This window comes from Arachis hypogaea, chromosome 2 (genome assembly GCF_003086295.3).
Source record: "Arachis hypogaea cultivar Tifrunner chromosome 2, arahy.Tifrunner.gnm2.J5K5, whole genome shotgun sequence".
Lineage (NCBI taxonomy): Eukaryota > Viridiplantae > Streptophyta > Magnoliopsida > Fabales > Fabaceae > Arachis > Arachis hypogaea.
The window spans coordinates 61,210,475-61,282,563 of NC_092037.1; the positions used below are offsets into that span (position 1 = coordinate 61,210,475).

The 72,089-nt window shown below is 39.2% G+C and overlaps 4 protein-coding genes and 1 long non-coding RNA gene across 5 annotated transcripts; 2 read left to right on the plus strand and 3 right to left on the minus strand.

Annotated features, from left to right (window-relative positions):
- Positions 1-3,259: 3,259 nt before the first annotated feature.
- Positions 3,260-4,834, minus strand: LOC112745443 (uncharacterized). Its single transcript, XR_003813678.2, has 2 exons — positions 4,639-4,834; positions 3,260-3,766 (listed from the first exon to the last, which is right to left on the minus strand). It is a non-coding gene; the product is annotated as an uncharacterized lncRNA (long non-coding RNA).
- Positions 4,835-20,159: 15,325 nt separating this feature from the next.
- Positions 20,160-25,813, plus strand: LOC140177038 (uncharacterized). The gene is made up of 2 exons (XM_072209277.1): positions 20,160-20,993; positions 25,631-25,813. The coding sequence occupies exons 1-2, from the start codon at positions 20,160-20,162 to the stop codon at positions 25,811-25,813; spliced, it is 1,017 nt and encodes a 338-aa protein (XP_072065378.1).
- Positions 25,814-25,837: 24 nt separating this feature from the next.
- LOC140177039 (protein MAIN-LIKE 2-like) lies at positions 25,838-26,413 on the plus strand. The gene has a single exon (XM_072209288.1). It carries the CDS (start codon positions 25,838-25,840, stop codon positions 26,411-26,413), a length of 576 nt encoding a protein of 191 aa, XP_072065389.1.
- Positions 26,414-28,208: 1,795 nt separating this feature from the next.
- Positions 28,209-28,848, minus strand: LOC112726009 (uncharacterized). Its single transcript, XM_025775482.1, has 2 exons — positions 28,769-28,848; positions 28,209-28,599 (listed from the first exon to the last, which is right to left on the minus strand). The coding sequence occupies exons 1-2, from the start codon at positions 28,846-28,848 to the stop codon at positions 28,209-28,211; spliced, it is 471 nt and encodes a 156-aa protein (XP_025631267.1).
- A 1,749-nt stretch (positions 28,849-30,597) lies between these two features.
- On the minus strand, positions 30,598-35,213 carry LOC112745454 (probable glycosyltransferase STELLO1). The gene is made up of 3 exons (XM_025794869.3): positions 32,831-35,213; positions 31,857-31,983; positions 30,598-31,371 (listed from the first exon to the last, which is right to left on the minus strand). Exons 1-3 carry the CDS (start codon positions 34,528-34,530, stop codon positions 30,901-30,903), a joined length of 2,298 nt encoding a protein of 765 aa, XP_025650654.1. The 5' UTR covers positions 34,531-35,213; the 3' UTR covers positions 30,598-30,900.
- Between the last annotated feature and the right edge of the window lie 36,876 nt (positions 35,214-72,089).

Consider the following 72,089-nt stretch of genomic DNA (forward strand, 5'->3'; position numbering starts at 1 on the left):
AGCCCGGAGATTGACTATTTTGTATCATTGACACTCCAGCCCTATATATATATGAGATAGTACTATCTGTTGGGAATAAGACACCATTCTCCCTTGAGAAAACACATTTGACAGAGAAATAAAATAGACACAATCACAACACAAGAATTTAACGTGGAAACTCCAATTACCGGAGAAAAAACCACGGCCTTTGTCAAATGACAACAAGAGAATATCACTATGTGAAAATTGTTACAACACATAGACTTCTTTCTCTTTAACACCGGCACCCCAGTACACCCACACTCTCTCAAAGCAAATATCTAACTACACCTCACAACACTCTCTAATCAAAAAGTATAGAGGAAAAGAAAAATCAGATACAATTTTAAAGTGTTTCTGACTGGTGCAAAAACAAATGGAGAACTTAGCCTAGGCCACCCACTCCATTTGCTATCCTAAGAAATGTGGGACTAATTCAACCAAATCCTAACAATCTCCACCTTGATTGAAATAGTCACACATCTTCAGCTTCCATTGTCAACACCGACAATTCTTTGCTGTCATTGTCTATACCGACAATCATAGTTCAGAGAACTATCATACTCCACCATGAAAATATACTCACTTGGAATTAGACCACTCCAAGCATTTCGCCTTAGTACAGATCGAAACCTTGCTGAAAATTCATGGTGCAACTTCCAAATTGGTTTTTCCTAGAAGTTCTTCAGCCATCGACATAACTCCGCCACACACCTTGCATCTCAACGCCAACCAATACCCGTGTGCAATTGTGGATCCGATTGCCACAACTTATCCTTATCCATGACAGTGCGGTAATACCATGAGGATACTTCTTGTCTTCTAGAGAACATCATCTTTTCTCATAGAGGGAGCAACCAGAGATCTTCTCCTTCAACGCCTTGTGCAAACCTGATTGTATCAACACATCCTTAACTTGTATTTGCCACAAGCCAAAATTGATTCTTTCATCAAATTTCTCTATTTCAAGCTTCACAGCACTTGAATATCCTGACATTGTTGCAACCGTATACTAGAATAGTATAACACAACTGTAGACCATGCACTAGGAAGGGTCCCCAAGAAAGAGAGGTGGGTCACAATGGACACACTTAAATACTAGGTCTTTCCTTAGCCAGAACCTTTCCAAACTGCACTCTCACAGTGTCACATTACATTGCCTTCCAGCAACAACAACAGCAACCAAAGATCAACTTCAAGCTACAGGACAAAATTTTTTTTTGATATGGAAGGTCAGACTAGGCTGCAACCACAGAGCATACTAAGAATAAATCCCACCAAACCGAAACTTTGATACCACTTGTTGGGAATAAGACACCATTCCCCCTTGAGAAAACACCTTTGACAGAGAAATAAAATAGACACAATCACAACACAAGAATTTAACGTGGAAACTCTAATTACCGGAGAAAAAACCACGGCCGTTGTCAAATGACAACCAGAGAATATCACTATGTGAAAATTGTTACAACACATAGACTTCTTTCTCTCTAACACCGGAACCCCAGTACACCCACACTCTCTCAAAGCAAATATCTAACTACACCTCACAACACTCTCTAATCAAAGAGTATAGAGGAAAAGAAAAATCAAATATAAGCTTAAAGTGTTTCTGACTGGTGCAAAAACAAATAGAGAACTTAGCCTCATATTTATAGTCTAGGCCACCCACTCCATTTACTATCCTAAGCAATGCAGGACTAATTCAACCAAATCCTAACACCATCACACCACTTCTATTTTACTGCTTAAGCAACTCTTGAGTAGTAGAGTGTTATAGTAGTCTATATGTTTGCCATTGGAAGAATTATTAGCTTTATTTTTTTCTTATTTTTGCTAATGTAAGAGTATATGATGAGGAGTACATGATGAGAGTACAGAATAACAAGTGTGAATGTACAAACAGAACTTTAGTATTTTTTACCAATACAACTGCGTATACGTTTTGGTTACTAGCGACATAATTTATGAGTGTTATAAAGATTCTTATCATCTTTTTTTCAATCAACTAATATGTTGTTCAATAGTTCAAAGTTTAAAAGGATATGGACAATAATTTGAATGAGCATTCAAGAGGGACAAAATCTAATGTAAAAATTTTGTTCCAATATCTTCATTTGTAATAATTGAAATATGGTGCCAAATGTTCTTATTTATCAATATATAAAAAAACAAAAAAATTTTCATATTGCATAATATCATTAACAAATCAATGTGAATTGGGTAGTAATGACAAAAATCTACATAAAAATTTTTTCATACTAATGACAAAGAAAAGAAAAAAATACCCAAATGTTATGATATTGTGTAAGCAGTAAATTGGGTTCATTAAAAAAAAAATTGGAAAGACCTTAAGCTAGCTAAATTTAAATCAGTCCCAATTCCTCAAAACTAATAACAACTAAAGAGAACAATAGAGAGGAAGGTCTTAATAAAGGGTTTCAAACAAACCTTGAGATGGTTATCAGACCGATTGAGCTCATACCAACTTTGAAGAAATTCTCGAAGACAACAAGAATAGTAATTCAGAAATCAAATCCTGGTTTGAACTTAGAAATTGAAACCATTAGTCTCCTAAAATACTTTATGGTTTGCAAAATAATATTTTGATACTCTAACTTAAAAAGATATTTTTCGTACTACTCTGGTATGGGTAGTGTTCTTCTATAATAAAAAAAGAAGAAAAAAAACGAAGATGGAGCTAATGATTGAAGATTACCTGAAGTTCTTAGAGAGCTAGTAGTAAGGTCTTTGAGTATAAGAAAGTTACCACTATAAATGGGTGTCGGAAGGATGCTAGGTTGAAGAAGAAGAAATTTTTCAGTGTCAATTTTTTCAATTAGTAAAGTGTCATTTTCTTTTTCTTACGGGGTTTTGTCTTTCCAATATTCCCCTTATGCTGTAATCCATGTTGGGGTTCTGGTTTTTTTTTTGTTTAGTCAATAAAAAATCAAAGTTCTGAAAATCGGACCAGTCATAAAACCGATCTAGTCACTGGTTCAGTGGTTCATTGGTTCAAATGGTTTAACCGGTGGTCCAACCGGAAAAACTGTTTTAAAATAAAATAATAAATAAATTATAAAGGACCAAAGATGAGGATATTCCAAGAACTCCTGTTAGATGCAATAGGATTCAACATTATCACATATTCTCACACACAAATACAAAGCCTTACATCAAAGAACAACCACAACAAGTGATTTGAAAAGAAAATGTAAACACCGAACAATCACAAGCATATACAACATGTGAATATTATTATAGCAAACATAATAACAAAATAGCTCTTCGAATGCGTCTCCTAAAATATTCCAAATAAAAAAGGTACATGATCTGATCCACTTGATTCAGAAAGTTACATCTATTAGAAAAATTAAGAATCAACTAAAAGAAAAAGAAGAGGAAGGCCTGGTTGATTCGATTCAATTCGCTGAGAGAATTGGGATTTTGATTTAGAAATCATGCCGATGGTGGATTCATTTTCAGAGGACATGATACTTCCTCCCAATATAAGCTCACTGCCCATAAGCACATTGAAGTGTCTCAAGAAGCTAAACTACAGAGTTTCCAACATCTGAATGCTCTTCATACACTTGAAATTCATGGCCGTGACATCCTTTATTCCTTGCCTGATGAAGAACTTCCTTCCTCCCTTAATCAACTTTGTGTCCAAGAATGCCCTTTGCTGACTCCAAGACTTTTAAACCAAATAGTAGGGAGGAGTGGTACAAGGTGGCTCAAATTCCTCACATACAAATTGATCACCAAATACTCTATTTAGGGAATCAGTGCCAAAGCTAGGCACTCAGGTTAGAGGACTAAAAACACTATGTACAGGCAACATGTTATGCATTCTGATGAGGACAAAAGGGATGAGTAGGGGAGATTTTGTCACAAAATCTGAGCATAATTAAGTCACAAAATTACATAACACAACAACAATTCGTTCAATATTGCAGTTGTTTTTTCTGGGCATGTTTGTGTGCAAGTGTTTCAAGTAATTGGTTTTTTTTTCTATGTAATCTAAAACACAAAACACAAAACACAAAACACAAAACACAAAACACACAACCCTGAGCTGAATAATCAAATTATCATCTACAAATTTTACAAAAACACAAAGCAGCAGCAGCACAGCAGAGCCAGAACCCAAATTCTGCCTACAGTATTCAACAATATTGCAAAACAGAGTAGGTTTTCAGCATTAACAAAACAACAAAACACTAAAACAGAGTAGCCGTTACATAACAGAGTAAGTTTCCAGCATATTAGGTGTTATGGACTAAAACAGAGTTACAGTTACAAAAACAGCAAAACACAAACAAATTTCCAGCATTAGCAATCCATACATACATACAAAAACAGCAAAACACTAAAACAGAGTAACAGTTTCCACTTTCCAGCATTAGCAACCAATCCATACATACAAATTTTGGAATTTCCACAGCAATCAGAACCATACATACAAAGAAGACCGAAAAACGAGAACGAAGGCGGAAGACCGAAGAAGAAGAATTGAAGAACCAAACTTCAAGCCAAGACCCTAGAAGAATTGAAGAAATATGGTACAAAAATTGAATAAGAAGTTAAGAGAAGATGAAGACGAGGAGCACTCACCTGGGTTCGAGGAAGAAGCGGGAAAGAGGAAGAAACGGCGGTGCTGAGGACGGCGGCAGCGCTGATGACCTCAGAACGGCGGCGACGATGAGGGCTAGGGTTCGGGGTTCCTTTGCTTCAGTTCAGAGGGCTAGGGTTCCTTCGCTTCAGACGAATGAATGGCCGAATGGGGGAAAGCAAGGGGGGATGGGTTCTGGTCTCTGGATCGGGTTATTTTTTTTTTTTAAAAAAAAAAAAACAAGTTAAAAAACGGCGTCGTTTTGGGAGAACCAGCTGGTTGCCAGTCTGACCCAACCGGCCAGTTCTTAGCCGGTTCGACAGTTTTTTGCCGGTTTTCTTCCGAACAGTTATAGGAGGAGGACCGAACTGCTTGCATTGTCGGTTTTCAGTTGAACCAGTTCGACCGGTCAATCCAATCCAATTTTTAAAATCATATAAAAAATAAATAAATAAATAAATAAAAATAATAAAATAGTGATAATAAGACATACGTAGTGTTTTTACTTTTTAGTATTGTAAATATCTTCAATTGAGAAATCTTGAGGACATTATGTTATGCAAAACATATTATTATTTAAAAAAATTTAAGTAAATAAATATAAGATATTATTATTAATTTATAAAGTCAGTTTCAATATATTAGGGGAAGGTTCTAATTGATACTATCAAAAATAGTCGTTTTTATTCAAAATTTAAATTAGACCTGAATTATAAAACATGCTATACAGGAGTAACTATCAATATAGAGTGTCAAAATAGAGTGTAGAATGGTTGTCAAGAAAATTAGAGCCGAACAGTTAATTCAAGTTTAGGAAAAAATTGGCAAAAATATTATAAAAATAACTGTCAATTAAGCATCAGATTAGTCTATAAATAAAGTTTTAAGCAAACATGATAGGAAGTTTAGTTCTTTTAGAAAATACTTAAAAACTCAAAACTCTCTCAATCCCTAGGCATCATAGAGTAAAAATTATGAATCTTAAGTAATTTTTCTGAATTTAAACACTTATAATTTGATTTTTTCTATTTTTTATTAATAAAATTTTTCTACTTTTACTTGTTCTTCTCTTTTTACATTTATCTTTTCTTCTTCATCATTTCTTTAATTTTTTATTTTTTTTTAATTTTTGCAATTTACTTTATCTTCGACGTCTTATATTTTTTTGTTTATTTGCTAATTTCATTCTTTTTAATTTTTATTGACATTATAATTGCGACATTGAGATATCACATTTTCTTTTAAATATTAACAAAATTTGAATAAAACACCTAAAATTCATTTTTGTTTTTTAATCGGATATTTTCTAATTATATGAAAAAAAAGTTGATGTTATTCATATATCTAACACTCACTTGTGAGTAGGAGCTTTGGTTAATTATTTAGGCTGGCATTTGAATAGATTGATAATAACAATGGATGCTGAATTGAAAAATGACATTATGAGGTCTCATATCTTTAATTTATTGCATCAGAAGCTAGTATTGGTTGGTGGTGAAAATGTTCATCGTCCAAAATTCATTCGGTTAGAACAGAATACTACTGGTTGTTAAGCCAAGATACTTCGTGAAAGCTGAGAGTTTCGAAGAAAGTTCACCTTCTAGTTTGGTTGAGCCTTCATCACCAGGCTTTGCAAACATCTACTTTAGATTTTAACAAGGTCTCACTCCACTGATTCTAGTCGGAGATGTTAGCAGCAATAAGAAACAATTATTCACTGTTTTTAGTATTGTAATTGAACTAGAGATGTACAAAGTCAATTGAGGGTTAAGAATATTTCCTTTTTTCAACATTCTGACCTTTCTCTGTTTCAATCCAGAATTTAGAATATACGTCAATTAAATTTTTTGGCAGGCTGATGAGCGGATATTTTATACGCTTTTTGGGGGTAATTTCATGTAGATTTTAGTATGTTTTAATTAGTTTTTAGTGGAATATTATTAGTTTTTAGGCAAAAATCATATTTCTGGACTTTACTATGAGTTTGTGTGTTTTTCTGTGATTTCAGGTAATTTCTGGCTGAAATTGAGGGAGCTGAGCAAAAATCTGAGTTAGGCTGAAAAAGGACTGCTGATGCTGTTGGATCCTGACCTCCCTGCACTCGGAATAGATTTTTTGGAGCTACAGGAGTCCAATTGGCGCGCTCTCAACGGCGTTGGAAAGTAGACATCCAGGGCTTTCCAGCAATATATAATAGTTCATACTTTGCACGAAGATAGATGACGTAACTTGGCGTTGAACGCCAAGTACATGCTGCTGTCTGGAGTAAAACGCCAGAAACACGTCATGATCTGGAGTTGAACGCCCAAAACACGTTATAACTTGGAGTTCAACTCCAAGAAAGGCCTCAACTCGTGGATAGCTTTAGTCTCAGCCCCAGCACACACCAAGTGGGCCCCAGAAGTGGATTTCTGCACCAATTATCTTAGTTTACTCATATTCTGTAAACCTAGGGTACTAGTTTACTATTTAAACAACTTTTAGAGACTTATCTTGTATCTCATGACATTTTCAGATCTGAATTACATACTTTGTGACGGCATGAGTCTCTAAATCCCATTTTTGGGGGTGAGGAGCTCTGCAGCGTCTCGATGAATTAATACAATTCTTTTGTCTTCCATTCAAACACGCTTGTTCTTATCTAAGATGTTCATTTGCGCTTAATTATAGAGAAGGTGATGATCCGTGACACTCATCACCTTCCTCAGTCCATGAACGTGTGCCTGACAACCACCTCCGTTCTACATCAGATTGAATGAGTATCTCTTAGATTCCTTAATCAGAATCTTCGTGGTATAAGCCGGATTGATGGCGGCATTCATGAGAATCCGGAAAGTCTAAACCTTGTCTGTGGTATTCCGAGTAGGATTCTGGGATTGAATGACTGTGATGAGCTTCAAACTCCTGAAGGCTGGGCGTTAGTGACAGACGCAAAAGAATCAATGGATTCTATTCCAACCTGATTGAGAACCGACAGATGATTAGCCGTGCTGTGACAGAGCATAGGAACGTTTTCACTGAGAGGATGGGAAGTAGCCATTGACAACGGTGACACCCTACATAGAGCTTGCCATGGAAGGAACCTAGCGTGTGGAAAAGGATTTCAAGGAAGAGTTGAAGTTCAGAGGACAAAGCATCTCCAAAACTCCAACAGATTCTCCATTATTAAAGTAATAACTATCTATTTTATGCCCTTTTCTTTATTAAAATACGAGGCTAAAGAACCCTATTGGTATCCTGACTAAGATTAATAAAATAAACATAGCTTGCTTCAATCCAACAATCTCCGTGGAATTCGACCCTTACTCACGTAAGGTATCACTTGGACGACCCAGTGCACTTGCTGGTTAGTTGTGCGGATTACAAATTCGTGCACCAAGTTTTTGGCGCCGTTGCCGGGGATTGTTGAGTTTGAACAATTGAAGGCTTATTTTATTTCTTAGATTAGGAATAATTTATTTTTGTTGTTATAGAGTCATTAAATTTTGATAGGATAGTTTCTTTTCAAAAATTTCTTTTCAAAAATATTATTTTTCTTAATTAATTGTTAATTTTTCGTGAGTTTAGTGTTTTATTCTAAGTATGGTGTGAATTGCATATTTTATATTTTCTTTAAAATTTTCGTGTTAGTGTTCTTAGTTCTTCCTTGATCTTCAAGTTGTTCTTGTTCAATTTTCTTGATTGATCTTTAATTTTTCTTGTTCTGTGTCTTTTCTTGTTTTTCTTATACTAATCCAAAGCATTAGTCTTCCAAAAAGGATATACCCATTCAGAACAATTGTTACCTTTTCTGCCCATTTGGCTAGAATATTGGTTTATATTCTTGATGAGGGAGCACCAATACTTTTGAAAATCTTTTTCAAAAATAATTTTTCTTTGATTTAATCTTGTGCCAAACTTTAAGTTTGGTGTTTTCTTGTTAATCTTTTTATAATTTTCGAAAATTTTATTAAAGTTTTCTAAAAATTTTAAGTTTGGTGTTCTTCCTTTTGTTCTTGGTGTTCTTGTGAATCTTCAAGGTGTTCTTGAGTTTTTCTTGTGTCTTGATCTTAAAATTTTTAAGTTTGGTGTTCCTTGGTGTTTTCCCTCCAAAAATTTTCGAAAATAAGGAGCATTAGATCTAAAAATTTTAAGTCTTGTGCCTTTTGTGTGTTTTTCTCTTTCATCATAAAATTCAAAATTCAAAAAAAAAATATATTTTCTAACTAATTTTGAACTTCATTTTTCGAAAATTTTATATAAAAATTCAAATTTCAATTTCAAAATATTTCCAATTTCTTTTATTTATTTCATTTTTTTATTTTTAATTTTAAAAAAAAATCAACATATAAATTATCCCTTGTATTCCATCATGGAAGCAAGTAGGAATGAACAGTCCAGAAGGACTCTGGGGTCATATGCTAACCCCACTACTGCTTCATATGGGAGTAGTATCTGTATACCCTCCATTGGAGTTAGTAGCTTTGAGTTGAACCCTCAGCTCATTATCATGGTGCAGCAAAACTGTCAGTATTCCGGTCTTCCACAGGAAGAACCTACAGAGTTTCTGGCACAATTTCTACAAATTGCTGACACAGTACATGATAAAGAAGTGGATCAGGATGTCTACAGATTATTACTGTTTCCATTTGCTGTAAAAGATCAAGCTAAGAGATGGTTAAATAACCAGCCTAAGAACAGCATAAAAACATGGAAGCAGCTGTCAGAAAGATTCCTGAATCACTATTTCCCTCCAAAACGGATAACACAGCTAAGGCTAAGCATCCAAGGCTTCAAACAAGGAGATAATGAATCTCTTTATGATGCCTGGGAGAGATACAGAGAGATGCTAAGAAAATGCCCCTCTGAAATGTTTTCAGAATGGGTGCAATTAGACATCTTCTACTATGGGCTTACAGAAAAAGCTCAAATTTCTCTAGACCACTCAGCTGGTGGATCTATACATATGAGAAAAACAATTGAAGAAGCTCAAGAGCTTATTGATACAGTTGCCAGAAATCAACATCTGTACCTAAGCAGTGAATCTTCCATGAAAGAAGAAGCTAAAACAGTAACTGCTGAACTCAGTCCGGTGGATCAGGCTAATGAATTTAATCAGCAATTAGACTTTCTAACTCAGCAGCTAGCCGAATTCAAGGAAATATTACAGGAAACAAGAATGGCTAACAGGAATATGGAAGTGCAATTAAAGCAGACAAAAAAGCAATTGTCAAAACAAATAGCAGAAGAATGCCAAGCAGTTCAATTAAGAAGTGGAAAAACATTAAATACCTCACTTCAAAGCAGCAGGAAGCCAAGAAATGAACAAATGGCTACTCAAAATCCCTCTGAGGACAGTCAGAGCCCAGAGAGGAATAATGCTGGCGCTGAACGCCCGGACCATGCTCATTTCTGGCGTTCAACACCAGAAACAAGCATGAATCCGGCGTTGAACGCCTAAAGGAAGCACAATTCTGGCGTTCAGACGCCAGTAACAGATAAGGAGTTGGCGTCTAACGCCACTCCAGCTTCCACCCCTGGCATTCAAATGCCAGTGGGGAATCAGTCACATACAAGTGCTGATAACAACCCCTCTAAAAAGGCGTCCCAACCCACTTCTGTAGGTAATAAACCTGCAGCAACTAAGGTTGAGGAATACAAAGCCAAAATGCCTTATCCTCAAAAACTCCGCCAAGTGGAACATGATAAGCAATTTGCTCGCTTTGCAAACTATCTCAGGACTCTTGAAATAAAGATCCCGTTTGCAGAAGCACTTGAGCAAATACCCTCTTATGCTAAGTTCATGAAAGAGATATTAATTCATAAGAAGGATTGGAGGGAGACTGAAAAAGTTTACCTCACTGAAGAATGCAGTGCAGTCATTCTAAAAAGCTTACCTGAGAAGCTTAAAGATCCTGGGAGCTTTATGATACCATGCACATTAGAGGGTACTTGTACCAAGCAAGCTTTATGTGATCTTGGGGCAAGTATCAACCTAATACCTGCATCTACTATCAGAAAGCTTGGTTTAACTGAAGAAATAAAACCAACCTGGATATGTCTTCAACTTGCTGATGGCTCCATTAAATACCCATCAGGCGTGATTGAGGACATGATTGTCAAGGTTGGGCCATTTGTCTTTCCTACTGACTTTGTGGTGCTGGAAATGGAGGAGCACAAGAGTGCAACTTTCATTCTAGGAAGACCTTTCCTAGCAACTGGCAGAACCCTCATTGACGTCCAAAAAGGGGAAGTAACCTTGAGAGTCAATGAGGAGGAGTTCAAGTTGAATGTTGCCAAAGCCATGCAATATCCAGACACCCCAGATGACTGCATGAGTATTGATATCATTGACTCTCTGGTAAGAGAGGTCAATATGGCTGAGAGTCTCGAATCAGAGCTAGAAGACATCTTTAAAGATGTTCAGCCTGATTTGGAGGAATCAGAGAGAATAATAGAACCTCTGAAAATCCCTCAGGAAGAGGAGAAACCTCCCAAACCTGAGCTCAAACCATTACCACCATCCCTAAAATATGCATTTCTAGGAGAAGGTGATACCGTTCTTGTAATCATAAGCTCTACCTTAGAGCCACAGGAAGAGGAAGCACTAATTCAAGTGCTAAGGACACACAAGACAGCTCTTGGGTGGTCCATCAGTGATCTTAAGGGCATTAGCCCAGCCAGATGCATGCACAAGATCCTATTGGAGGGTGACGCCAAGCCAGTGGTCCAACCACAAAGGCGGCTGAATCCAGCCATGAAGGAAGTTGTGCAGAAGGAGGTCACTAAATTACTAGAGGCTGGGATTATTTATCCTATTTCTGACAGCCCCTGGGTAAGCCCTGTCCAAGTCGTCCCTAAGAAGGGAGGCATGACAGTGGTTCATAATGAAAAAAATGAACTGGTTCCTACAAGAACAGTTACAGGGTGGCGTATGTGTATTGATTATAGAAGGCTCAATACAGCCACCAGAAAGGACCATTTTCCTTTACCATTCATAGACCAGATGCTAGAAAGACTAGTAGGTCATGAATACTACTGCTTCCTGGATGGATATTCAGGTTATAATCAAATTGCAGTAGATCCCCAGGATCAAGAGAAAACGGCATTCACATGCCCATCTGGAGTATTTGCATACAGAAGGATGCCATTTGGCTTGTGCAATGCACCTGCAACCTTTCAAAGGTGCATGCTCTCTATCTTCTCTGATATGGTAGAGAAGTTTCTAGAAGTCTTCATGGATGACTTTTCAGTATTTGGAGACTCATTCAGCTCCTGTCTTAACCACTTAGCACTTGTTTTGAAAAGATGCCAAGAGACCAACCTAGTTTTAAACTGGGAAAAATGTCACTTTATGGTGACTGAAGGGATTGTCCTTGGGCATAAAATTTCAAACAAGAGAATAGAGGTGGATCAAGCTAAAGTTGAAGTAATTGAAAAATTACCACCACCTGCCAATGTTAAGGCAATCAAAAGCTTTCTGGGGCATGCAGGATTCTATAGGAGGTTTATAAAGGATTTTTCAAAAATTGCAAAACCTCTGAGCAATCTGCTAGCTGCTAACACGCCATTTGTGTTTGACACAAAGTGTCTGCAGGCGTTTGAGACCCTGAAAGCTAAGCTGGTCACAGCACCAGTTATTTCTGCACCAGACTGGACATTACCCTTTGAACTAATGTGTGATGCCAGTGACCATACCATTGGTGCAGTATTAGGACAGAGGCATAACAAGCTTCTGCATGTCATTTATTATGCTAGCAGTGTTTTAAATGATGCCCAGAAAAATTACACAACCACAGAAAAAGAATTACTTGCAATGGTTTATGCCATTGACAAGTTTAGATCCTACTTAGTAGGATCAAAGGTGATTGTGTACACTGACCATGCTGCTCTTAAATATCTACTCACAAAGCAGGATTCAAAGCCCAGGCTCATAAGATGGGTGTTGCTTCTGCAAGAGTTTGATATAGAAATAAGAGACAGAAAAGGAACAGAGAATCAAGTAGCTGATCACCTGTCCCGGATAGAACCAGTAGCAGGAGCATCCCTCCCTCCTACTGAGATCTCTGAAACCTTTCCGGATGAGCAATTGTTTGTTGTTCAGGAAGCTCTGTGGTTTGCAGACATTGCAAACTATAAGACACAAGGTTCCCCTTTTGTAACAATGGAGAGGAAGCATGAAAAGCTTCTCTCACTGCAGAGTCAACCAAAGCCCCCACAGTCCAACTCTAAGTTTGGTGTTGGGAGGCCACAACCAAACTCTCAGTTTGGCATTGAACCCCCACATTCAAACTCTAAATTTGATGTTGGGAGGTTCCTACCTTGCTCTGATTATCTGTGAGACTCCATGAGAGCTCACTGTCCAGCTAAGGACAATAAAGAAGCGCTTGCTGGGAGGCAACCCAGCCAATCACAAAATTTAATTTTATTTGTTTTTGTTGATTTTTACAGGAATATGTCAAAGTATCTTCAAGGTAAAAAAGCAATTGATTGAATTCACAGAGTTATAGGAGAATTTGGAAGCTCATTGGCGTGAAAAAGCCCGTAAGAAATGTTTTGGGCGTTGAACGCCCAAAAGAAGCACCCACTGGGCGTTCAACGCCAGTAAGGGTAGCCATCTGGGCGTTAAACGCCAGAAAGGAGCATCCTCTGGGCGTTGAACGCCAGAAGGAAGCACCTTCTGGGCGTTTAACGCCAGATTGTTAGCATCCTGGGCGTTCAGAAAAATGCCCAGTGACAAAGGACTTCCTGGCGTTCAACGCCAGAAAGATGCATCAGCTGGGCGTTGAACGCCCAGGAGAAGCAGCATTTGGGCGTTAAACGCCCAAAACATGCATCGTTTGGGCGTTTAACGCCAGGATGGTGGGGAGGAGGTAAAATTCACTTTTCTTTACAATTTTTCTAAATTTTTAAGTTTCAATTCATGATTTCTTGCATACACATGTTTCAAAATGTCATCCTTCAAAATCAAATTAGTTTTCTAAAAACCTTAATTTCTAAAATCCCTTGTTCAAAAAATATCAAATATATCTTAATCCATACAGCCAAATTATTTTCCAATCCAATCCAACTCTTTTACGTTTGTTTTCAAAACTCAATTATCTTTTTAAAATCTTTTTCAAATCTTTTTCAACTCATCATATCTTTTGATTTCGAAATTGCCTTTCCCTCTATTCCTCTTCTATCCTTTATTTTGCTTGAGGACAAGCAAACCTCTAAGTTTGGTGTGATTTGCCATGATCACTGAGCTAAAACTCATCAAGATCATGGCACCTAAGGGAACAGGAAGAGCAAGGATGTGAACTTAAGGGAGCTGAAACGTCAGAAATTAATTCTTGAAGGCACCCCACAGACTAGAGGAACATCCACTTCCCAAAATACAGGTTGTTAAGTTCTAATTCTAGCTTTAACTCTGTGATAGTATTATTATAGGATTCTACCTTAGAAGTTATATAGGAGTAGTAGTAATTAGCATATCTATTTTGATTTTATTTTCAATTAAGTTATAATTTATTTTTCTCATCATCATCAAACATGAATAAAATAGTAGATATTTTTTTAATAAAGAGGCAATTTAATCTTTTCGAGTTCTTAATAAGGAAAATTCTAATTATTTATATGTGGTGGCAATACTTTTTGTCTTTTGAATGAATGCTTGAACAGTGTATATTTTTGATATTGAATTTTATGAATGTTAAAATTGTTGGCTCCTGAAAGAATGATGAACAAGAGAAATGTTATTGATGATCTGAAAAATCATGAAATTGATTCTTGAAGCAAGAAAAAGCAATGAAAAAAAAATTTCTTGCGAAAAAAAAAGAAAGAAAAAAAAAGAAAGAAAAAGCAAGAAGAAAAAGCCAATAGCCCTTAAAACCAAAAGGCAAGGGTAAAAAGGATCCAAGGCTTTGAGCATCAATGGATAGGAGGGCCCAAGGAAATAAATCCAGGCCTAAGCGGCTAAATCAAAGCTGTCCCTAACCATGTGCTTGTGGCATGCAGGTCCAAGTGAAAAGCTTGAAACTGAGTGGTTAAAGTCGTGATCCAAAGCAAAAAGAGTGAGCCTAAGAACTCTGGACACCTCTAATTGGGGACTTTAGCAAAGCTGAGTCACAATCTGAAAAGGTTCACCCAGTTATGTGTCTGTGGCATTTATGTATCCGGTGGTAATACTGGAAAACAAAATGCTTAGGGCCACGGCCAAGACTCAATAAGTAGCTGTGTTCAAGAATCAACATACTAAAATAGGAGAGTCAATAATACTATCTGAATTCTGAGTTCCTATGGATGCCAACCATTCTAAATTTCAAAGGATAAAGTGAGATGCCAAAACTGTTCAGAAGCAAAAAGCTACAAGCCCCGCTCATCTAAAAAGAATCTGAGCTTCACTTAAAACTCCGAGATATTATTGCTTCTTAATTTCTTTTAATTCTATTTTATTTATCTAGTTGCTTGAGGACAAGCAACAGTTTAAGTTTGGTGTCGTGATGAGCGGATATTTTATACGCTTTTTGGGGGTAATTTCATGTAGATTTTAGTATGTTTTAATTAGTTTTTAGTGGAATATTATTAGTTTTTAGGCAAAAATCATATTTCTGGACTTTACTATGAGTTTGTGTGTTTTTCTGTGATTTCAGGTAATTTCTGGCTGAAATTGAGGGAGCTGAGCAAAAATCTGAGTTAGGCTGAAAAAGGACTGCTGATGCTGTTGGATCCTGACCTCCCTGCACTCGGAATAGATTTTTTGGAGCTAAAGGAGTCCAATTGGCGCGCTCTCAACGGCGTTGGAAAGTAGACATCCAGGGCTTTCCAGCAATATATAATAGTTTATACTTTGCACGAAGATAGACGACGTAACTTGGCGTTGAACGCCAAGTACATGCTGCTGTCTGGAGTAAAACGCCAGAAACACGTCATGATCTGGAGTTGAACGCCCAAAACACGTTATAACTTGGAGTTCAACTCCAAGAAAGGCCTCAACTCGTGGATAGCTTTAGTCTCAGCCCCAGCACACACCAAGTGGGCCCCAGAAGTGGATTTCTGCACCAATTATCTTAGTTTACTCATATTCTGTAAACCTAGGGTACTAGTTTACTATTTAAACAACTTTTAGAGACTTATCTTGTATCTCATGACATTTTCAGATCTGAATTACATACTTTGTGACGGCATGAGTCTCTAAATCCCATTGTTGGGGGTGAGGAGCTCTGCAGCGTCTCGATGAATTAATACAATTCTTTTGTCTTCCATTCAAACACGCTTGTTCTTATCTAAGATGTTCATTTGCGCTTAATTATGGAGAAGGTGATGATCCGTGACACTCATCACCTTCCTCAGTCCATGAACGTGTGCCTGACAACCACCTCCGTTCTACATCAGATTGAATGAGTATCTCTTAGATTCCTTAATCAGAATTTTCGTGGTATAAGCCGGATTGATGGTGACATTCATGAGAATCCGGAAAGTCTAAACCTTGTCTGTGGTATTCCGAGTAGGATTCTGGGATTGAATGACTGTGATGAGCTTCAAACTCCTGAAGGCTGGGCGTTAGTGACAGACGCAAAAGAATCAATGGATTCTATTCCAACCTGATTGTGAACCGACAGATGATTAGCCGTGCTGTGACAGAGCATAGGAACGTTTTCACTGAGAGGATGGGAAGTAGCCATTGACAACGGTGACACCCTACATAGAGCTTGCCATGGAAGGAACCTAGCGTGTGGAAAAGGATTTCAAGGAAGAGTTAAAGTTCAGAGGACAAAGCATCTCCAAAACTCCAACAGATTCTCCATTATTAAAGTAATAACTATCTATTTTATGCCCTTTTCTTTATTAAAATACGAGGCTAAAGAACCCTATTGGTATCCTGACTAAGATTAATAAAATAAACATAGCTTGCTTCAATCCAACAATCTCCGTGGAATTCAACCCTTACTCACGTAAGGTATTACTTGGACGACCCAGTGCACTTGCTGGTTAGTTGTGCGGATTACAAATTCGTGCACCACAGGCCTTTAGAGCATTTTGTTAGACAGGAATGATTCAGTTATAAACGGTAAAAACTATTCTGCCATGGAAGTTGCTTATCATTCTTGGCTTCTAGCAAAAAATTTCTCCTCAGCTATCTTTTTGTCATGTCTTGCTTCATGCCCAAATCTTTTATCAGTGTCGACGACCCTGCAGCTAGGTTTGTCAAATTAAATTGTGATGGAATTGTTCTTGAAAATGTTGGAAGAGCTAGATTTGGATGTTTGATTAGAGACCGTAATGATAATTGACTACGAGGATGTTCTGATAAAGCTTTGAATCAATATTTTGAGAGCTAAACTATTTGCTATTTCGAGGGGGTTGATCGTGTCTTGTGAAGATCAGTTTAAGAATGTCATTCATGAAACTGACTTGCATAGGTATTCTTATTAACTAACGATTGGAAAGAGCCATAATCATGAAAACAAGAATATTACAAAAGGATTTTTTGAATTGAAGTAGTGAAAAGCTTAAGTTATCTATTTTGTCCTTGTCTAAAAGAAAGGCTAATAAAGTAGCAAACTTGATGGCTAAAGAAGGGTGCCTTGAAGAAGATGCACAACTAGATTCAGATTTGGTGGAGTGACTCTGCCCAAATTAGGGATGGGGATAGGATAATATTCGGATATTTATGGTAATTATCCGCATCCGATCCAAATTTTGCGGATATTATCTGATTCGCAGAGCTATCGGATCAGATCAGATTCGATCCGCACTATGGCAGGATCAGATTGCGGATTTGGCAGTGATATCCGCGAATCCAATCCGCAAATCCGCATATTCGCACATCTCGTATAAATAGCATAGTTTAAGAAAGAAAACTCTAATGGGATATGGATTTTAGTGTATTGTTTTATGAATTTTATGATATTTTGTTTTTAATTTTTTATGTTATACTTCAACTTATAATAATTAAACTTAAATCTTGTGTTATTATTTTTTTGTTATTCAAGAAAACTTTTATTGATAATATTTTAGGAGTAAATAGGCTTAAACAAGTGAACAATGAATTTTTTGGATTTTTTTTGTAAAAACAGCCAAACAAAATCTTAAAATAGTTTTTTTAATTATGCGGATATACCCGAGATCCGATCCGCAATTCGACCTGAAAAAATGCAGATATCGTATCTGATCTGATCCGATGAGTGTAGTACGAATTGGATATAATTTTAGGCTATATCCGGTCCAATCCGTGTGTAGTCTTAGCCCAAATAATTCTATAATTTCGGTTCTGACGAGTGATTGTGGTTCTTAGTAATTAATATTATTTCTTATTGTTTTCTATTTCTATTTTCTTCTTTCTTATTTTATTTTGTACAACCAAAAAATAAATTACACATTGAAAATATATGAAATAATACATATATTTATAAACAAATACATAATAATTGATTTTTTATATACAAATAGTATTTTTTATCTACATATATATTATTTATGCCGAACAAAAAAATAACTCTTGTGGAGTACATGGGAGTACTAGTGCTCTGTTAGGGTTTTTAATAGAGTTTTTGCTGTCGTCAAGGCTACACTGTCAACGTCAATTCAATTTCAACACAAATCTCTGACTACTAGTTTGACAAAGATAATCTATGTAATCTACATGGTTGAGGCAAGGAGGGATGAAGATCGGACGGTAGAAGACAGGCGAGGTAGGAATGTGATTCTGCTGGAAGAGGTAGACATATCAGAAGGTATTAACGCTTGCTCCAATAGTCTCTATGGCAGACTCTTTGCTTCCAAAACCTTCTTAGTTGGAACCGTGGGGAATGCTTTAAAGGCTATATGGGGAAATCCGGAGGGATTTAGCATGAGTGACAAATGGGATAATTACTTCCAACTCTTTTTTAATAAAGAGGTGGATGTCTTGCGTGTTGAACGTGGTTTTCCATAGCTATTCAAGGATTACGTGCTCCATGTCAAGAGATGGAAGGAAGATCAGAACGGTGATGAAGAGATTATTTCCAATTTTTCAGTTTGGGTTCAATTTTGGAGTTTGCCAAAATCGTTTAAAACCCTCGAAGTTGGACGTAAATTGGGAGAAAGGCTGGGAACAGTGTTGGAGGTAGGTAAATTTCAGATGAGAGGCAGAGAAACTAGGATTGTAAAGGCCAAGATCAATATTGAAGCTACCAAGAAAGTGAGGGATCAGTTAATTATTGCAGGACATAATAAAAAGGAGGTAGAGGTGGCATTGCGCTATGAGAAACTTGGAAAGTTCTGTACCTACTGCGCAAAATTGGGGCACGAGGTGAAAAACTGCCATGATCTACTAAAGGACACAGAGAGTGATAGGGCAAAAGATGATGACATTGGAGAATGGGTTAAAGCCAGCCAAGTTGGAATACGAATTAACACTGAAAGAGAAAGAACATTCAACAACTCAGCCCAAAATCAGAATAAGGCTACTCAACGTAAGAAAAAGCCGGTCTTAAACTGCTTATTAGAGGAATTTGCAGGGATGTCAATGCAAAAGGAGGAACAAAGTTTGAAACCACAAAACGCTAGAACAAGGCAACACCTGAGTCACCTTAATCAGCCAATTCTAGAATAGAATGCATGGAGGTTATCATAGCTGGTCAGTCCAATGTCAAAGAAGATGAAGGACAACCTATGCAATTCACTATTGGGCAATGTCTCACAATAGAAGAAGGCAGGAAGTGGAAAAAATTAGCAAGACAAGGTGCTGGAGGGTTGGATACTAAAGCTGGATCCAAAAAAAGGTTGATGAGTAGTATAGTTGAATGATCTACAAAGAAAGCAAGAACAAATGATGAAAATGCAGTTGAACAGGGGGTGGAGGGTGCCAGCCTACAAATGGCACCCAAGGCGCTACGAGAACTATAGTTTGGAATTGTCGGGGTTTGGGGAGACCTCTGACAATTCACACCCTAAAAGGGATATGTAAATCCCACTCCCCTGAGATTGTGTTCATAAGTGAAACAAACACCAATCTCGACAGGTGGAAGCAAAACTCCGGGCATGCAGCTATGAAAACTGGCATATTGTTAACCCGTCAGGAATGGCAGGAGGACTTGCGTTAGCTTGGAAGGACAACATCAATGTTCAAATTATAAACAGCGGGAAATTCTTTGTAGCAGCTGAAGTTAAGGAGTTCGGAAACAATGGGGTATGGACGTTCATTGGTGTCTATTTGAGCTGTTCGGAACAAATTTGAGCCTTACAATTTGAGGAGCTTACAAAAATGAGTCAACAACTGGAAGGAAAATTGGTAATAGCGAGAGATTTTAATGCTATAATAAGTCAAGCGGAAAAGGAGGGTGGAGGCCAAAAATCAGCAACTACCATTGCAACATTCATTAATTTTATTGATAGCAACGAATTAGTGGATATTAGAATGGTGTGGTGGCCTTTCACGTGGACAAATCGAAGACAAGGAGAGGCTTTGGTGAAGGAGAGGCTTGACCGCTATTTAGTAGGGATGGGATGGAAGCTGAAGTTTCCGAATGCAATGGTGCACAGGCTCATATAATCAGGCTCGGATCATGCTCCTATCTTGATGGAAACTGAACCTCAATCCAGGCATAGTAAAAGGCGTATTAATTACCAGGAACGTTGGTGTGGAGAAGATGATGTCAAAAGAATTGTTAGTGAAGTGTGGAAAATAGAAGTAGTAGGCTCGGCTATGTTCTCCTTAGCCCAAAAGTTGAAAGAATGTAGACATATATTAGTTCAATGGCAGATAACTCACAAAGCAAACTCTCGAAAAGAAATTGAGGACCTTCAAACTAGCCTAGAAGAGCTGCGGGTGGCTGGAATCAATGGGGGAGAGGAGATTACGAGATTGGAAGAGAAGTTGGAGCTAGCATATATGAAAGAAGAGAGCTATTGGAGAGAAAAATCTAGAGTCAAATGGCTAAAAGAAGGAGATCAGAACACCAGATTCTGTCACCAGAAATTTCAATCAAGGGTGCGAAGGAACATAATTTGGAGATTAGTTGGGAGGAACAATGAGATTGCGTCGAAATCGGAGGATATTGCAAAGGTAGCTGAAGACTACTTCTGCAATAATTTTAGTTCTTCTTGTTCATTTGATCCGAATCCATATTTGGAGGATTTGCAGCCTAAGGTTACAGCTTCCATGAACCGTAAGCTTCAAAGGCCGCTAACTATGGACGAGGTCAAAAGAGCTACGTTCGGTGTTCATGCTCAGAGTGATCTTGGTGATGACGGGTTTACAGCTAAGTTTTTTCACTTTTTCTGGGATATAGTTGGAAGTGACGTTTTTAAGGCAGTGCAAAGTTTCTTTCATAGTGGCAGAATTCTAAAAAGTTTCAACCATACTCAAATTTATTTGATTCCAAAGGTGCCAGATGCCACTGACATGACTCAGGTACGACCGATTAGTTTGTCCTCAGTTTTGTATAAAATTATTTCTAAAGTTATAGTGCACCGACTACAAGGTATTATGAATTTAATCATAAGCCCAAATCAGAGTGTTTTTCTCAAAGGTAGACTCATTTCAGATAATATTCTAATTGCCCACGAATGTATGCACTATTTGAAAAATAAGAGAAGTGGAGCAGATCATGAGATGACTATTAAACTAGATATGAGCAAGGCTTATGATAGGGTTGAATGGCACTTCTTATGGTACATCATGGAAAAGTTGGGTTTTGATGCTAAATAGATTAACTGGACTAAGGAATTGGTAACGACTGTTTCTTACTCTATTATTGTGGAAGGGCAACCTTTTGACTACTTTTGGCCAAATAGGGGCATCCGACAGGGTGATCCCCTATCTCCATATCTATTTCTTTTTTGTGCAGAAAGGCTTTTCTTCTTGCTATACAAGGCAGAGCAAAACAAATTAATTCAAGGAGTTCAAGTTAATCGGAGATGCCAAACAGTTAATCACCTTTTGTTTGCTGATGATTCAATCCTTTTTTGCAAGGGCTCACCTAACACAAGTCAAAGCATTTTGGAAATGTTAGAGATCTACGAGGGCTTCAATGGGTAAAAATTCAATTTGAACAAGTCGGCCATCTTTTCTAGTCACAACACACCTTAGAACACAGTACTAGCAATTGCGCAGACACTAAATATTGAACATATCGGATCCCAAGACAAATACTTAGGGCTGCCCTCGATAGTTCAGAAATCAAAGAAAGCAACCTTTGGAGCTATCAAGGATAAAGTTCAGAAGAGGATTATGGGTTGGAAAAGAAGTTTATTATCCTCAGGTGGCAGGCACACGCTATTGAGAGCAGTGGGGGAAGTGATTCCTATTTATACACTCTCTTGTTTCAAGCTCCCGGACACGCTGTTAACTGAGATTCATAGCATGCTCTTGCAATTTTGGTGGGGTAAAAAAGGCGTAGAACGAAGAATGGTTTGGATTAAATGGGATACAATGACGAGACCGAAGAAAGATGGAGGGTTGGGGATCAAAGACCTAAGGGCACAAAATTTGGCCTTATTGGGCATGCAATGTTGGCGTCTAATGAAATACCCTAATTCTACACTGTCAAGAATGTTCAAAGCTAAATATTTCAAATATACAAATTTCTTACATGTAGAGATAGGAAGCATACCATCGTAGGGCTGGAGAAGTGTTCTTGAAGGCTGCAAGGTGATTGAGAAGGGCTTGTTATGGAAAATAGGCTCTAGTGCTAATGTCCGCATCTTCCATGATCCTTGGCTCCCACTACCATTGCCCTTTAATGTCCCTCAAGCTGCAGTCACAATCCCACCGAATCTGCAAGTGTATTATGTTAATGCGCTACTAAATCCTGATAGAAGTTGGAACAGAAACCTGATTGAGTCAATTTTTTCAGTTGATATATGCAATAAAATTTTTTCCATTAAACCAACAGAGGAGGAGGATGAAGTTAATTGGTGCTGGACAAAATCTGGTATATACGAAGTTGGATCAGGATACAAAGTTGCTTATGAGTTCTTTCATTCTCCTACTTCATTGATGCCTCAGAACATACAGAACAACAGAGTATGGAATAGCATTTGGGAATTGAAATTATCTCATAAAATTAAAATTTTTTTATGGAAGAGTCTTCATAAAAAGCTTCCGGTTTTGCAACAAATCAATAGCCGGTTTGCATCCACCCCTGCCACTTGCCCAAGATGCATGCTGAAAGATGAATCAATTTCTCATGCTTGTTCTAATTCCCTCCGTCTTCAATAATTTGGAGTCTAAACTTAATAACTCCTGACTTATGGCAGCGAGAAGAGGAGACCTTCATCGATTGGTGGCAATGAGCCTTATCTTGGGTAGTGGCTCAAATCGAAGGTAGACAAAAGATCCTCTTTATCGTGGCACTGTGTTGGAGCACTTGGAAAGCAAGGAATATGTGTGTCTTTGAGAAGCTAATAAGCCCAGCGCCGGAGATATTGCAAGAAGCTAGTAATCTAGTGCGTGAACTCAATAGTCTTACTTGATGAATGCTAATAATTTCTCTTTATTCTTACTTTACTCTTTCTTAAACTATTTGTCTTCCAATCACATTTAGTGATAATTGGGAATACCCAACTTCTTTTGTACTTCCTTATGGAAATATTATTAATTTATAAGAATAGAATAATATCTATCTTTGAGAAAAAAAATATATTGTTTACACCGTGTATACCATATTACACCTGCGAATATTTTTTTTAAAGATTTTAAATTTTATGAATCCATGTATTAAATTGTTCAATAGGGTTAAATACTTTTTTTCATCCAAAATCTTAGGTAAAAATCAAAATCATCCATATTATTTTTCTTTTTAAAATCATCCTTAACAAAATTAATAATCTTTTAAACAAATTCTCCCTCTCTAACACCAATCCCAATTCTTCGTCCATCAATTTAAATCCATCACAACATTAATTACTCTTTTGATTCAAACAACAATAACAATGACAATAATATTAAGAAGAGAAAATTAACTTGTGAATTAATAGAGAATGAAACACTGAAAAGGGAGGGAGAAACCTTTGCAGAATTCAAGAATCACAATCAATTTAGTGGCGAAGGAATCCTTTACAACAGCATCAGAATCGGTGAAAGTCTTTAGTATTATCGCAGCTAGTTTGACGGCCCGTCAAAGAGTTTGGTGACAACAGCAACTATAGTAAGTGAAATCAACAACACCCACAAATTGATAAAAAAAAGAAAACAAAACTCCTAGCAAATTAATCTAATTTTACTAATTAATACTAATTTTTAAATATAAAATTTTTTATCACAGCAACAAAAAGTTAAACTAATATAGAAGGTTTGTCCTTAAGTACAATCCAAAAATGTAATAACTGTCCCAACACAAAAAAAATTCCTTAAATAATTTGCTGTTGTTAATATTCCTTTTCGCAACAATTTAGATGGTGGGCCTAACAATAATGATATGCTCATCAATGCGGGTCCCATTGTTACAGGCAAACTCCAATCACATTTTAACAGTTTAAATTTATACATGTATAAATTTTTTGGCCATCTACATATTAAGGAAGACATGATGGGAATATAGAAGTGATAAAGAAGATTAGAAATTTGGAATTACTGGCATGTACTAATTTAGGATAGGGAGGGGTTTTTTAATTTTATTTTTGTCGAGGATAGTTTTGTGCAAAAAATAAAATTGGGATAAAGAAGCGTGATTTTAAAACTATTTCTAACTTTAAGTATGAATTTGATAAAAAAAAATATTGGAGATGATTTTGATTTTGGCCTAAAACTTTAAGGACGAGAAAAAAGGTTCTTTTTGCTGCTTATGATATCCTCCAACTCAGCGGACTAAGAACTAATCCACCGCAGATTTGAACTTTATTTAAGGATATTTCGCTGACTCCATTGGCCAATAAGTTGTTGCATACACAAAGCAGAATTCGAACACCTGATGCTTGTTTAAACAGACAATTGAATTGACCACTCAACCAATTCAAGTTGGTTCGTGAAAAAAAATACTTAACCCTTGTTTAATATAACAAATTCTAAAAATTTTGGACATAAGTAGTCCAAAATTTGAGGGCAAATGACTGAAATAAACCAAATGCATGAAAAATTACATATATCACCCAAACCAAATAATGGTACATAGATCTCCCAAAGAGTGTTACTATGTAAATCAAATCAGCATAATTTGAATTACAATTTCTAGTAATAATTCGAATTAGGCTGCATAGATTTATTAGAAAAATTTGAGATACACATAAATTGAATTCCATCTCAATTTAAGCATGCTTTAAGTAAATCGATACATGCTCCATAGATTTAGTAAGCAACGCAGCCGGTTTTACCTATCCATAGTAATTCGAACGAGAGTAGTTCAATTACCCCATGGTTTTGTGCCCATAGTAATTCGAATTGGGTGGTTTTGATTTACCCAATAGGAAATCTATCCCCTAATTCGATTTATGTAAGAACAAGTGCTCAATGTAAATCTACTTGTCCTGTTTCGATTTACATGCACGGTGGCTATATATATAATTCGAATTCACTTCATTCGAATTATATTTCACCACCCCATACCCCACCAAATCTAGAGAAAGTGACGCAGCCTATCAAAATGGAAGACGACCCGAATCGAATCTACCACTTGGATGGAGTCGCACATATCGTTGGTAGCATTTATAACGAGGTTAGTAAAATAAAATTTAAATTTCATTTATTTTCTGTAAAAAATAAACTATGTGTTAGTTTTGTTTAAATCGGTTATATCTTATTTATTAACATGATTAGAATGTGTAAACTTAAAGTAGTAGTTAAAGATTTGATTTAGGGGTAGCAATGTGTTAAAAGCTACTTACTGATATTAAACTGTTTAGAACTTGAATATTATAATTGATAGAATCAGTAAATCTCGAACAGGGGTTAGATTATTGATACAAGGATGGTAGTGTGTTAGAGTATACAAATAAAAAATGCATGTTGGATAAGGAATTCTAAGAGTTTAATAGATATCTGGTTAAAATAAATCTACAATAAAAATTATCCGTTTTAGATATATTTTTTTGTAATTTTTATGATTGTAAGAGTATTTTTTCAATGTCATGCAATCCTACCGCTGCATCTTGAACATGAAGAGGCAGCATGGTATCCCGTTAGATGATAGGATCATGTTGTACGTACAGATGGCTGGCCTGGCCCATTTTGCAAGACTTAATGATCACTGGTTTATGTTGGATGAGCCATTAGTCAGTGCATTTGTGGAGAGATAGCATCCGGAGACTCATACCTTTCAGATGTCGTTCGGTGAGTGCACGGTTATGTTACAGGATGTAGCCTACCAGCTAGAGCTCCTGATCGACGGTCAGTACGTTAGTGGATGTTTGACGAACTTCGAGTGGTACATCAAAGGAGGTCGTCCGACGTGGGCTTGGTTTGAGGAGTTGTTGGCTGTGATACCGCCACCGGACTGCATCGATAAGTTCACTGTGAAGTGCACTTGGATGCAGCAGATGTTCAGTGACCTTCCCGAGGGGGTAGACGAGGAGACAGTCTGGAGGTACGCTAGAGCGTACATTATGATGCTACTACCAACGCAGCTCTTCAGTTACAAGTCAGGTACTCGTATGTATATCAGGTGGCTTCCCTACGTAGTGAGGTTAGAGGATATGGACAGTTATAGCTGGGGATCTACCGCTCTGTCGTGGTTACACAGGTGCCTATTTCGGGTAGCCAACAAGAACGTGGTTAAATTGGCAGGTCCTCTACAGCTCCTTCAGTCATGGATCTTTTGGAGGTTCTCAGATTTTAGGCCCGACGGGTTTGATGCCTTTCACTGGCTGTTGGCATCGATGTACGCAATTGACTACTAATTATTTTCTGTGTTGACATTTTATATTTATATTTTTGTCAGTTGTTAATAACATTTATTGGGTAGCAAGTAGTCAAGTTAGCAACCGACGCCGAACGAGAAGGGACTTCGATTCGCGTACTGCAGATTGTGGATAGATTTACTTCGTCTTCATGATGTGAGTACTAAATAGTTTAGTGTTTAGTTCTTGACTTATTTTGTGAGGTTACTGGAGATTAAGCGTTATGTTGGACCAAATTGCCTTTTTAGTTTGTTTGGATGCCGTATAGCTTGTCGGACGTCTTGCAGGTAGTGCATCCCAAGATACTAGAGCCACGTCACACAACGTTATGGAGGTCCGCGACGGCATTTATAAACTTTGCTATCATAGAGTGGCATCAGGTGGATTGGGTTCTACCTCAGCTTGGAGGAGTACAGTATCGGCCGCTGTCCACACTGAACATCGATTTTCTGATGTCGAAGGACGACCGAGGTAGCGATTGGTGATTTTCTAGTACGTTACAGGGATGGCACATTTATTGGGATCACATGGTAGACCATGTCTTACGGTTTGATGTTGTTTCTGATCCAAGACCTTCTCATGAGTACATAGATTGGTGGTATTAGTATAGGAGGTGATTCTTGTCGCCTGAGCTATTACTCGGAGACCCCAAAGTAGACCTGATCCTGCCGGAGGCATTGTAGAGAGGTCCAGGTCAGACTTTACTAATGGATCGGATGCGTGATATTCTGGAGGTGTGAGTGGAGGTGGCTTGATGGTGCCATCGGTGTGCTGGAGGGAAGGGGTAGAGGTCGTCGAGGGGCCAAGGGTGGCGGTGGTCATCGAGGCAGACCTCGACGTGGAGGGCGAGCCGGAGAGGATAATGGTAGTGGTGGTGGTGGTCCAGATGACTATGGCGATGATGAAGGTGATGGAGGATGCGGTTATGGACATGACACTAGAGTTGGTTCTAGTTGGGGTGGACATGATGGTTTTGTGGGTGGCACGAGTGGAGTTGCTGATGTTGGTGGAGGTAGAGGAGGTGTTGGTGGTTGGGGTGGTGGTGGTGATGGAGGTGGTGGTTATGGCGGTGTTGGGTGCGATACCTTTGGTGGTAGATCATTTTGTGATGGTGGAGGGGGAAAAGATACTGGGCGAGAATTCGGTGATTACTTTGTTGGGTGTCCTAGCAATGACGGGGATGTACATAAGAGTCAAACGTGGATTAGCCCAAGTGAGATGCTATTCAACTTTCTAGGCAACGATAGTCTCGACGCGAAGTACAGAGGGTCACGCTTTCTTAAGGAGATTAGGGTCATCATGTAGGATGATGATGTGGCATGATGCAGATCTCAAGTAGGTGCCCCCTAGACACTGCTAGGTGTAGACCTGAATGAGACACCATCTGGACCCGTCTATGAGACTTTTGCGTTGGGTGGGATTCCTACCTCGGCATTTGCTACAGGTAAAACTACACAAGCCGGGCCATCGACGACACACGAGCGTATACCTCTCGAGATGGAGCATGAGGGCGACAAAAATGACGAGATGGAGCATGACGGTGACAGAGATGACGGCGATGATGTTCCTTTAGTGCAGAGATCACGGAGGATCAGGCGCCCTACCGTTGTGGCACAGGATCGCATCTCTTTTGATTTAGTAGTTTGCCATGTTATTATTGAGTTATTTTAAGTATGTTGTTTGTTATTTAAGTTTGGTACTCATGTTGTATGTTATTTAATTTTTGGGCTCGTGTTGTGTGTTACTTAGACTTGGTACTCGTGTTATATGTTATTTATGTGTGGCCTGAGCACAGTTAGACACATTTACAAGCAAAATTTCGATTACCAAGTGCGAATGCAACAGGAATGATATTGGAATTGCCGTCTTGAGCAATCACAACTAGCAGTGTATCACCGTATTTGCCGTACAAGTGGATCCCGTCGACACTAACCAGAGGCTTGCAATGTCGGAACACCTCGATAAACGGTGGGAAGGTCCAAAAACGTCCGTGGAAATATGCTTGCTCCTCATCCACTTGGCCACCCAGTCGCACAAGACTTGTCCTCAGTACTGCAACACTACTCGGCATTGTCATTTGCAAACCTAGCACCCATCGTGGCAACTCATTATATGACTCTTCCCAGTTTCCGTAAATCTGAGCCATGGCCTTCTGCTTAGCCATCCAAACCCTCCTGTAAGTCGGTCTGAAATCAAAATAGACCTATGTCGCATTCTAAAGTACCTTGACCGACACTGCAGCATCGACTCTAATCATAGGCAGTATGAAAGTCGAGATCACATGGTAATCTAGCCTCTTATGATCACTGGAAATCGAAGTGGCCAGACAAGTATGCAGTCTATTGTACGTTTTACCTCCCACATACCTCTGCGGTGCCGGAGACTGATACAAATAAACCATGTACACCCATTGTCAAAATACTTACACTTTCCATGGTACTTGTGGTAATCGGATTCCAACACTTTAAACTCAATCCCATCTCAGATGCTGTAAGTCTTCACGCTTAACACGACCTCTTCTTTATCCTAAAACTGCTGACCAACTTGGAACTCAGCTAGTCCTCCTGTATCCTGTGCGTCTTTGGCGCCAAATCCGACAGGCACGACAGGTTCCCTCTGCTGTCTCATAGCATCCAAGTCCAAAGCTGGAAAGTGAGGGGAGGGGGGTATTGAGGAGTTTCTGAACTAGTTGCTCCAGCACCCCCAGCTGGAGTATTCCTCGCATCTTCATCGTCACTATCATCGGCAATCGTGGCGGGATCCACATCATCATCATCCTCATCTTGGAATACATCTTCCACACCATCCGATGCTCCACTTTGTCGAGATTCTGGTAACACATCATTAATGCCGGCCATCACAATCGCAACATCAACTACAGGCCCAGTGTCAACCCTTTCTTTGTAACGAGTGAGGTTTAGATCAGCAGTGAAGGACGGGGAGGCCACCAAAACTGCCTCAGGCTCAATCACGGGCAAAGATGAAGAGGCACCAATAGGTCTCAAACTAGAGCATGCTGCCGTGGCTGAAGGCAGAGGATTCCGGTTAGAACCTCCTGAACTAGAGACCACATACACATTCACAAGCTTGGCCAACAATTCAGGAGTCCTCACCTCCGGGAATTACCGACGATAATGGAACAGAACTTCCAGATCTTCGTCGCTGCCTATGACGAACAAATCATACTTCACATCATCTCGCAAAGCAGATATTGAAATTCTGTAGAATAACTTTTCCATTCGTTTCACTCCTTGCAGCCCCAATTTTCTGATTATAGTATCCTGAAACTTGGTGAAACTCGTCGAAGGTTTCATGAAAATACTAAGTGGATCATTATCAGTAAACTTAATTCCATAACGCATTTTTTTCTTAATCGACCCTCTATAGTGCACAAAAACTAAGAAACTCTCATCACTAGCCATTGTGAAAGAATTCACATTTCATAGCTATTTATATACATTTGCACCCTACTAAATCAAATTACCCAGCATCCATTTATATATTTTGCTGAAACTATAGTAAATCTACCTCCCCTAATTCGATTTATTCATGTTGATCTTGAAGCAGGTAAATTGAATTAGGGGACTTCGATTTACTTGCAACCATGCATAAATCTAACTAATCTAATTCGATTTACATGGAAACGTAACCATACATTACATGAATGTCTACTAAATCGAATTTGTCGATTTATATAGAACTATGCTAAATTGAATTTGGCTGCTTCGATTTACATAAAAATGTCCTCTAGGAACATACACGTAACAATTTTTTATTTGGGTGATTTACGTAATATTAAGTTCGCATCGATTTATCTAAGTGATTTGTCAAAATTTGATGTTTATAATATCGAACCTAAAACTAATATTATACCTGAAAATAAAGTTTATGATGGAAATAACAAATCACTTTCGAATTTTATGAAAAATTATACAAGTTGAAAAATCCTAATTCAACCATTGGATTTACGAAATTCAAAATCTATGAAAAATTATTCAATATTGCAAATTTGACATACACTTGGTGTCAACGGATTGTAACCCATTGCCATATATAGACACACAACTTACAGGTTATGCCATTCTGTCAGATTCATACAATATAAGGGATTTGGATTCCCTCCATAGTCATACCAAAATGCACCAATGTTAAATTGTTAACTGTTTAAAAGGGATTCGGAGGCAAAGAGAAGCTCTCAATGGAGAGAATGAATTACAATAATGAAAACAAATACATATCAATTCATATTTTCACATAAAAGAAGGGGAAAATGATGAATACATCTTCTCTGTGGAGCAAATCTACAATGAGGGGGTAAAAGAGAAGAGAAAAGAGAGAAGAGAGAGAAAGAGAGGGGGGGGGGGGAACATCCCTACCAAAAAATTTTTAGAGGAAGAAAAAGAGAAACAAAAAGACTCTGTAACAGTGTTTTTGATTGAAAAGATTGTGTAAGAGCTAACTGAGTGTTACATGTTTCTTGTGTACTTTCAAACTAACTCCATTAGGAGTGGATCACCTTCTGCCATGATTCTAATAAGCTTTATGAAATCTTGCTCACTTGACACAGTCCATGGATGCACAGCAGGGACTTTAGCCGAATAAAGAGCGGAAGAATTAGTGGGGGATTTTTGCTTGTAGATTGTTGTGTCAAGAACAGGGTCGAAATTCTGTGGGGAATCCATGGACACAAAGAACATAGGAATTGCAACCTTCTGATGGATATCCAGATCGCCAATTAGGCTAACAAGCTCAATGAAATCACTGACAAGGCGCTGAGGAACATAAAATACCTCAGAATTGCAAAGTAAGAGGTTCTTTTCATTGGGATTAAATTCCTTGTAATTCACTTGAAAGTGTGCTGGCATCATGCTAACAACCTGCTGTACCATGCTTGCTTGTTGCGATAACCAATCTGAATTGCCGCCTTTGGTTAATACAGGTGTCCAAGACTCAGATAACTGGATCCCAAAGAAATTGTCAGAGTGAGAAGTTCTGACATTCTATCAAAACTTAGCTATGCATTTCAGGAAGGGGTTCATAATGATTTTTGGAAGTGTTTTGAAAATAAGTGCCTATTTCAATAGTGAAAGGATTTTATTGCATTCAAAACTCGATAGGTTCTGGTGTAAACTGAAAAATAGCATAAGCAAACAATAAGGATTTGATTTTGATATATTATTCATGACAAACCCTTGTCATATTATCCATCACATGTTGAGATATCATGAAATTGACTATGATAACACAACTTGAGAATTCAAACCCTTATCCTCATGAAAACATATAGTTAATTGATCATGCAGAAAAGCTTTACAGTGACAGTACATTAATATCAGCATTTCTGAAAGACACAAATAATCCTTTACTGATAATTCTACATGAAGTTGTAAACAAGAGTTATGTACTTTAGATGGAAGGAAAGGAAACAGTGTAACAGGAATACCTTATTAGTGATCCATAGCTTAGTTTTGTCTGCTTGTACTAAGTTCCAATAATTAAGAATGGTATTATCCTGTAGGAACAAGAATCCTTCCGCACTGCTAAATTGATCAAATATTTTTGGCAGGTACCTGGAAACAGGAGATTAAAAATTATATCAAGTAGAAAAAGACTAGCAATCTAAATCTATCTCTAGTTCTATGACACAGGTCAGTGCATTTCCTGTTAACAAATAAATGCTTTTTCAACAATAATGTGCGAGGGACTTTGAAAAAAAAAAAAGAAAAAAAAGAAAAGGAAAAATTGAAAGGAAAAAAAGGCTAGCATTTCCATACGCTAGTGGGACCATACCATATTCAGACACAATCGATCCACGAATATCTGTTAAAACATACAAAAGTGATAGTTCAAAATATATTCCCCCCAATCCCACCGCCACCTTCTTCTGACCTACTCCTAATCAGTGTCCATGCACAATTACAGTTTGAGACCAACGTAGACTCCAAAATCAATCTTTTATGGATAAATGCTTCACAGGAAAAATTAGAAATGTTTCTATATTACTCTTTCAAATTTCCATTGGTAGTTACTAATCCAGTAATCCTACAGAATATCTACTATACAGATATTAAAATGCCTAACGCAATGGCAAATGTATCTTTTCTGCTGAACAAGCGCAATTTATATTTGAAAACAGCTCAACATATAAGCAATTTATGTGCAAGTTACTTCGGGAGGCAGCCATCAGACAACCACACTTCATATGATTTTATGTTACTCTTAAATGAACTAGAAATCATTTGCTGCCCGTTGACACCAATTTATGACCACTTAGATCCTTACTTTTGTAATTATAAAAATAAAACATCTTATGTAATTTGTGAAGATCCACAAGTATTCAGTTGCCAAATATATTTAGCTAAATAATGCCGAAGTAACATAGTCATAAAATAGCTATCCCTGCAGGACTTGACTTACCTGTATGCTTTGTCCAATTTGCCTTCCTGTACAACAAGGTCCATGTCCTTCTTTTCAGACAAAATAACTACGGTTCTGAACACTCTCCCATAAAGCAATCTCCATTCAAGGGCTGTACGTTCCACAGGCCCGCTGCAATATAAAATAAGCACAACATTCCCAAAAGTTTTCCTCCATCGGATCAAATTTGCAATCTCATAATTCACAGTTCCCGTCTCTTCAACACCAAGGTGAACAGATGGCAATTTCTGTGGGATGAATTCCCTGCGATCACCATGACCAATATTCGCTCTTGGACGTCCCAATTCCAACGACATCAACCTTGGCTGCTGGTAGCCAACAGCTAACAAGTCCTGCAGCCAAGCAGCTGTAAGTTTCACATCCTTCTCGGTCCAAAAGCCCTCCTCAGCCATTGCATAGCTTAAATCCAAAATCTTCTCAAACAATCTATGCTTATTGGATTTCCACAAAACCAAATAATTGATCAAACGACCAACATTAACATGTAGATCTTTCTCTTCTGAAAAAGGATAGGCCTCGATCTTGTCATATCTATGTACAGTAGGGGGATATACCGCAACATAACCACCAACTTCCCAAAGAAGCCTCTGTCCCCAGTAACCTCTCAACACATCGGAGGCCATTGTGCTAACAGACACTGGAAGCATCAAAGCCCAAAACGCAGGCGAATGATACATCGTGTTAAAAGAATTAACAGGAACCATCATACCCTGCGGCAGCGCCACCTTGGGGGCGTGCTTATCGAATCTAATATCAAAAGCCTCTAATCCTGACTTGCGCGTAAAATAAAACACTGAATCTACATCTGGGAGCCCATTTGAAATCCCCTGCTGTATAAACTGCTTTCCACCAAACACTTCAGTGTAAAACTCCTCATGCCCAATTTCACCTACATTCTCCAAAGGCAACCCTCTAGGCCAAACTGAACGCTGCCCGAAATGTACATATGGATTCACAACGGTTCGATTCGGATTATCATGACTATACTGCAATAAAACCTCTTGCCTAGCACCCTCCCCAATCAACTCCACATCAAAATGCTTACCCAAATCTCCATCAATCACATCCCCTCTATCATCAGCATCAAAGATCTTCTTAGCACCGTGCTGAATCGCAAACAAATACCCAACTGTTTTCCTAACATATGAATCATAAGGAAGGAATTCAACAACCCTAAACCCCAAATTAGCTTGCATTTCCAGTGATAAATAGATCGCACCTTTCAAGCTCCAATCCGAGGGCGTTCTCGAGTTCCCTATCGCAAGAACCTGCCAGCCTTTGATCTTCACAAGACCACGGAGCGAATCGGAGGGGTAACCGGAAACGGACACCACGATCCACCGTTCCGTCCGAAAATTCGTGAACTTCGACGCCGTATCCCGAATGGGAGCTATGTTGTTCCAATCAACGCGTGGGAACGCGATCTTCTCGAGGTCATGTGCTTGCTTCTCGAAGCAAAGGAGCGCGGCGGTGTCGCCGACATTGCGGAGGAAGAAGAGAGCGGCGACGGTGGCGGCGAGGGCCACGACGGCGACGATCTTGTAGAGATTCTCGGAAACCCACGCCGAGAAGTCAAGGTTCTTCGTCTCTGCAAATCGATTCGTTGGAAGAGATCCATTGATTCTTGAATTGGGTTTAGAGTTTGTGGATTTGGGAGCTGAACGCTCTTGGACTAACATTTGAGAGCGTTGAAACTCAAATCAAAGCGTTTTTAAGTTTTACTGATTCTGTTAAGAGCTTGACTTGAAGGTGAATCAGTTTCAACACTCACTTAGCTTAGTTGTTGAAACGCAAACACTGTCTTCTTCCTCTTCCAACATGAACGAGTATCTCTGAAAACCAAATCAAAAGAAACTAGTTTACAATTCCTTTTTTCTTTTTCTGAACTCTCTGAAGTGTGATGATGTAAGCTACTGGTGTTGTTGCCGACAGGTATGGTTGAGAGTGTCGGTTCCTTAGGCTTGAATGCAACTGCAAATAGTAGTTTGGTGTGGTGGAATCTTCTTCTTCTCCTCTCACATTTTTTTTATAATGACTGTTATTATTATTATTATTATTTGGTGTATAATATAAGGTTTGGTTTGGTGTTGGAAAATGGACTTATTAGGTAGTATTTCACATTACCCATCACATTATTGTAATAACTGCAATTATTGTTGGATTATAAAAGGTGACAAATGACAGATGGAAGCTGTAATGTTTTTGTAGCTTTGGTTACTTGTTTGTTGTTTCTGCAAGCAGCAATTTTTCTTTTTCAGTTTGGATAAAAGTATTTGTTAACATTATAAATAAAGTTGAAAAACACTTTTAGCAAATGTTTTATGAGCCAAACCCCAAATTTCATTCTCTCCGCTCTTCAAAAGTAGAGATGACTTGCAAAGGCGGTTAATCTTGGTAAGATGGGACGGCACCCTACTTTTGATGGGTTTCTTTCGATCTGCTTCACGAATGGTTAGCAAGTCATTTTTACATTTTAGGTTTTCTTCAGTAGAAAAGAAAAAAAAAGCTTTTGTTCCAATTTATGAGCAAAATATCGTTCTTTAGAATAGTAATTGTTTTACAAATTACAAATATTCTAAAATTAAAGGTAAAGTATACCTTTTCGAATTTAAAATTATAAAATTATAAAATTGTCTATAACTTTTAATTTATATTAACTTGAGAAAAAGATAAATAAGTTCCTGATCTTTTGTTCCGCGGATATTTTCGTTCCTGACCATTTTCGATCCTGACTAATGTTGGCCCGCTTAGGTTAACCCATTAGAGGTTGTTAGGAATATAAATAAGAGTATTGAGTCATTATATGGAGTATGAAGGAACTAATGAATTGATATTGAACTTAGTTCAAACTCAAAGCATCATAAAGGCATTTAATCAAACACCTAGTACGTAATGCATAAATTCAGTATAAACAAACAAACTTCAGCAGCAATGCTTACCCATTCAACAATTTTCACACTTAATATATCCAAACACAATAACAAACATCAGTAATCAAGCTTAAACCATCAATCAAAGCATCATCCAACCAAAAAATTTTCAATTCTTAATACTTGCAACTAACCTAGAATCTACAAACTAAGCTACCTTTTTCCAGCAACCTAGAATCTACTAACAGAAATAAAAAATCCAACTAAACTAATCTAGAACAAACTATGGAATTAAAACTAAACAAAATAACAAGAAAAAACATAGCAGAAACTTGAAGTACTAGTCAAAGATGGAAATGAAGAAGGGAGGAAGGAGTTGTTGTGGCACTTGCTGTTGCCACGGCCAGAGACGGCAATGGAAGGTCGCCAGACACCAGGAAACTAACCGAAACAAGGATGGAACAGAGGTGCAGCTTCAAATTCTGAGAGAGGAAAAGTATCGCGGATTGAGGGGAAGAAAAGGGAAAGCGAAGAAGAAAAGAAGATGAGGAAGAAGAATACGAAACTGGCGATGATGGTGGTTCGCCGAAGGTAGAGGTGCGGTGGTAAAGCTTGGTGATGATGGTGATAGAGGAAGGAGGTGAACGGGTGGTGCAGAGAAGAAGAAGAAAAGAAATAAGACATGAATGAAGGTGCGAATTAGGGTTCGCACAAGTAACATTCAAAAAATCGCAAATGATGGATATGCGCATGTCGCGTGCATATGCATGAGTGTGGGTTTCCACAAGGTGATATGTACATGATGCGTGAGCATCTTTCCTATCTTTTCCTAGTGAATTTGCATATAATTTATTGAGTTTAACAAAGAATTAATTATCTTTTAGCTAATATGGATGCTACTTTGAGTCTTGTGCAATTTTATTTATTTTAGGTAGCATTCGACTGAATTTGATGGAGTTTCTGCAACAAAAGAACAAAAGGAGATAGCAGCGAGGAGCGACGCGTATGCGTGACTGACGCATGCGCGTGATTTGGAGCTTTCCATGGCGACACGTGCGCGTGACTGACGCGTACGTGTGATTTGAAGATATGCTCAGCGACGCGTTCGCGTGACCGACGCGTCCGCGTGACTTGTGAAAAAGACCATCGACGCGTACGCGTGATATGCGCCACGTGCAGAAAACACAAAAAAATGCTGGGACGATTTCTGGGCTGTTTTGACCTAGCTTTTAGTCCAGAAAACACAGATTAGAAGCTGCAGAATGGACAAAACATGTGGTCCACACCCATTAACTGAAGACCTGCTTATTATTCTGATTTAAATTCAAATCTTATTTTTAAGAAAAGATATTATTTTTAATTTTAGATAATTAGATTTTAAATTAATTAGGATTAGTTATAAAAAAAGGATTCCATTAGTTAACTTAGAGACCATTAGATTGGAACTCTGTACATTTTATCAGAATCCTTATTTTCTTTTCTGAATCATGAGCAACTAAACCTCCATTGTTAAGGTTAGGAGCTCTGTCTATTGTATGGATTGACATTATTATTTTTCTATTTTAATTCAGGTTTTGATTTATATTTCAATAATTGTTTTCGTTCTTTATTTTATGAATATGGGTGGAACGGAAGTATGACCCATGTTCTAATTGAGTTCTCGTATAACTTGAAAAAGCTCTTTACTTGAACAACAACTTGAAAACATATTATCCTGAATTTCTAATTGTTTGTATTTAACGGAATATGCGACATATAATCCCCTTATTTTTGGATAATTAGGATTCTTGTGACATATAAACTGGAATTTGATCATCACCCTCTAATTGAAATTAATTGACCAAGGAATTGACAGTTGATGAATTTTAGAGGAGACTAGGAAAGTCTAAGGAATTAGGGTCTAGTCATAAATAGTTTGCCATGAATTAAATCTTGCATGATTAAAATAGTTAATAAGAAAAGTCAATTAGAAAAATAGATAACTCTCAAGTCTTAACTATTTTCTCCAATATTTTATTTTCAACTTATTTACTTGTGTGCCTGCCTTCTGATATTTTCAAATTTAAACATTTTGAATATCTCAAAACCCTTTTCTGCTTGCCTAACTAAGTAAATCTTTTAACAATTGTTGCTTGATCCATCAATCATCGTGGGATCGACCCTCACTCACCTGAGGTATTACTTGGTACGACCTGGTGCACTTGCCGGTTAGTTTGTGAGTTATAAAATCACCGCACCAAGTTTTTGGCGCCGTTGCCAGGGATTAATTGTGATTGACAACTACTTGTTGTTTGATTTCTTAGATTAGATAATTTTTCTTTTAATTAGTTTTAACTTAGTATTATTAATTTTTATTTTTATTTTTTCCTTTATTTTTTTTCTTTTCCCCGTGCTTTTCGTTTTGTTTCCCTTGTTCTCCTGTCCCCGTTTCCTTTACTTTTTACTTCCTTTTAAAATTTTTTTATTTATTTAAATCTCGTCATTATTTTATTTTATTTTATTTTTCTTTTCATTTTCATTTTTTTCTCCGTTTTACTTTGTTTCTTTTTTGTTATTTTTTTTACTTTTTATATTCTATTAGTTTTATTTTATTTTTGTATTTAATTTAAAAAAAATAAAAAATTTTAATAGCACTAATAATTTTAGTAATTTCTGAAATTAAGTTTGGTGTTTCCTAGTTCACGTTATCTCACTGTGAATTCTCTGCACTCTGACGTAAAAAGTTTCATATTTCCTTGTCTTCTGTTTGTTTATGCACAGAAACAAAAACAAAGAACATCTCTTAGACTTTGATCCTGAGCCTGAAAGGATCCTCAAGCGACGTTTACAACAAGCAAGACTTTACAAGGCTGCAGAATCCATTATGGATCCTAATGATGCTGCTAATGCCAATGTGACAAATTCGAATGGGAATGAGCAACAAAGAAGAGTACTTTGCTCTTACTCTGCTCCTACTTCAGATTTGTATGGAAAAAGCATTGTAGTGCCTCCTATAGCTGCGAACAACTTTGAGTTGAAGCCACAACTGGTCACCCTGGTGCAACAAAACTGTCAGTATCATGGTCTTCCCCACGAAGACCCAAATCAGTTTATTTCTAGTTTCCTGCAAATCTGTGATACTGTGAAGACAAATGGAGTAAACACAGAGGTGTACAAACTAATGCTCTTCCCATTTGCTCTGAGGGATGGAGCAAAGCTATGGCTAGATTCTCAACCCAAGGAGAGTTTGGATACTTGGAATAAGGTGGTTACTGAGTTTCTCATAAAAATTTTCCCACCAAAGAAGCTGACTAAGCTTAGGGTGGAAGTTCAGACCTTCAGACAGAAGGATGGTGAAACTCTGTATGAAGTTTGGGAGAGATACAAGCTACTGACTAGGCAATGCCCTCCGGACATGTTCTCCAAATGGACTCAACTAGACATCTTTTATGAAGGCTTGGGTGAAATGTCCAAGATGTGCTTAGACAATTCTACAGGAGGTTCATTGCACAAGAAGAAGACACCGGAGGAGACTATTGAGCTTATTGAATTGGTTGCTAGCAACCAATATTTATACTCATCTAACATGAATCCTGTGAACTATGAGACTCCTCAGAAGAAGGGTGTCATGGAAGTAGAAGCTCTTAATGCTATTCTTGCTCAGAACAAGCTTATATCTCAGCAAATAAGTCTACTTACTCAACACATGGGTGGCATGGAAGTCTCAGCTATCAACACCCAAAATCCACCTCAAGAGGTCTCCTATGACATGGGGAGTGGTTCTAGGAATCCCAATGATGACCCCTATTCTCAGACATACAATCAAAGATGGAGAAATCACTCAAATTTTGGGTGGAGAGACCAACCTCAGATACCTCAGAATTTCAACAATAATTCTCAGGACGGCTTCCAACAGAACAATTACAATAACCGCCAATTTCAGCCTCAGCAGGCTAACTCTAAATCCAAGGAAGATTCTAATTGGGAGATGATGAGGAGTTTTATGCAGGAAACCAGAGCCTCCATTAGAAATTTGGAAGTACAAATGGGCCAGCTGAGCAAGTAAATACCTGAGAGGTCTACAAGTACATTTCCAGGTGATACAGTGGTGAACCCAAGAGAAGACTGCAAGGTTATTCAATTGAGAAGTGGTAAAACAGTTGGCTCTGAGACAAGGGTCAATGAAGAGCTAGTTGAAAAAGAAAGCTCCAAAGGAGAAAAAGGAAGAAGTGGAGCACGCCCCTCCAAAGCCTGCAGACAACCCATTCCCTGGCTTTCTAGACACGTATCCTACATTCCCAAAGGCTCCTGAGTACAAGCCAAAAATGCCATATCCTCAGAGACTTCAGAAGGCTTCCAAAGAAAAACAGTTCTCTAAATTTTCAGATGTCTTCAAGAAGCTACAGATCAACATTCCCTTTGCAGAGGCTCTTGAGCAAATGCCTCTCTATGCTAAATTTATGAAAGAATTGTTGACCCACAAGAGGAATTGGAAGGAACAAGAAACAGTGGTGTTAACTAAGGAATGCAGTGTCATTATTCAACACAACCTTCCTGAGAAGATGCCAGATTTAGGGAGCTTTGTAATTCCTTGCACCATTGGAGATGTCACCATTCAGAGAGCTTTATGTGACTTTGGAGCTAGCATCAATCTCATGCCACTTTCAGTGATGAAAAAGCTTCAAATTGAGGAGGTAAAATCCACTCGTATTTCTTTTCAACTTGCTGATCTTTCTATTAAATTACCTGTGGGTGTTGTTGAGGATTTACTTGTTAAAGTATGACCATTCTTCTTTCCTATTGATTTTGATATATTAGACATGAAAGAGGAGGTAAAATCCTCTATTATACTTGGTAGACCCTTTTTAGCTACAGGTAGAGCTCTAATTGATGTACAAAACGGTGAATTGACCCTGAGGGTCAATGAAGAACAGGTGGTCCTTCATGTTTTTGAAGCTCTTAAACACCCTAATGATTCTGAAGGGTGTATGAAAATAGATGTTATTGAACCACTTGTTCAAGAGGTACTGAAAACTGAGGTGCTTGATGATATTCTGGATCCTATCTCTGAGTATGAATTAGTTGAGGTTGATAATTCACCACCCCAGAAGGCTATGGTTCACACACCTAAAGCAGAGGAGAAAGCCCCCAAGCTTGAGCTCAAATCCTTACCTCCTTATCTGAAATATGTGTTCTTGGGTGAGAATGACTCATATCCAGTGATTATTAGCTCTTCCTTGAAGCCTGAAGAGGAAGAGTCACTTATTTCAGTGCTCAAGAGTCATAAAACAGCTCTTAGGTGGACCATTAGTGACTTGAAAAGGATTAGTCAAACCAAGTGTATGTACAAGATCCTCCTTGAAGATGATGCTAAACCAGTTGTGCAACCACAAAGGAGACTCAATCCAACCATGAAAGAGGTGGTCCAAAAAGAGGTAATGAAACTATGGAAAGCAGGAATTATTTACCCTATTTCTGATAGTCCTTGGGTAAGTCCTGTGCAGGTAGTTCCCAAGAAAGGAGGGATGGCAATGATCAAGAATGAAAAAAATGAGCTTATTCCCACAAGAACAGTCACATGATGGAGAATGTGTATAGACTACAGGAGGCTCAACACTGCTACAAGGAAGGATCATTTTCCCCTGCCTTTCATTGATCAAATGCTTGAGAGGTTAGCTGGTTATGTATTTTATTTCTTTCTAGATGGATACTCTGGATATAACCAAATTACAGTGGACCCTCAAGATCAAGAGAGGACAGCATTCACATGCCCCCTTGGAGTATTTGCCTAACAGAAGAATGCCTTTTGGACTTTGCAATGCTCCAGCAACTTTTCAGAGGTGTATACTTTCAATTTTTCTGATATGGTTGAAACGTTTATTGAGGTATTTATGGATGACTTTTCTGTTTTTGGTAATTCTTTTGAATCCTGCCTTAAGCATTTATCTCTCTTCTTGAAACGGTGTCAAGAATCAAACCTTGTTTTGAATTGGAAAAAATGCCATTTTATGGTCACAGAAGGTATTGTTCCTGGACACCAGATTCCAAGTAAGGGGATTGAGGTTGACAAATCAAAGGTGGAGGTAATTGAAAAATTACCACCACCAGCAAATGTTAAGACAGTCAGGAGTTTCTTGGGTCATGCAGGATTTTATAGGAGATTTATAAAGGACTTTTCAAAATTTGCTAAACCATTGAGCAACCTGTTGGTTGTTAATGTTCCTTTTGTCTTTGATTCTGATTGTCTGCATGCTTTTGAAACTCTAAAAGCAAACCTTACCTCTGCTCCCATTATAGTTCCCTCTGACTGGGATTTACCATTTGAATTGAAGTGTGATACCAGTGATTTTGCTATAGGAGCTATTTTAGGACAGAGGCATGGTAAGCTTGTACATGTCATTTACTATGCCAGTCATGTGCCAAATGATGCCCAAAAGAATTACACAACTATAGAAAAGGAATTACTAGTTGTTGTGTATGCTGTTGATAAGTTTAGGTCCTATTTACTTGGTTCTAAGGTTATTATTTATACTGATCATGCTGCTTTGAAGTACCTTCTAACCAAATAGGATTCTAAACCAAGATTAATCAGATGGGTGTTGCTCCTTTAGGAGTTTGATATTGAGATAAAAGATAGGAAAAGGGTCAAAGAATCAAGTAGCTGACCATCTTTCCAGAATTGAGCCTGAAGCAGAAGTACAACCACCCACAGCTATGACTGAGACATTTTTGGATGAGCAATTGTTTCTCATTCAGCAGGTTCCATGGTTTGCAGACATTGCAAATTATAAGGCCATGAATTTTATCCCAAAGGAGTACATTAGGCAACAAGTGAAGAGACTATTGACTGATGCAAAGTACTATATTTGGGAGGAACCATACCTTTTTAAAAGGTGTTCAGATGAAATCATCTGGAGATGTGTCCCAGATGAAGAAAAATAGCAGATTCTTTAGCACTGTCATGGTTCTGAGTATGGAAGCCACTTTGGTGGTGAAAGGACAGCTACAAAGGTCCTTCAGAGCGGGTTTTACTGGCCGACTCTCTTCAGGGACTCAAGAGCATTTGTAAAGCACTGTGACAGATGTGAAAAAGCCACGAATCTCCCTGCCAACCATGAAAGCCACAGCAGGGAATTCTTGAGGTTGAGTTGTTTGATGTGTGGGGTATTGATTTCATGGGACCTTTTCCACCCTCACATTCAAACAAATATATTCTAGTGGCAGTTGACTATGTGTCCAAGTGGGTGGAAACTGTGGCTTTGCCCACCAATGATGCCAAAGTGGTAATGAGCTTTCTTCAGAGATATATCTTTAGCTGGTTTGGTGTCCCAAGGACACTCATTAGTGATGGAGGAAGCCATTTCTGCAACAGACAGCTGGACTCTCTTCTGCAGAGATATGGAGCCCATCATAAAGTGGCAACCCCCTATCACCCTCAAACAAGTGAACAGGTTGAAGTTTCCCACAGGGAACTTAAGAGGATTCTAGAGAAGACTATCAGTGTTTCAAGAAAGGACTGGTCTAGGAAGCTTGATAATGCTCTCTGGGCATACCGGACAGCATACAAGACTCCCATTGGCATGTCCTCTTATCAGTTAGTCTATGGAAAATCCTGTCACTTGCCGGTTGAGTTGGAGCATAAAGCTTACTGGGCAATCCGATATTTGAATCTTGACTCAGAAGCTGCAGGAATCAAGCGAATGCTTCAGTTGAATAAGCTTGATGAATTCAGATATTCAGCCTATGAGAATGCCAAGCTTTATAAGGAGAGAACCAAGCTACTGCATGACAAGAAGATTGCCATCAGAGTCTTTGAGCCAGGACAAAGAGTGCTTTTATATAATTCAAGGCTCAAATTCTTTCCTGGGAAGCTGAAATCCCGATGGTCAGGACCGTTTGTGGTTACCAAAGCTTCACCATATGGTCATGAGGAAATACAGGAAGAGAATTCTGACAGGAAATTTATAATAAATGGCCAGAGGTTGAAGCACTATCTTGGAGGCGAGATTGATCGCTAGAGGTCCACTCATCTGCTGAACTAGCAGAACTGACTGTCAAGCTAGTGACGTTAAAGAAGCGCTTGTCGGGAGGCAACCTGATAATTTCGTATCCTGAGTTATTTTTCGTAGTAGTAGTTTTCTTACTTATTTGATTTTTATTGAGTTCTTACTAATTTTCTGATCATGCAGCTATTTTAGAACAGGAGCCGAAAAAAAAAGAGAAAAGAAAAGAGCACCCGACGCGCAAGCATCGCTGACGCGTACGCATCAGATGGGTGTGCGTGAAAAATAAAAATGAACAGAGAGTTGCGCGGGAGTGGCGCCAGAATGAAGCCTTTCGCACAAACAAGCTCACGCGTACGTGTCCATGACGCATGCTCGTCATTGGTGATTTTGGCACACCATGCATACGCGTCACTGACGCGTACGCGTGACCTGGAAAAACGGCGTAAATATGTGTTTGGGCAGAGAGTTGTGCTGGCTTGGGGCTGAAAGTGTGCTAGAAGTACAAAACTTGTTCACGCGTATGCATCTCTAATGCGAGCGCGTCATTTGCACAAATGGCCATCCACGCGTGCGCCTGAATGACGCGCACGCGTTGTATGAAAATATTGGTTTCCAAGCCACGCGAACAGCGAGTTGTGCGTGCGCGCAACTACCTTCGCGCGAATCGCACAGAACCCAGGGTACGCGAACGCGTGCCTGACACTGACGCGTCATTAAGAAATTTTGCGACCTACGCATACGCGTCGCCTGCGCCGCACAACCACACTAATTCGCCGCCCAGTTTTAATTTTCTTTCCCTCTCTCCCAATCCTAATTCTCTCTTGTTCTTTTATCCTTTTCTTTTTCTTTCATCATAATATTTGTCTCTTTCTATTTTCAGTTCTTCTTTGCTTGAAGACAAGTGGTGGACGAAACTGTGATCACTACAACTTCGCACAACTAACCAGCAAGTGTACTGGGTCGTCCAAGTAATAAACCTTACGCGAGTAAGGGTCGATCCCACAGAGATTGTTGGTATGAAGCAAGCTATGGTCACCTTGTAAATCTTAGTCAGGCAAACTCAAATGGTTATGAATGATGAATAAAACATAGAGATAAAGATGGAGATACTTATGCAATTCATTGGTAGGAATTTCAGATAAGCGTATGGAGATGCCGTGTTCCTTCTGTCTCTCTGCTTTCCTATTGTCTTCATCCAATCCTTCTTACTCCTTTCCATGGCAAGCTGTATGCAAGGGTTTCACCGTTGTCAGTGGCTACCTCCCATCCTCTCAGTGGAAATGTTCAACGCACCCTGTCACGGCACGGCTATCCAGCTGTCGGTTCTCGATCATGTCGGAATAGAATCCAGTGATTCTTTTGCGTCTGTCACTAACGCCCCACAATCGCGAGTTTGAAGCTCGTCACAGTCATTCAATCATTGAATCCTACTCAGAATACCATAGACAAGGTTTAGACCTTCCGGATTCTCTTGAATGCCGCCATCAATTCTAGCTTATACCACGAAGATTCTGATTAAGAAATCCAAGAGATAAACATTCAAGCCTTGTTTGCTTGTAGAACAGAAGTGGTTGTCAGGCACTCGTTCATAAGTGAGAATGATGATGAGTGTCACATAATCATCACATTCATCATGTTCTTGGGTGCAAATGAATATCTTAGAACAAGAACAAGCGAAATTGAATAGAAGAACAATAGTAATTGCATTAATACTCGAGGTACAGCAGAGCTCCACACCTTAATCTATGGTGTGTAGAAACTCCACAGTGGAAAATACATAAGAACAAGGTCTAGGCATGGCCGTGAGGCCAGCCTCCCAATGATCTAAGAACTAGATGTCCAAAGATGATCTAGAGATCTAAAGTGATCAAAAGATGAAAATACAATAGTAAAAGGTCCTATATATAGAGAACTAGTAGCCTAGGGTTTACAGAGATGAGTAAATGACATAAAAATCCACTTCCGGGCCCACTTGGTGTGTGCTTAGGCTGAGCATTGAAGCATTTTCGTGTAGAGACTCTTCTTGGAGTTAAACGCCAGCTTTTATGCCAGTTTGGGCGTTTAACTCCCATCCTTGTGCCAGTTCCGGCGTTTAACGCTGGGAATTCTGTGGGTGACTTTGAACGCCGGTTTGGGGCATCAAATCTTAGGCAAAGTATGAACTATCATCTATTGCTGGAAAGCCCAGGATGTCTACTTTCCAACGCCGTTGAGAGCGCGCCAATTGGACTTCTGTAGCTCCAGAAAATCCACTTCAAGTGCAGGGAGGTCAGAATCCAACAGCATCTGCAGTCTTTTTCAGTCTCTGAATCAGATTTTTGCTCAGGTCCCTCAATTTCAGCCAGAAAATACCTGAAATCACAGAAAAACACACAAACTCATAGTAAAGTCCAGAAAAGTGAATTTTAACTAAAAACTAATAAAAATATACTAAAAACTAACTAGATCATACTAAAAACATACTAAAAACAATGCCAAAAAGCGTACAAATTATCCGCTCATCACAACACCAAACTTAAATTGTTGCTTGTCCTCAAGCAACTGAAAATCAAATAGATAAAAAGAAGAGAATATACAATGAATTCCAAAAACATCTATGAAGATCAGTATTAATTAGATGAGCGGGGCTTTTAGCTTTTTGCCTCTGAACAGTTTTGGCATCTCACTCTATCCTTTGAAATTCAGAATGATTGGCTTCTTTAGGAACTCAGAATTCAGATAGTGTTATTGATTCTCCTAGTTAAGTATGATGATTCTTGAACACAGCTACTTTATGAGTCTTGGCCGTGGCCCAAAGCACTATGTCTTCCAGTATTACCACCGGATACATACATGCCACAGACACATAATTGGGTGAACCTTTTCAGATTGTGACTCAGCTTTGCTAGAGTCCCCAATTAGAGGTGTCCAGGGTTCTTAAGCACACTCTTTTTGCCTTGGATCACAACTTTATTTCTCTTTTCTTTTTTCGTTTTCTTTTCTCCCTCTTTTTTTTTTCGTTTTTCTTTTTCTTTTTTTTTGTATTCATTGCTTTTTCTTGCTTCAAGAATCATTTTTATGATTTTTCAGATCCTCAGTAACATGTCTCCTTTTTCATCATTCTTTCAAGAGCCAACATTCATGAACAACAAATTCAAAAGACATATGCACTGTTTAAGCATACATTCAGAAAGCAAAAGTATTGCCACCACATCAAAATAATTAAACTGTTATAAAATTCAAAATTCATGCAATTCTTTTCTTTTTCAATTAAGAACATTTTTCATTCAAGAAAAGTGATGGATTCATAGGACATTCATAACTTTAAGGCATAGACACTAAGACACTAATGATCACAAGACACAAATATAGATAAACATAAGCACTAAAATTCGAAAAACAGGAAAGTAAAAAACAAGGAAATTAAAGAACGGGTCCACCTTAGTGATGGCGGCTTGTTCTTCCTCTTGAAGATCTTATGGAGTGTTTGAGCTCCTCAATGTCTCTTCCTTGTCTTTGTTGCTCCTCTCTCATGATTCTTTGATCTTCTCTAATTTCATGGAGGAGAATGGAATGTTCTTGGTGCTCCACCCTTAGTTGTCCCATGTTGGAACTCAATTCTCCTAGGGAGGTGTTCAGTTGCTCCCAATAGTTTTGTGGAGGAAAGTGCATCCCTTGAGGAATCTCAGGGATCTCATGATGAGTGGGGTCTCTTGTGTGCTCCATCCTTTTCTTAGTGATGGGTTTGTCCTCATCAATGGGGATGTCTCCCTCTATGTCAACTCCAACTGAATAACAGAGGTGACAAATGAGATGAGGAAAGGCTAACCTTGCCAAGGTAGAGGACTTGTCCGCCACCTTATAAAGTTCTTGGGCTATAACCTCATGAACTTCTATTTCTTCTCCAATCATGATGCTATGAATCATGATAGCCCGGTCTATAGTAACTTCGGACCGGTTGCTAGTGGGAATGATTGAGCGTTGTATAAACTCTAACCATCCTCTAGCCACGGGTTTGAGGTCATGCCTTCTCAATTGAACCGGCTTTCCTCTTGAATCTCTCTTCCATTGGGCGCCCTCTTCACATATGACTGTGAGAACTTGGTCCAACCTTTGATCAAAGTTGACCCTTCTAGTGTAAGGATGTTCATCTCCTTGCATCATGGGCAAGTTGAATGCCAACCTTACATTTTTCGGACTAAAATCCAAGTATTTCCCCCAAACCATAGTAAGCCAATTCTTTGGATCCGGGTTCACACTTTGATCGTGGTTCTTGGTGATCCATGCATTGGCATAGAACTCTTGAACCATTAAGATTCTGACTTGTTGAATGGGGTTGGTAAGAACTTCCCAACCTCTTCTTCGGATCTCATGTCGGATCTCCGGATATTCACTCTTTTTGAGTTTGAAAGGGACCTCGGGGATCACCTTCTTCAAGGCCACAACTTCATAGAAGTGGTCTTGATGCACCCTTGAGATGAATCTCTCCATCTCCCATGACTTGGAGGTGGAATCTTTTGCCTTCCCTTTCCTCTTTCTAGAGGTTTCTCCGGCCTTGGATGCCATAAATGGTTATGGAAAAACAAAAAGCAATGCTTTTACCACACCAAACTTAAAAGGTTTGCTCGTCCTCGAGCAAAAGAAGAAATAAGAGAGTAGAAGAAGAAGAAATAGAGGAGATGGAGATGGCTTTGTGTTTCGGCCAAAGGGGGAGAAGTAGTGTTTTAGGTGGTGTGAAAATGAAGGAGTGAAGAAGGGTTTATATAGGAGTGGGGGGAGGGTTATGGTTCGGTCATGTATGGGTGGGTTTGGGAGGGAAAGTGGTTTGAATTTGAATGGCGGGGTAGGTGGGGTTTTATGAAGGATGAATGTGAGTGGTGAAAAGAAAGATGGGATTTGATAGGTGAAGGGTTTTTGGGGAAGAGGTGTTGAGGTGATTGGTGGATGGGTAAAGAAGAAGAGAGAGGGTGGTGGGGTAGGAGGGGATCCTGTGGGGTCCACAGATCCTGAGATGTCAAGGAAAAGTCATCCCTGCACCAAGTAGCGAGCAAAATTGCTCTTTGTGCCAATTCTGGCGTTAAAGGCCGGGCTGATGCCCATTTCTGGCGTTTAATGCCAATTTCTTGCCCTTTCCTGGCGTTTAACGCTAGTCTGGTGCCCCTTTCTGACGTTAAACGCCCAGAATGGTGCCAGACTGGGCGTTAAACACCCATCTGCTAGCCTTACTGGCGTTTAAACGCCAGCAGGATCTTCCTCCAGGGTGTGCTATTTTTCTTTCTGTTTTTCATTCTGTTTTTGCTTTTTCAATTGATTTTGTGACTTCTCATGATCATCAACTTACAGAAAACATAAAATAACAAAGGAAAATAGATAAAAACATAACATTGGGTTGCCTCCCAACAAGCGCTTCTTTAATGTCAGTAGCTTGACAGAGGGCTCTCATGGAGCCTCACAGATGCTCAGAGCAATGTTGGAACCTCCCAACACCAAACTTAGAGTTTGAATGTGGGGGTTCAACACCAAACTTAGAATTTGGTTGTGGCCTCCCAACACCAAACTTAGAGTTTGACTGTGGGGGCTCTGGTTGGCTCTGTTTTGAGAGAAGCTCTTCATGCTTCCTCTCCATGGTGACAGAGGGATATCCTTGAGCCTTAAACATAAAGGATTTTTCATTCACTTGAATGATCAATTCTCCTCTATCAACATCAATCACAGCCTTTGCTGTGGCTAGGAAGGGTCTGCCAAGGATGATGGATTCATCCATGCACTTTCCAATCTCTAGGACTATGAAATCAGCAGGGATGTAATGGTCTTCAACCTTTACCAGAACATCCTCTACAAGTCCATGAGCTTGTTTTCTTGAGTTGTCTGCCATCTCTAGTGAGATTTTTGCAGCTTGCACCTCAAAGATCCCTAGCTTCTCCATTACAGAGAGAGGCATGAGGTTTACACTTGACCCTAGGTCACACAAGGCCTTCTTGAAGGTCATGGTGCCTATGGTATAAGGTATTGAAAACTTCCCAGGATCCTGTCTCTTTTGAGGTAATTTCTGCCTAGACAAGTCATCTAGTTCTTTGGTGAGCAAAAGGGGTTCATCCTCCCAAGTCTCATTTCCAAATAACTTGTCATTTAGCTTCATGATTGCTCCAAGGTATTTAGCAACTTGCTCTTTAGTGACATACTCATCCTCTTCAGAGGAAGAATACTCATCAGAGCTCATGAATGGCAGAAGTAAGTCCAATGGAATCTCTATGGTCTCATTTTGAGCCTCAGATTCCCATGGTTCCTCATTGGGGAACTCATTGGAGGTCAGTGGACGTCCATTGAGGTCTTCCTAAGTGGCGTTCACTGCCTCTTCCTCCTCTCCAAATTCGGCCATGTTGATGGCTTTGCACTCTCCTTTTGGATTTTCTTCTGTATTGCTTGGAAGAGTACTAGGAGGGAGTTCAGTAATTTTCTTGCCCCACTTGTGCCTCCAAATTTCTAATGGAGGACCTTGTTTCAGTCATGAAACTTTGAGTGGTTTTGATTAGATCAGAGACCATAGTTGCTAAGTCAGAGGTGTTCTGCTTAGAATTCTCTGTCTGTTGCTGAGAAGATGATGGAAAAGGCTTGCCATTGCTAAACCTGTTTCTTCCACCATTATTGTTGTTGAAACCTTGTTGAGGTCTCTGTTGATCCTTCCATGAGAGATTTGGATGATTTCTCCATGAAGGATTATAGGTGTTTCCATAGGGTTCTCCCATGTAATTCACCTCTTCCATTGAAGGGTTCTCAGGATCATAAGCTTCTTCTTCAGATGAAGCTTCCTTAGTACTGCATGGTGCATTTTGCATTCCAGACAGACTTTGAGAAATCATATTGACTTGCTGAGTCAATATCTTGTTCTGAGCCAATATGGCATTCAGAGTGTCAATCTCAAGAACTCCTTTCTTCTGATTTGTCCCATTGTTCACAGGATTCCTTTCAGAAGTGTACATGAATTGGTTATTTACAACCATTTCAATCAGCTCTTGAGCTTCTGTAGGCGTCTTCTTCAGATGAAGAGATCCTCCAGCAGAGCTATCCAAAGACATCTTGGACAGTTCAGACAGACCATCATAGAAAATACCTATGATGCTCCATTCAGAAAGCATGTCAGAGGGGCACTTTCTGATCAATTGTTTGTATCTTTCCCAAGCTTCATAGAGGGATTCTCCTTCCTTCTGTCTGAAGGTTTGGACTTCCACTCTAAGCTTACTCAATTTTTGAGGTGGAAAGAACTTTGCCAAGAAGGCATTGACTAGCTTTTCCCAAGAGTTCAGGCTTTCTTTAGGTTGAGAATCCAACCATGTTCTAGCTCTGTCTCTTGCAGCAAAAGGGAATAGCATAAGTCTGTAGACCTCAAGGTCAACCCCATTAGTCTTGACAGTGTCACAGATTTGCAAGAACTCAGCTAAGAACTGATGAGGATCTTCCAATGGAAGTCCATGGAACTTGCAATTCTGTTGCATTAGAGAAACTAATTGAGGCTTAAGCTCAAAGTTGTTTGCTCCAATGGCAGGGATAGAGATTCTTCTCCCATAAAAGTCGGGAGTAGGTGCAGTAAAGTCACCCAGCACCTTCCTTGCATTGTTGGCATTGTTGTTGTTTTCGGCTGCCATGGGTTCTTCTTCTTTGAAGATTTCTGTTAGGTCCTCTACAGAGAATTGTGCCTTAGCTTCTCTTAGCTTTCGCTTCAAGGTCCTTTCAGGTTCAGGGTCAGCCTCAACAAGAATGCTTTTGTCTTTGCTCCTGCTTATATGAAAGGGAAGAAAACAAGGAAATATGGAATCCTCTATGTCACAGTATAGAGATTCCTTGAGGTGTCAGAGGAAAAGAAAAATAGAAGGAAGAGGTAGAAGAATGATGTCAGAAGAGGGGGAGAATTTTCGAAAATTAAGTAAGATATTTTAAAAACATTTTGAAAAACTTTAATTGACTTTCGAAAACCAAGAATAGAAAAGAAATCAAGTGATTTTTGAAAAAGATTTTGAAATTAGAAATAAAAAAGATTTGATTGAAAACTATTTTGAAAAAGATGTGATTAAAAAGATATGATTGGTTTTAAAGAGATGTGATTGAGAAGATATGATTTGAAAAACATTTTAGAAAGATTTGATTTTAAAAATTGATGACTTGGCTAACAAGAAAAGATATGATTCAAACATTAAACCTTTCTCAACAGAAAAGGCAACATACTTGAAATGTTGAATCAAATCATTAATTGATAGCAAGTATCTTTGAAAATGGAAAGAAATTGATTTTGAAAAAGATTTGATTGAAAAATTGATTTGAAAAAGATTTGATTTTGAAAAATTTTGAAAACTTGAAAAAAATTTGATTTGAAAACAAAATCTTCCCTCTTGTGCCATCCTGGCGTTAAACGCCCAGAATGGTGCACATTCTGGCGTTTAACGCCCAAATCACTACCCTTTTAGGCGTTAAACGCCCAGGCAGGCACCCTGGCTGGCGTTTAAATGCCAGTTTGCCTTCCTCACTGGGCGTTTTGAACGCCCAGCTTTTTCTGTGTAATTCTTCTGTTGTATGTTCTGAATCTTCAATTCTCTGTATTATTGACTTGAAAAGACACAAATTAAAAATATTTTTGGATTTTTAATAATGAGGAATAATCAAAATGCAACTAAAATCAAATAACAATGCATGCAAGACACCAAACTTAGCAGTTTGTATACTACTAACACTAACAACATGAGAATGCATATGACAAACAACAAAACACTCAAGTCAATAGAATTCAAAGATCAGAGCATTTGAAATCATCAAGAACAACTTGAAGATTCATGAAGACACATGAATGACTGCAATAAGAACAGAAACATGCAATTGACACCAAACTTAAAACGAGACTCTAAACTCAAACAAGAAATTTTTGGATTTTATGATTTTGTAAATTTTTTGTGTTTTTTTGAAAATTAAGAAAATAAAGATATCAAAATTCTTAGTGAGAATTCCAGGAATCATGCAATGTTTAGTCTAAGACTCCGGTCCAGGAATTAGACATGGCTTCACAGCCAGCCAAGCTTTCAAAGAAAGCTTCGGTCCAAAACACTAGACATGGCCAATGGCCAGCCAAGCCTTAGCAGATCACTGCTCCAACAGTAAGATTGATAGAAATCAACAAGCTCTTGTGATGATAGGTTGAAACCTCGGTCCAATATAATTAGACATGGCTTCACAGCCAGCCAGACTTCAACAGACCATCATGAAACACTAGAATTCATTCTTAAGAACTCTGAAAAAAATACCTAATCTAAGCAACAAGATGAACCGTCAGTTGTCCATACTCAACAATCCTCAGCAACGGCGCCAAAAACTTGGTATGCGAAATTGTGATCAATACTTTTCACAACTCAAATAATCCCCGGTAATGAATCCAAAAACTTGGTGTTCAATACCATGGCATAAACACAACTTCGCACCACTAACCAGCAAGTGTTCTGGGTCGTCCAAGTAATAAACCTTACGCGAGTAAGGGTCGATCCCACAGAGATTGTTGGTATGAAGCAAGCTATAGTCATCTTGTAAATCTCAGTCAGGCGGATTCAAATGGTTATGAATGATTCATGAATAAAGCATAAAATAAAGATAGAGATACTTATGTGATTCATTGGTGAGAATTTCAGATAAACGTATGGAGATGCTTTGTCCCTTCCGTCTCTCTGCTTTCCTACTGTCTTCATCCAATCCTTCTTACTCCTTTCCATGGCAAGCTGTATGTTGGGCATTACCGTTGTCAAGGGCTACAATCCCGTCCTCTCAGTGAAAATGTTCAACGCGCTCTGTCACAGCACGGCTAATCATCTGTCGGTTCTCAATCAGGTTGGAATAGAATCCAGTGATTCTTTTGCGTCTGTCACTAACGCCTAGCCTTCAGGAGTTTGAAGCTCGTCACAGTCATTCAATCCTTGAATCCTACTCAGAATACCACAGACAAGGTTTAGACCTTCCGGATTCTCTTGAATGCCGCCATCAATTCTAGCTTATACCACGAAGATTCTGATTAAGGAATCCAAGAGATAAACATTCAAGCATTGTTTGCTTGTAGAACGGGAGTAGTTGTCAGGCACGCGTTCATAAGTGAGAATGATGATGAGCATCACATAATCATCACATTCATCATGTTCTTGGGTGCGAATGAATATCTTGGAACAAGAATAAGCTGAATTGAATAGAAGAACAACAGTAATTGCATTAATACTGGAGGTACAGCAGAGCTCCACACCTTAATCTATGGTGTGTAGAAACTCCACCATTGAAAATACATAAGTGATAATGGTGATTATTGGCTTCGGCCCCATAAAGGGAGCCAGAAGAACCAAGATGTCTAATACAATAGCAAAAGGTCCTATTTGTAGAGAACTAGTAGCTTAGGGTTTACAAAGATGAGTAAATTACATAAAAATCCACTTCCGGGCCCACTTGGTGTGTGCTTGGGCTAAGCATTGAAGCTTTCATGTGTAGAGACTTTTCTTGGAGTTAAACGCCAGCTTTTGTGCCAGTTTGGGCGTTTAACTCCCATTCTTGTGCCAGTTCCGGCGTTAAACGTCAGAATTCTTGAGCTGACTTGGAACGCCTGTTTGGGCCATCAAATCTCGAGCAAAGTATGAACTATTATATATTGCTAGAAAGCGCAGGATGTCTACTTTTCAACGCAATTGAGAGCGCGCCAATTGAGCTTCTGTAGCTCCAGAAAAATTCACTTCGAGTGCAGGGAGGTCAGAATCCAACAGCATCTGCAATCCTTTTCAGCCTCTGAATCAGATTTTTGCTCAGATCCCTCAATTTATGCCAGAAAATACCTGAAATCACAGAAAAACACACAAACTCATAGTAAAGTCCAGAAAAGTGAATTTTAACTAAAAACTAATAAAAATATAATAAAAACTAACTAAAACATACTAAAAATAATGCCAAAAAGCGTATAAATTATCCGCTCATCACAACACCAAACTTAAATTGTTGCTTGTCCCCAAGCAACTGAAAATCAAATAAGATAAAAAGAAGAGAATATGCAATGAATTCCAAAAACATCTATGAAGATCAGTATTAATTAGATGAGTGGGGCTTTAGCTTTTTGCCTCTGAACAATTTTGGCATCTCACTTTATCCCTTGAAATTCAAAATGATTGGCTTCTATAGGAACTCAGAATCCAGATAGTGTTATTGATTCTCCTAGTTAAGTATGATGATTCTTGAAGATAGCTACTTTATGAGTCTTGGCCATGGCCCAAAGCACTCTATCTTCCAGTATTACCACCGGATACATACATGCCATAGACACATAACTGGGTGAACCTTTTCGGATTGTGACTCAGCTTTGCTAGAGTCCCCAATTAGAGGTGTCCAGGGTTCTTAAGCACACTCTTTTTGCCTTGGATCACAACTTTTTTTTGAATTCACTACTTTTTCTTGTTTCAAGAATCATATTTATGATTTTTCAGATCCTCAGTAACATGTCTCCTTTTTCATCATTCTTTCAAGAGCCAACATTCATGAACAACAAATTCAAAAGACATATGCAGTGTTCAAGCATACATTCAGAAGTCAAAAGTATTGCCACCACATCAGAATAATTAATCTGTTATAAAATTCAAAATTCATGCAATTCTTCTCTTTTTCAATTAATAACATTTTTCATTTAAGAAAGGTGATGAATTCATAGGACATTCATAACTTTAAGGCATAGACACTAAGACACTAATGATCATGTATTAATACACAAACATAGATAAACATAAGCACAAAAATTCGAAGATCTTATAGAGTGCTTGAGCTCCTCAATGTCTCTTCCTTGCCTTTGTTGCTCCTCTCTCATGATTATTTGATCTTCTCTAATTTCATGGAGGAGAATGGAATGTTCTTGGTGCTCCACCTTTAGTTGTCCCATGTTGGAACTCAATTCTCCTAGGGAGGTGTTGATTTGCTCCTAATAGTTTTGTGGAGGAAAGTGCATCCCTTGAGGCATCTCAGGGATTTCATAATGAGGAATCTCCTCATGTCCATGAGTGGGATCTCTTCTTTGCTCCATCCTCTTTTTAGTGATGGGCTTGTCTTCATCAATGAGGATGTCTCCCTCTATGTCAATTCCGACTGAATAACAGAGGTGACAAATGAGATGAGGGAAGGCTAACCTTGCCAAGGTAGAGGACTTGTCTGCCACCTTGTAGAGTTCTTGGGATATAACCTCATGAACTTCTACTTCCTCTCCAATCATGATGCTATGAATTATGATAGCCCGGTCTATGGTAACTTCGGACCGGTTGCTAGTGGGAATGATTGAGCGTTGAATAAACTCCAACCATCCTCTAGCCACGGGCTTGAGGTCATGCCTTTTCAGTTGAACCGGCTTCCCTCTTGAATCTCTCTTCCATTGAGCGCCCTCTTCACAAATGTCTATGAGGACTTGGTCCAACCTTTGATCAAAGTTGACCCTTCTAGTGTAAGGGTGTTCATCTCCTTGCATCATGGGCAAGTTGAATGCCAAGCTTACATTTTCCGGACTAAAATCTAAGCATTTCCCCCGAACCATTGTAAGCCAATTCTTTGGGTCCGGATTCACACTTTGATCATGGTTCTTGGTGATCCATGCATTAGCATAGAACTCTTGAACCATTAAGATTCCGACTTGTTGAATGGGGTTGGTAAGAACTTCCCAACCTCTTTTTCGGATCTCATGTCAGATCTCCGGATATTCACTCTTTTTGAGTTTGAAAGGGACCTCGGGGATCACCTTCTTCATGGCCACAACTTCCTAGAAGTGGTCTTGATGCACCCTTGAGATGAATCTCTCCATCTCCCATAACTCGGAGGTAGAAGATTTTGCCTTTCCTTTTCCTCTTTCTAGAGGTTTCTCCGGCCTTGAATGCCATAAATGGTTATAGAAAAAGAAAAAGCAATGCTTTTACCACACCAAACTTAGAAGGTTTGCTCGTCCTCGAGCAAAAGAAGAAAGAAGAGAGTAGAAGAAGAAGAAATAGAGGAGATAGAGGTGGCTTTTGTGTTTCGGCCAAAGGGGAGAAGTAGTGTGTAGGTTATGTGAAAATGAAGGAGTGAAGATGGGTTTATATAGGGGTGGAGAGAGGGGTAGGGTTCGGTCATGTATGGGTGGGTTAGGAGGGAAAGTGGTTTGAATTTGAATGGTGAGGTAGGTGGGGTTTTATGAAGGATGGATGTAAGTGGTGAAGAGAATAGTGGGATTTGATAGGTGAGGGATTTTTGGGGAAGAGGTGTTGAGGTGATTGGTGAATGGGTGAAGAAGAGAGAGAGTGGTGGGGTAGGTGGGGATCCTGTGGAGTCCACAGATCCTGAGGTGTCAAGGAAAATTCATCCTTACACCAAGTGGCGAGCAAAAATGCTCCTTCTGCCAATTCTGGCATTAAACGCCGGGCTGGTGCCCATTTCTGGCGTTTAACGCCAGCTTCTTGCCCCTTCCTGGCGTTTAACGCCAGTCTGGTGCCCCTTTCTGGCGTTAAACGCCCAGAATGGTGCCAGACTGGGCGTTAAACGCCCATTTGCTGCCCTTACTGGCGTTTAAACGCCAGCAAGTTTTTCTCCATGGTGTGCTATTTTTCTTTCTGTTTTTCATGCTGTTTTTGCTTTTTCAATTGATTTTGTGACTTCCCATGATCATCAACCTAAAAAAAAATATAAAATAACAAAGGAAAATAGATAAATATAACATTGGGTTGCCTCCCAACAAGCGCTTCTTTAATGTTAGTAGCTTGACAATGGGCTCTCATGGAGCCTCACAGATACTTAGAGCAATGTTGGAACTTCCCAACACCAAACTTAGAGTTTGAATGTGGGGGTTCAACACCAAACTTAGAAGTTGGTTGCGGCCTCCCAACACCAAACTTAGAGTTTGATTGTGGGGGCTCTGTTTGACTCTGTTTTGAGAGAAGCTCCTCATGCTTCCTCTCCATGGTTACAGAGGGGTATCCTTAAGCCTTAAACACAAAGGATTCTTCATTCACTTGAATGATCAATTCTCCCCTGTCAACATCAATCACAGCCTTTGCTGTGGCTAGGAAGGGTCTGCCAAGGATGATGGATTCATCCATGCACTTCCCAGTCTCTAGGACTATGAAATTAGTAGGGATGTAATAGTCTTCAATCTTTACCAGAACATCCTCTACAAGTCCATAAGCTTGTTTTCTTGAATTGTCTGCCATCTCTAGTGAGATTCTTGCAGCTTGCACCTCAAAGATCCCTAGCTTCTCCATTACAGAGAGAGGCATGAGGTTTATGCTTGACCCTAGGTCACACAGAGCCTTTTCAAAAGTCATGGTGCCTATTGTACAAGGTATTGAGAACTTCCCAGGGTCATGTCTCTTTTGAGGTAATCTCTGCCTAGTCAAGTCATCCAGTTTTTTTGGTGAGCAAAGGGGGTTCATCCTCCCAAGTCTCATTACCAAATAACTTGTCATTTAGTTTCATGATTGCTCCAAGGTACTTAGCAACTTGCTCTTCAGTGACATCTTCGTCCTCTTCAGAGGAAGAATGCTCATCAGAGCTCATGAATGGCAGATGTAAATCCAATGGAATCTCTATGGTCTCAGTGTGAGCCTCAGATTCCCATGGTTCCTCATTAGGGAACTCATTGGAGGCCAGTGGACGTCCATTGAGGTCTTCCTCAGTGGCGCTCACTGCCTCTTTCTCCTCTCCAAATTCGGCCATGTGGGTCATGTTAATGACCTTGTACTCTCCTTTTGGATTCTCTTCTGTATTGCTTGGAAGAGTACTAGGAGGGAGTTTAGTAACTTTCTTACTCAGCTGACCCACTTGTGCCTCCAAGTTTCTAATGGAGGACCTTGTTTCAGTCATGAAACTTTGAGTGGTTTTGATTAGATCAGAGACCATTGTTGCTAAGTCAGAGTGGCTCTGCTTAGAATTCTCTGTCTGGTTCTGAGAAGATGATGGAAAAGGCTTGCCATTGCTAAACCTATTTCTTTCACCATTGTTGTTGTTGAAACCTTGTTGAGGTCTCTGTTGGTCCTTCCATGAGAGATTTGGATGATTTCTCCATGAGGGATTATATGTGTTTCCATAGGGTTCTCCCATGTAATTCACCTCTTCCATTGATGGATTCTCAGGCTCATAGGATTCTTCTTTAGATGAAGTGTCCTTAGTACTGCCTGGTGCAGCTTGCATTCCAAACAGACTTTGAGAAATCATATTGACTTGCTGTGTCAATATTTTGTACTGAGCCAATATGGCATTCAGAGTATCAATCTTAAGGACTCCTTTTTTCTGATTCGTCCCATTGTTCACAGGATTCCTTTCAGAAGTGTACATGAATTGGTTATTTGCAACCATTTCAATGATTTCTTGAGCTTCTGCAGGTGTCTTCTTCAGATGAAGAGATCCTCCAGCAGAGCTGTCCAATGACATCTTGGACAGTTCAGACAGACCATCATAGAAGATACCTATGATGCTCTATTCAGAAAGCATGTCAGAAGGACACTTTCTGATCAATTGTTTGTATCTTTCCTAAGCTTCATAGAGGGATTCACCTTCCTTCTGTCTGAAGGTTTGGACTTCCACTCTAAGCTTACTCAATTTTTGAGGTGGAAAAAACTTTGCCAAGAAGGCATTGACTAGCTTTTTCCAAGAGTTCTGGCTTTCCTTAGGTTGTGAATCCAACCATATCCTAGCTCTGTCTCTTACAGCAAAAGGGAATAGCATAAGTCTGTAGACCTCAGGGTCAACCCCATTGGTCTTGACAGTGTTACAAATTTGCAAGAATTCAGCTAAGAACTGATGAGGATTTTCCAATGGAAGTCCATGAAACTTGCAGTTCTGTTATATTAGAGAAACTAATTGAGGCTTAAGCTCAAAGTTGTTTGCTCGAATGGCAGGGATAGAGATGCTTCTCCCATAGAAGTTGAGAGTAGGTGCAGTAAAGTCACCCAGCACCTTCCTTGCATTGTTGGCATTGTTGTTGTTTTCGGCTGCCATATCATCTTCTAGTTTGAAGATTTCTGTTAGGTCCCCTCCAGAGAGTTGTGCTTTTGCTTCTCTTAGCTTTCTCTTCAAGGTCCTTTCAGGTTCAGGGTCAGCCTCAACAAGAATGCTTTTGTCTTTGCTCCTGCTCATATGAAAGAGAAGAGAACAAGAAAATATGGAATCCTCTATGTCACAGTATAGAGATTCCTTGAGGTGTCAGAGGAAAAGAAAAATAGAAGGAAGAGGTAGAAGAATTCGAACTTAGAAAGATAGAGTTCGAATTGTGCATTGAGGAGGAGTGTTAGTCCATAAATAGATGGATGTGAGAAGAGGGGAAGAATTTTTGAAAATAAATTAAAAAGATTTTAAAAGAAATTTTGAAAAACTGAAGAATGATTTTCGAAAATTGAAGTTGGGAAAGAAATAAAGTGATTTTTGAAAAAGATTTTGAAATTAGAAATAAAAAAGATATGATTGAAAACTATTTTGAAGAAGATGTTATTAAAAAGATATGATTGAAAAGTTATGGTTTTAAAAAGATATGATTGAAACGATATGATTGAAAGACAATTTAAAAAGATTTGATTTTTAAAATTAATGACTTGGCTAACAAGAAAAGATATGATTCAAACATTAAACCTTTCTCAACAGAAAAGGCAACATACTTGAAATGTTGAATCAAATCATTAATTGTTAGCAAGTATTTTTGAAAAATGGAAAGAAATTGATTTTGAAAATATATGATTGAAAAGATATGGTTTGAAAAAGATTTGATTTTGAAAAATTATGAAAACTTGAAAAAAATTTGAATTAAAAACAAAATCTTCCCTCTTGTGCCATCCTGGCATTAAACGCCTAGAATGGTATCCATTCTGGCGTTTAACGCCCAAAATGCTACCCTTTTGGGCGTTAAACGCCTAGCCAGGTGCCCTGGCTGGCGTTTAAACGCCAGTTTTCCTTCCTCACTGGGCATTTTGAACGCCCAGCTTTTTTTGTATAATTCCTCTGCTGTATGTTCTGAATCTTCAATTCTCTGTATTATTGACTTGAAAAGACACAAATTAAATTTGTTTTTGGATTTTTAATGATGAGGAATAATCAAAATGCAACTAAGATCAAATAAACAATGCATGCAAGACCCCAAACTTAGAAGTTTGTATACTATTGACACTAACGAATTGAGAATGCATATGAGAAACAACAAAACACACAAAACAAGAGAATTTAAAGATCAGAGCAAGTAAATCATCAAGAACAACTTGAAGATCAATGAAGAAACATGAATGAATGCAAGAAGAATAGAAACATGCAATTGACACCAAACTTAAGATGAGACACTAGACTCAAACAAGAAACATAAAAATTATTTTTGGTTTTTAGGATTTTATAATTTTTCTTTGGATTTTTTGAAAATTATGTGGAAAAAGAAAATAAGGATATCAAAATTCTTAATGAGAATTCCAGGAATCATGCAATGTTAATCTAAAGCTTTAGTCTAATGAAATTAGACATGGCTAGCCAAGCTTCAGCAGGACATTGCATTCAAGAGCTAAATTGATAAGAATCAATCAGCTTTGGTGATGATGAAAACATCACCTTGAAACTCTAGAATTCATTCTTAAGAACTCTGAAGAAAAATACCTAATCTAAGCAACAAGATGAACAGTCAGTTGTCCAAACTCAAACAATCCCTGACAACGGCGCCAAAAACTTGGTCCACGAAATTGTGATCATCGATGGCGCCATCAACATGGTACGCTCAATTGCAATCTCAACTCTTTATCACAACTTCGCACAACTAACCAGCAAGTGCACTGGGTCGTCCAAGTAATAAACCTTACGCGAGTAAGGGTCGATCCCACGGAGATTGTTGGTATGAAGCAAGCTATGGTCATCTTGTAAATCTAAGTCAGGCGGATTCAAATGGTTATGAATGATTTATGAATAAAGCATAAAATAAAGATAGATATACTTATGTAATTCATTGGTGAGAATTTCAGATAAGCGTATGGAGATGCTTTGTCCCTTCCGTCTCTCTGCTTTCCTACTGTCTTCATCCAATCCTTCTTACTCCTTTCCATGGCAAGCTGTATGTTGGGCATTACCGTTGTCAATGCCTACAGTCCCGTCCTCTCAGTGAAAATGTTCAATGCGCTCTGTCACAGCACGACTAATCATCTGTCGGTTCTCAATCAAGTTGGAATAGAATCCAGTGATTCTTTTGCGTCTGTCACTAACGCCCAGCCTTCAGGAGTTTGAAGCTCGTCATAGTCATTCAATCATTGAATCCTACTCAGAATACCACAGACAAGGTTTAGACCTTCCGGATTCTCTTGAATGCCGCCATCAATTCTAGCTTATACCACGAAGATTCTGATTAAGGAATCCAAGAGATAAACATTCAAGCCTTGTTTGCTTGTAGAATGGGAGTGGTTGTCAGGCACGCGTTCATAAGTGAGAATGATGATGAGCATCACATAATCATCACATTCATCATGTTCTTGGGTGTGAATGAATATCTTGGAACAAGAATAAGCTGAATTGAATAGAAGAACAATAGTAATTGCATTAATACTCGAGGTACAGCAGAGCTCCACACCTTAATCTATGGTGTGTAGAAACTCCACCATTGAAAATACATAAGTGATAATGGTGATCATTGGCTTCGGCCCCATAGAGGGAGCCAGAAGAACCAAGATGTCTAATACAATAGCAAAAGGTCCTATTTGTAGAAAACTAGTAGCTTAGGGTTTACAAAGATGAGTAAATTACATAAAAATCCACTTCCGGGCCCACTTGGTGTGTGCTTGGGCTGAGCATTGAAGCTTTCATGTGTAGAGACTTTTCTTGGAGTTAAACGCCAGCTTTTGTGCCAGTTTGGGCGTTTAACTCCGATTCTTGTGCCAGTTCCGGTGTTAAACGCCAAAATTCTTGAGCTGACTTGGAACGCCTGTTTGGGCCATCAAATCTCGGGCAAAGTATAAAATATTATACATTACTGGAAAGCCCAGGATGTCTACTTTTCAACGCAATTGAGAGGGCGCTAATTGGGCTTCTGTAGCTTCAGAAAAATCCACTTCGAGTGCAGGAAGGTCAAAATCCAACAGCATCTGCAGTCCTTTTCAGCCTCTGAATCAGATTTTTGCTCAGATCCCTCAATTTCAGCAGAAAATACCTGAAATCACAGAAAAACACACAAACTCATAGTAAAGTCCAGAAAAGTGAATTTTAACTAAAAACTAATAAAAATATAATAAAAACTAACTAAAACATACTAAAAACAATGCCAAAAAGCGTATAAATTATCCGCTCATCAGTTACACAGGCTATTTCCAGATTCATATAGCTCCTGAGGATCAAGAAAAGGCTACCTTTACATGTCCTTTTGGGACTTATGCTTACAAGAGAATGCCCTTTGGCCTGTGAAATGCACCAGCTACCTTCCAAAGGTGCATGATGAGTCTTTTCTCTGATCTTATTGAGGACTATATGGAGGTTTTTATGGATGATTTTAGCGTTTATGGTGATTCTTTTAACCTTTGCTTGGATAGTTTATCTAGAGTATTAGATAGAGTGTCAGTACAAACCTTGTATTGAATTTTGAAAAATGTCATTTTATGGTTAAACAAGGAATCGTACTGGGACATGTTGTATCTAATACTGGTATTTCTGTACTCCAGTCTTTTCTATGAGGTTTTACTATATTCTGCATATTGCATTTGCATAAAAAAATTTTTTTTACGCACGCGACGCGTAAGCGTCGCTGATGCGTCCACGTCACTAGTGCGTTTTGGAGAAAGGGGAATTAAACAGAAAGTCACGCGAGAGCGTGGCTGGGGGCGTGCCCTTGGCACATATCATTACACGCGACCGCGTCATTGACGCGTCTGCGTCAAGTGCAAACATTGACCTCCCACGCGTCCGCGTCACTCACGCGGCCGCGTGCCCTAGATTTCGACGTAAAATGGATGCACGACCGAAAGTTGTGCTAGAGTGGTACTGGATTAGTGCTGAATGCACAAACTCTCCCCACGCGGACGCATGGCTTACGCGTCCGCGTCATCTCCTTCGAATGGCCACTCACGCGAACGATTAATGCTAGAGTTGTTTTTATTTTCTTCTACTACTATGAACTCTCATCCCTTTGCCGATGCGTCTGGTTACAACTATGTTGCAGGAAGAGGAAGCTATAACAGGAATATGCATCAAGGTCAAGGCAATCAAAGATGGACGGAGCCATGAGTATCTGATCAACCCTTTAGGCAACAACACCCTCCTAGATATCACAGACAAAGACCATTCTACAATGCATACCAAGATGATAGATATGGTGGATCACCTAGTAGCTACCAACAAGCCCCACCGTATTCTCAGAGACCATCCTCACAACATAACTTTGAACCATCACACTCACAAACCCCTTTCCGCCACTCACCTCCATATGACCCTAACCCATATCCACCATACCAACCACCCTATGAACCGTATGAATCATATGTAGAACCACCCCAATCCAACCCCAATTACTCCCAAGAACCACCACTGCCAATTTTTGGATCGACCCAAGAATCACAGGCTCGCCTCAAGGAATCAGTAGATCAATTTCATGCAACCCTTCATCAACTGGAACAAGCAATAAATCAATTAGCTTCTAGATGTTCGGACACTCAAGGAACCCCCATGGCTTCATGTGGACAATCTAATGAAGAATGTAGCATGAAGGAGACATTAGAAACTTTGGTGGACAATAAGGAGCATGAATTTGTACTGGAACAAGTGGAGGAAGCCGGAATTATTGAAGAGGAAGAGGAAGCAGTGGTTGAAGACTTAGGAGATGCTGAACCTCCATGGGAAAGTCAAGTTATACAACCCCCTTCAAAGACATTTGAAACATATGTTGAGGAGGGTGTACAACCTCCAAGGCATCTCATGATTGAAGCCTTTGAAAGGGATGGTCAAGAGATGGATTCGATCATTGATGAATTCTTATCTACATTTGTGTCCTCTCCCATTGGACTTGACATGGAGATGAAAGAAGAAGAAGCACAACCTCCCATGCCCTTGGTGAACAATGAAGAAGAGATTGAATTGGAAGAAATCCACCAAGAGGAAGAGGTTGATATTGAAGAATATTGCAAAGAGGTGGAAGTTGTCACAGAAGAACACAAAGGAGTGGAGCTTGCAAGTTCATTAGAAACCCCTCCCCCTAAGTTGCCATCATCCTTCACAACATTCAAGTGGGTAAAATTCATATCCCTTAGCTTTCTAATTCCACTTGAATATGGGCTACTGGAGACGGATAGTCAACTTAGAGCTCGTTGTGGCATTAAGAGTAAGAGAAAGATGGTCAGTGGTAAGAATTATCCTGTAAGGTTCATTATGGTTGGAAGCTCAAAGTTTAAACGCAAAGGTTGGTATAGAGCTCAGCTGAATGGGTCTAGGAAGTTGTTTGGCTGCTTTAGTGAGAATTCAGACTGCCTGCCACCCGGATGGAACAATATTGCTCAACATGAAGACAGGTGCAAAAGCAAGGTTTGGGACCCCGGAATTCAATCTAGAAATCGATACTCTTGGGGCCTTGTTACTTGCTTTAGCTTGCTTGAAGGCTTTCTGCGCCTAGTTTGGGACCCCGGAGGCTGTTGGAATTTCAAACATTGGTGAAGATTTCTGGATCAGTACAAGCATAAGCCACCATGACAGGAAGCTCATCAAATGTCCAAATTAAGGACTTTAATTAAAAGTGCTAGGTGGGAGACAACCCACCATGGTATGATCGTTATCTTTTTAGTTTTAATTTTAGTCTGTTTTTGAATTTCTATTGAACCTGAAACTTTTGCATGACCTTCATTGCATTTTGTATTCTGCATACTGCATAAAAAAAATCACACGCGACGCGACAGCGTCGTTGACGCATCTGCGTCACAAGTGCGTTGGGAAGAAAATAATTTAAATAGAGAGTCACGCGAGAGCGTGGCTGGAGGCGTGCCTTTGGCACAACTTGATCCATGCGGCCGCGTCGCTGACGCGCCCGCGTCATGTGGGAAAAATGCCTCCCACGCGTCCGGGTCACCCACGCGAACGCGTGCCTCAAATTCGACGTATAAATGGTGTATGGTCGAAAGTTGAGCTGGAATTGGGCTAGACTCGTGCTAGCAGCACAAGTCCTACCACACGAATGCGTGTCCCATGCGTCTGCGTCAATCCCCATAATATGGCCTATCTTGCGATCGCGTCCCCCACGCGATCGCGTCACCCAAAATTTTGGCAAAATGAGTTTCAAACAGAAAGTTGCGCGAGCGCCCGGCTGCCCTCGCGCTAGTAGCACGAATTCACTCACGTGACCGCGTGCCCCACGCGGCCGCGTCACTTGACAATAGTGCCAACCACGCGAATGCGTCACTCACGCGTCTGCGTCACCAGCGGCGCACAACTTATCATAATCTGCCAAAAAAATCTTATCGTTTTCTTTCCCAAATCCTACTTTTTCTTTTCCTTTCTTATTTCTTCCTTCCCCCTTCCTCCTTTCTTCCTTCCTTTCTCTTCATCTCTTTAACTTCTCATCCTTCTTTTCCTTCATTCTATTTTACTTACTTTATCTGCATACTTTCATTCATTGCATTCATGCATATTTTTTTTGGTGTTGATATTTATTTTGTAGATTGTTGAAAAATTATTTGACAATTATATATTATTTTTATATGGTTGCTTGCATGTTCTAATTAATATTTTCCATACCTTATTTAATATGCATGCTTTGTGTTTGTGAAAATGCCCATATGGCATTTTGCACTATTCTTGGATTTCTTTTAAATCTACTACTCTAAATGCCTGCTTTTTACATAACCCCTTCTCTATTTTATTATTTAAATATAAATTGTTTTTACAAACATATTATTATTTTGAGAGACTTGGTAATCTAATTTGGACATTGAATGCTACTCATGCCCTTTGCCGGCATGCCAATAAACACCTTGCATTCAATTTTCCTCACATGAACTTGCTATATTTCCATTGTTGATTTGCCACATGTAGTCATGACCATGTGTTCACATCATTATCCATACCTGTGCATTGATTATCACCTTTCCTATTCTTTTCCTTGCTATAACCCTTGAATGCTAATGTCTTCCTCTTTTTCTTTTAGGATGACCACCAAGAAAGGTTAAGAGGAAGCTACTCCCATACCACTGGCAAGGAAAGGAACAAAAGAGCACTAGCTGAGGAACCACAACCCCCGCCACCTGCACATCTTTGCATGCACCGAGGATGGTTCTTTAAGTGTGGGAGGTCGATACCGATCTCCATGGGTTAGTTACTCTTCTGTCTCAACACCAACGGTTTATTTTCCTTGTTAGTTGTCGCATTTGCATGTTTGTTTGATTTTGTGCATATTTTGCCACTTGGTTAAAGTAATATTTTCTTTTTCAAGAAATTTTTATAGTATTTCACTAATTTAAATTGAAAAATTTGTGTTAAGCTTGTTTGGAAGTTTTATTTAGAACATAGGTAAAAGCTAGAACACACAACCTGTAAGATTTGAGCTTAATTGTATGGTTACATTATTTAACCATAATATTTTATTCTTGTGTGTTTTCTTCTCTATGATTGCAATCTTTGTTTTGTTCCATTCTATATGTCCATTATTTAGTATATTTATGATGAGCGGATAATTTGTACGCTTTTTGGCATTGTTTTTAGTATGTTTTTAGTATGATTTAGTTAGTTTTTAGTATATTTTTATTAGTTTTTAGCTAAAATTCACTTTTCTGGACTTTACTATGAGTTTGTGTGTTTTTCTGTGATTTTAGGTATTTTCTGGCTGAAATTGAGGGTCTTGAGCAAAAATCTGATTCAGAGACTAAAAAGGACTGTAGATGCTGTTGGATTCTGACCTCCCTGCACTCAAAGTGGATTTTCTGGAGCTGCAGAAGCCCAATTGGCGCGCTCTTAACGGCATTGGAAAGTAGACATCCTGGGCTTTCCAGCAATATATGATAGTTCATACTTTGCCCAAGATTTGATGGCCCAAACCGGCGTTCAAAGTCACCCTCAGGAATTCCAGCGTGAAACGCTGGAACTGGCATAAAACTTGGAGTTAAACGCCCAAACTGGCATGAAAGCTGGCGTTTAACTCCAGAAAAGGTCTCTACACGAAAATGCTTCATTGCTCAACCCAAGCACACACCAAGTGGGCCCGGAAGTGGATTTTTACGTCATTTACTCATTTCTGTATACCCTAGGCTACTAGTTACTATTAATAGGATCTTTTGACATTGTATCTGTACCTCATGACACTTTACACGTTTTCTTTGTGTACCTTCCATGGCATGAGTCTCTAAACCCTATGGTTGGGGGTGAGGAGCTCTGCTGTGTCTTGATGGATTAATGCAATTACTACTGTTTTTCATTCAATTATGCTTGCTTCCATTCCAAGATACAACTTGTTCTTAAACCGGATGAATGTGATGATCCGTGACACTCATCATCATTCTCAACTATGAACGTGTGCCTGACAACCACCTCCGTTCTACCTTAGGTTAAGTAGATATCTCTTGGATTCTTTAACCGGAATCTTTGTGGTATAAGCTAGAACTGATGGCGGCATTCAAGAGAATCCGGAAGGTCTAAACCTTGTCTGTGGTATTCTGAGTAGGATTCAATGATTGAATGACTGTGACGAGCTTCAAACTCCTGAAGGCGGGGCGTTAGTGACAGACGCAAAAGAATCACTGGATTCTATTCCGGCCTGATCGAGGACCGACAGATGGATAGCCGTGCCGTGACAGGGTGCGTTGAACATTTCCACTGAGAGGATAGGAGGTAGCCATTGACAACGGTGAAACCCTACATACAGCTTGCCATGGAAGGAGCCTTGCGTGCTTGAAGAAGAAGACAGTAGGAAAGCAGAGATTCAGAAGACAGAGCATCTCCAAAACCTCAATCTATTCTCCATTACTGCAAAACAAGTACTTATTTCATGTTCTTTTGCTTTTCACAATCAATCCTGATAATTTCTGATATCCTGACTAAGATTTACAAGATAACCATAGCTTGCTTCAATCCGACAATCTCCGTGGGATCGACCCTTGCTCACGCAAGGTATTACTTGGACGACCCAGTGCACTTGCTGGTTAGTTGTGCGGGATTGCAAAAGTGTGATTGCAATTTCGTGCACCAATTTACATGCTTGCATATGATTGAGGCCATTGTTTGATTCTAGCTCACCATTCCCAAATTAGCCTACCTTTTACATCACCCTTGTTAGCCCCCTTGAGCCTTTAAATTCCTTCTTGTTTTATAACCACATTACTAGCCTTAAGCAGAAAAATAAAATAAAAATCCCAAGTTGAATCCTTGGTTAGCTTAAGATAAATATTGTGCAAAATTTAAGTGTGGAGAATTTTATGGGAACATGGGATGATAGAAAAAAAAAGTAGGGAATTAATTTGAATAGGTTATTTGAAAATTTGGGAAGCATGCTCATATGAAATCAAAATAATTAAATTACCATGTGCATTGAAAAAAAAAAGTTTATTAAGTAATTGAATAAGGGGATACAAAAAAAATAAAAAATAAGTTTGATACATGAGCATGTAATACAAAAGTGGAAAAAATTTGGGTTGCTAGGTAAAGCATTTTAAATTGTATAAAGTATGTATATGTTAGGTGATATCTTAGACTAATAAAGGATTCAATTATTTAGCTCACTTAGCCTTATATATATACACTTACCCTTACCTTAGCCCCATTACAACCTTGAAAAAGACCTCATGATGTTTGTATGTATACATTAAATACTTGTTGATTGATTAGATGAAGAACAAAGTTTAGAAAGTATGACTAGGGAAGAGTAGAGTGGATTACCCTATACACTTGAGAGACTAGAGTGATATACACTACCAATGAGGGTTCAGTGCTTGATTCTATGTTCCCTGCTTTCATGAGCTATCTTCTTACAAGTTTACTTGTCTTTTATTGTGTAATTTGAATTAGTGGAATTTGATTCATATTTGTCTTGAAAAAATTGTTTACTTTTAACCAAGTAGGTAGAAACATTTTGCATGTAGTTGCATCCGCATAGATAGGTTGCATGGCATACTCTCTATCATTTCTCTTCACTCCTTTATAGCTTCTCTTGAGCTTAGCATGAGGACATGCTAATATTTAAGTGTGGGGAGGTTGATAAACCACTATTTTATGGTTTATCTTGTGCTCAATTGAGTGGTTTTTATCAACTCTTTACCCACTTATTCATATGATTTGCATGGTTTTACATTCTCCTTCCTGATTTTGTGCTATGACTGAAAACATGCTTCTTTGGCTTTTATTTCCTTTTATTTAATCCTCTCTTATTGCCATTAGATGCCTTGATATCTGTGTTAAGTGATTTCAGGAATTACAGGGCAGGAATGGCTTAGAGGATGGAAAGGAAGCATGCAAAAGTGGAAGGAATACAAGAAGTTGAAGGAACTGCAAAGCTATCAGCCTGACCCTCTCGCACTAAAACGATCATAACTTGAGCTACAGAGATCCAAATGATGCGGTTCTACTTCCGTTGGAAAGCTAACGTTCGGGGCTTCGATTTGATATATAATTCGCCATAGTGGCTGTTCATACCCTGACCGAGCTCCTCCAACTCGGCAAAATCCATGAAAGGTCCGACCTCGTCCCAAGGCCCACACCTGAGGTCGGACCTCGGACAATAAAAGCTAAGAAGGCCCATCAAAAGGAACGCAGCCCAAAACCTAAAGGCCGAAAAGGCCTAGGAAAGGCGGTTCCACAAAGATAGAGATAAAACTCCCAAAAGATAAGATAAGATAAGAATATCTTATCCAGGGAAGATCACGGCCAACTATTATAAATACACTGGAGCACCCAGGTATAACTCACACTCTAATTCTACTCAATATCTGCTTGGACCCATGCTAACTTAAGCATCGGAGTGTCATTGCAGGTACAACCACCAACCACTCTGCATATCAAGCTCGGGTCATCAATCCCCCCACCTCGGGCCTCTCTAAGACGACCGAGCTGCACGTTTCAGGTAACCCTCGGAACATTGGCGCCGTTGCCGGGGAACCTGGAAGTCATCCCTTTACCATGGCGGACGACCCTCTTAACAATGACCATGCTGCATCAGAGCAAGAGGATGAAGTTGACACCGGAGAACGACCGGACAGCCCTCTATCACCACGCACTCCAGGAGGAAACAAACAGAATCGCCCAAAGACATCAATCCCAAACAAAGATCCACAACATCCCGAAAAAGAAAAGAGCTCGGAAATTCTAGAAGCAGTCCGGGCACAACAAAACCGACTAAAACAACTCGAAGAGGACGTAAAGAAGCAAAAAGAAACCGAACAAGATCTGAGAAGGGAGGCTCGCAAGCGCAAGGAATTAGAAGAAAAACTGCGGAAAATAGAGGCCAACCTGAAAGATCGGACAGAACGCGGCCCCACCCCCGAAGGCAACCATGATCCCTTCACGCAAGAGATCATGAAGGAGAAGGTACCGCGAAACTTCAAACCACCCGATATGGATCTCTACGACGGCACCACCGATCCAAGTCACCACCTCAGCAACTTCAGAAGCAGAATGTACCTAGTCGACGCCTCCGACGCGATTCGGTGCAAAGCCTTCCCCACCACTCTCACCAAGTCAGCCATGAAGTGGTTCGACAACCTGCCACCAAGATCAATCACTAGCTTCGAAGACCTAACCAAAAAATTCCTAACAAGGTTCTCCATTCAAAAGGACAAGGCAAAACATGCCTCCAGCCTACTCGGGATCAAACAAGGTAACCAAGAAACTCTCCGAGAATACATGGAGCGATTCAACAAAGCCTGCCTGGACATACAACACTTGTCCACTGAAGCAGCCATCATGGGACTATCAAACGGCCTAAGAGAGGGACCGTTTAGCCAGTCTCTATCCAAACGATACCCGACCTCCCTATACGAGGTGCAGGAGCGGGCAGAAAAATATATCAACATGGAGGAAACCTCTCAGCTGAGAGACTCTTCTAGGAAGGAATCAACCTACCCACTCCGAGATCGAGATCGGGAACAGAAGAAGAAAGAAGAACCCAACTCGGACAAGCCACGGAAGTACCACAACTACACCCCCCTCCGAGTCTCCCTGGTAGACGTCTACAGAGAAGTATGCCACACCGAGAAGATCCCTCCGCCCCGACCGCTAAAACACAAGAGAGCGGGGAGAGATCGGTCCGAATACTGTGAATATCACAAGCTCTACGGTCATTCTACTAACGACTGCTACGACCTAAAAAATGTTATAGAAAAGCTAGCCAGAGAAGGGAAACTCGACAGATACATAGCAGAGAAAGGAGAAGAGACCAGGAAGAGAAGGCGGGGAGATAACGAAGATCGGGCCGAACAAATCCCGCGAACCCCTGAA

Coding starts and splice junctions, on each gene's coding strand:
- LOC140177038 (XM_072209277.1), top strand. CDS start 20,160: ATGGAAACTGAACCTCAATCCAGGCATAGTAAAAGGCGTATTAATTAC. Junction 20,994..25,630: donor ATGCCACTGACATGACTCAG/GTACGACCGATT, acceptor TGATTGTAAGAG/TATTTTTTCAATGTCATGCA.
- LOC140177039 (XM_072209288.1), top strand. CDS start 25,838: ATGTCGTTCGGTGAGTGCACGGTTATGTTACAGGATGTAGCCTACCAG.
- LOC112726009 (XM_025775482.1), bottom strand. CDS start 28,848: ATGGAAAGTGTAAGTATTTTGACAATGGGTGTACATGGTTTATTTGTA. Junction 28,600..28,768: donor ACCGCAGAGGTATGTGGGAG/GTAAAACGTACA, acceptor TTTTGATTTCAG/ACCGACTTACAGGAGGGTTT.
- LOC112745454 (XM_025794869.3), bottom strand. CDS start 34,530: ATGTTAGTCCAAGAGCGTTCAGCTCCCAAATCCACAAACTCTAAACCC. Junction 31,984..32,830: donor AAATTGGACAAAGCATACAG/GTAAGTCAAGTC, acceptor TCCTGTTTCCAG/GTACCTGCCAAAAATATTTG. Junction 31,372..31,856: donor AGCTATGGATCACTAATAAG/GTATTCCTGTTA, acceptor TTTGGGATCCAG/TTATCTGAGTCTTGGACACC.